This window comes from Benincasa hispida, chromosome 4 (genome assembly GCF_009727055.1).
Source record: "Benincasa hispida cultivar B227 chromosome 4, ASM972705v1, whole genome shotgun sequence".
NCBI lineage: Eukaryota > Viridiplantae > Streptophyta > Magnoliopsida > Cucurbitales > Cucurbitaceae > Benincasa > Benincasa hispida.
Window position 1 is genome coordinate 21,936,700 of NC_052352.1, and position 72,089 is coordinate 22,008,788.

General features: G+C 33.6%; 5 protein-coding genes across 11 annotated transcripts; 3 read left to right on the plus strand and 2 right to left on the minus strand.

The window, feature by feature from the left end:
* The first annotated feature begins 4,116 nt into the window (after positions 1–4,116).
* On the plus strand, positions 4,117–9,203 carry LOC120075100 (NADP-dependent malic enzyme). The gene is made up of 20 exons (XM_039028272.1): positions 4,117–4,264; positions 4,603–4,799; positions 4,917–5,037; positions 5,349–5,423; positions 5,913–6,064; positions 6,145–6,250; positions 6,356–6,421; positions 6,550–6,645; positions 6,746–6,817; positions 6,918–7,001; positions 7,096–7,194; positions 7,354–7,401; positions 7,490–7,543; positions 7,630–7,728; positions 7,827–7,916; positions 8,007–8,084; positions 8,171–8,245; positions 8,349–8,439; positions 8,604–8,732; positions 8,832–9,203. The coding sequence occupies exons 1-20, from the start codon at positions 4,235–4,237 to the stop codon at positions 8,918–8,920; spliced, it is 1,851 nt and encodes a 616-aa protein (XP_038884200.1). The 5' UTR covers positions 4,117–4,234; the 3' UTR covers positions 8,921–9,203.
* A 12,040-nt stretch (positions 9,204–21,243) lies between these two features.
* Positions 21,244–27,205, minus strand: LOC120075856 (protein cereblon). 2 transcript variants are annotated; one of them, XM_039029564.1, is made up of 10 exons: positions 26,831–27,205; positions 25,936–26,015; positions 25,761–25,838; positions 25,078–25,190; positions 24,918–24,983; positions 24,625–24,726; positions 23,996–24,548; positions 22,866–23,071; positions 22,549–22,712; positions 21,244–21,602 (listed from the first exon to the last, which is right to left on the minus strand). In XM_039029564.1, the coding sequence occupies exons 1-10, from the start codon at positions 26,956–26,958 to the stop codon at positions 21,467–21,469; spliced, it is 1,626 nt and encodes a 541-aa protein (XP_038885492.1). In that variant the 5' UTR covers positions 26,959–27,205; the 3' UTR covers positions 21,244–21,466. The 2 variants fall into 2 exon arrangements, with proteins under 2 accessions (XP_038885492.1, XP_038885491.1); XM_039029563.1 differs by having other exon boundaries at positions 25,936–26,018.
* A 22,189-nt stretch (positions 27,206–49,394) lies between these two features.
* On the plus strand, positions 49,395–52,309 carry LOC120074989 (histidine-containing phosphotransfer protein 4-like). Of its 2 annotated transcripts, none has more exons than XM_039028117.1 (6): positions 49,395–49,755; positions 50,544–50,677; positions 50,757–50,825; positions 51,256–51,327; positions 51,430–51,502; positions 52,172–52,309. In XM_039028117.1, exons 1-6 carry the CDS (start codon positions 49,696–49,698, stop codon positions 52,220–52,222), a joined length of 459 nt encoding a protein of 152 aa, XP_038884045.1. In that variant the 5' UTR covers positions 49,395–49,695; the 3' UTR covers positions 52,223–52,309. The 2 variants fall into 2 exon arrangements, with proteins under 2 accessions (XP_038884045.1, XP_038884046.1); XM_039028118.1 differs by having other exon boundaries at positions 49,420–49,755; positions 52,168–52,309.
* Positions 52,310–58,466: 6,157 nt separating this feature from the next.
* Positions 58,467–62,341, plus strand: LOC120075297 (receptor-like protein kinase HSL1). The gene is made up of 2 exons (XM_039028535.1): positions 58,467–61,480; positions 61,834–62,341. Exons 1-2 carry the CDS (start codon positions 58,729–58,731, stop codon positions 62,211–62,213), a joined length of 3,132 nt encoding a protein of 1,043 aa, XP_038884463.1. The 5' UTR covers positions 58,467–58,728; the 3' UTR covers positions 62,214–62,341.
* Positions 62,342–62,456: 115 nt separating this feature from the next.
* LOC120075298 (nuclear poly(A) polymerase 4-like) lies at positions 62,457–68,644 on the minus strand. 5 transcript variants are annotated; one of them, XR_005481278.1, is made up of 12 exons: positions 68,077–68,644; positions 67,878–67,955; positions 67,581–67,688; positions 67,250–67,312; positions 66,949–67,107; positions 65,988–66,101; positions 65,844–65,906; positions 65,162–65,746; positions 64,137–65,075; positions 63,946–64,041; positions 63,369–63,463; positions 62,457–63,205 (listed from the first exon to the last, which is right to left on the minus strand). XR_005481278.1 is itself a non-coding variant. In XM_039028539.1 (12 exons), the coding sequence occupies exons 1-12, from the start codon at positions 68,206–68,208 to the stop codon at positions 63,425–63,427; spliced, it is 2,286 nt and encodes a 761-aa protein (XP_038884467.1). In that variant the 5' UTR covers positions 68,209–68,643; the 3' UTR covers positions 62,457–63,424. The 5 variants fall into 5 exon arrangements, 3 of the variants coding, with proteins under 3 accessions (XP_038884467.1, XP_038884464.1, XP_038884466.1); XR_005481279.1 differs by adding an exon at positions 63,574–63,637 and having other exon boundaries at positions 62,457–63,463; XM_039028539.1 differs by having other exon boundaries at positions 62,457–63,463; positions 65,162–65,326; positions 65,417–65,746; positions 68,077–68,643.
* Positions 68,645–72,089: the final 3,445 nt, after the last annotated feature.

The following is a 72,089-nucleotide window of genomic DNA, read 5'->3' on the forward strand; positions in this document are numbered from 1 at the left end:
TTGAAAATGGGACCCATAATAATATATCTATTTAAGCTTCGAATTAACGATAGTATCGATTTAAAGTTTAAATTTTTGTGAGTATATTAATTTGTATTTTTTTAGATTTGGTTTGATTGATATAGTATGAAACTTAAAATTTTAGTTGATTAAATTTTTAAATTTTCATAAGTCAATTAATTTAGACTATTTATTACGATTAATTTTCAAAATCGTCTGTGTATTATTTCTCAAACGTATTTAGCCTGATTTAAATGTTGGTTTTACAAAATGGATGATTGGAGTAAATACATGAATGACTCTTAAAGAAAATTATGAAAAAAAGTCTAAATTGATTCATGTACGAAAGTTTAAGAGTTTAATTGATACAATTATAATTTTTACACACACATTTTTTAAATGTAATTTAGATTTTATTCCAATTTAGTAACTATAATTTAATTATTCAATTTTCAAATCATAATTTTTTTTATTTTAAATAAATCTTAATTTAGTCTTTATTTTAAAAAAATTAGTCTTCAAAATTAACTTTTATGAAAGTTGGTTAAATAATGATAATAATTTTTAGGTAAGAAAAGATACTTTGTGACTAATTCTTTAGAAAAAAATAATAACAAGAAATTAAGTACATGAATTAATTTTAAGATTTATTAAGGGCACGTATACTAAAATTGGACAACTCAAAATATATAGAACAAAAATGATATTTTAACACTTTTTGTTCAAATATCATTTTAATTTCAATACTTTGGTATTTGTTTAAGGTTAGTTTCTATACTTTCAACAAATCTTAAATTTAATCACTACTTCTTGATTATTATTAATTTCTTAAAAGTTTTTTTTTTCTTTTTTTGTTATCTAATAACTTGGTCACTATAAAATTTTGTGAGATATGTTTACATAGTGTGTGTATTTTCATGTATGAAAATTACAATTATTATTCAACGAATTTTGATAAATAAAAATTAATTTTGAAGGATTAATTTTATAACTCATATTAAAAGTATAAAATTAAAATTACGAAAATTTGAAAATACATGAACTAAAATTAAATCAGTCTCAAAATACATAGATCAGAATGATATTTTGACTAATAAAAAAATTTTCATTTCTCTTTTATTCCATGGTATAAATTCCTGGAGAATAATTCAAACATACCAGAAGCCCTGTTATTTATAAACCTACCATTTTAATAAAATGAGACATTAATACACAACCACTTGACATATTTTGAAACTCAAAACCAAAATCATATTTAATATTCTCTTGGTTATTGTAATTAACTCTATAAAAAAATCAAGTAAAGTTGTTAAACTTTTTTTCTTTTTGGTTATGGATTTTCATCCTATTATCTTTTATTATAAATACTTAAATATAATGAAAGAAATGGTTGGTAGCAATAATATATATTTTTAGAATATTACAAACACGAGTGAAATTAGATTTTAAATCTTTAATATACAAATTCTTCATAATAGGAATATGAAGACTTAATTTTTTTTAAAGTTCAAATGAATAGCAATTCAAACTTCTTAAAATATAATTTATATTTAAGTCAATTTTTTACTTATGCTTAAGTTGAATGTCCAAACTAACTTAAATTACATTCAAGTTAATTAAAAACATCAAAGTAAAAACTAACTGCCACAAGCGAAGAATATGCTTAACAATTTTTATATTTAACAAGTTAACATAATTTTTTTTTAAACAAAATTAAATTTTAATAGGAATAAGTTAACATAGTTAAACGTAATTAATATTTTTTCTTAAAAAAAGTGAGTGCATGTGTATAAGGTCAAATCTACACTTGATCATAAAAAGAATCGATGACTATTATTATTATTAGAAGCATCAAAAGATTATACATTACGTTAAACATTCGAGGAGGTCATTTAAGTAGAAAATTTATACTAAATTATACAAAATATCCATAAACTTTGATATAGATTTCAATTATACTCCTAAATTTTCAAAGTTTTGGTCCCGTTTGGTAACCATTTTATTTTTGTTTTTTGTTTTTGAGTTTATAGATACTACTTCCACATTCAGATTTCTTATTTCGTTATCTACTTTTTACCAATAATTTAAAAACTAAGCTAAATTTTGAAAACTAAAAAAATAGTTTTTAAAAAGTTGTTTTTGTTTTTAGAATTTGGCTAAGAATTTAACAATTGTACTTAACAAAGATGCAAATCATTGTAATAAATAGAGAGAAAATAGTTTTTTTTTTAAAAAAAACAAAATGGTTACATTAGAGTGATTTTTTGGGTTAAAATAAAATGAAATGACACGATAATTGATGTATAAAAATTGACTAGTTAAAAAAATTTAATTATAATTTTGAGATAAAATAAATGATAACAACAACTATTTTAATTTTCTACCTGCAATTTAACTCAAAAAAGTTTTAAATTTAAGGTTTCTTTTTTTAACTCATAAAAATTTTAAAATCTAAAGGATTTTTTTTTCTTAAGTACAATTAATTTAAATTTAGATTTAAGCATTGAAGGGATACAAGCGTCTTTAGCTACTGTATAGGCAATTTTTTCATCATATTATATTTTTCTTGTAAACACTACTGTAAATATAATTGAAAATAAATAGTTAATAGCGATAATTTATATTATTTAGAATAGTTTATCACAAGTAAAGTAAATTTAGATTTTAAGTTTTTAACCTACAATTCACGATGTGAGTACAAATACCTAAATTTTCTTGGCCGACTAAGGTTAGATTAAGTCTTCTGTTCGAATTATCTTAAGCTGATTTTTTATAATATAAAAATGGAGTAGGAAGATTTGAACTCAAGAGAAGAAATATATATTAATTACTGTTAAGCTATACTCACTTTGACAGATCTAAATTAATTAATAATATTGAAAAAATGTTATAAAATAAAAATTAATTGTCACACGCAAATGAATATGCTTAATGATATTTTTTAGATCGAACAAGTTAACCTAATTTAACTTAATTATTATTTTTCAAAAAAGCAAAGTTGATATATATAAGTTCAATTCTACACAATCATAGAAAGAACTCTTTTTTGGGAGCATCAAGGACTATTATGCATTGTTTTGAATATTTGGGGCTGAGCAGGTTTTTCCTTCAAAAGTTGGAAAATAATTTTCTCTGTAAAAAAATCAATGATACAGAATAATGTTACATTGTGGGATAAGTTTCAATTATGGTTCCAAAACAACCATTGGAGTTCTTCTTCTTCTTCTTCAATAATTTTAATCACATCAATTAAAATGAGAATGAATTGTAATCAACAATCTTAATCTTTATAAATGAGAATGAATTGTAATCAACAATCTTAATCTTTATAAATAATGTCACGTATTTCTAATTTTTAGATATTAGTTGTCAGGTAAATTTTACTGTAAAATACTATTTTGTAATCCCCAATTAGTTATAGTCAACACTATTTTAGAACTCTCATTAGTTACCGTATTTACTATTTGATACAATTTTTACTATTTTACATTTATCATTTTTTTTAATATATATTTTTTGTTATAGTGTTTACTATTTCTTTTTCAAACTAAAAAAATTGTGTTTGGGGTAAAGAGTTAGTTGTTATAGTTTAAGTTATTGTAGTTAAGTTATTATGGTTTGTATTTGAGGTGTACGTTATTTTAGTTTGGGTTATACTAGTATGCGTTTGAGGTGTAAACTATTTTAATTTGAGAAAGAAATAGTAAACACTGTAGCGAATAATAAAAAAATGATATGTAAAATAGTAAAAGCTGTAATAAATAGTAAATACGGCAGCAAATAAGTGTTTTGAAATAGTGTTGACTGTAGCTGATTGAGGACTACAAAATAACATTTACGGTAGAAAGCAGAAGTTATTATAGTTTTATGATAGTTTTGTCCCAAACGCCCCCTAAATTAATCTTACACCTTAAATATATACTATTATAACTAAATTAAAATAATTTACGTCCTAAACACAAACTATTATAATCATACAATAATAATCAAACTCCTTGTCCCAAACTCTCCTAAGTTAACTGAAACGACAAAAGGTTTTGAAGGCAAAAATGAAATTAGAGGGAAAAAGAGGGACCAAAATGAAATTGAGTTCAATCCTCAAAGTTTGAAACTTTAGTTCTCCACAACCAGTCACCACCTTCCTTCTGTTTCTCACTCTAGAAACGCGGAAACCTTGCAAATTTTTTTTCTTCTTGTAATCTGACTTTTTATTTTCATACACGTTCCCACAGATATGCTCTCCTTCCTCCGACATCAGTATTTGGTAATAATCAAACACAAAGCCCCCCCAAAAAAAGTTTATTTTTTTATTTTAAATTTTCTAAATTTTTTTATTTTGGGGGGTTTGTTGAATTCTTGAATCAATTAATCCACGTGGGTCGTTGTGCTCTTCACATTGTCGCCATAATTCATTGACAAAACAACTCAATCAAGAATAAGCAAAGAATTTTACACTTTTTTTTTTCCTTTTTTCAATCATTATAAAAGCTGAATCTTGCTTCTTCCATTTCCACCAAATTCCTTCTGTATTTTCAAAAGGGTGTGTTTCCATTCTCTCTGTATTGCCTTTTTTTTTCTCCTTTAGCTTTCTGTCATTTGCAGAGAAATTTGGCTTGTAGAGGAAGAGGATTTGAGATTGAAGTTTTGGGATTAATGGAGAGTTCAATGAAGAAGACAATGAGCAATGGTAGTGTTCATATGGAGATGGAAGAGATTGACAATAAGTTTGAAGAAGCTTATGGAGAACATAATGCCACTGAAGATCAGCTCATTACTCCTTGGACTGTCTCTGTTGCTAGGTAAGGGTTTTAAGGAAGATCTTTGTTGCTAAAAACATGTTCTATTTTATGGGGTTGTCTTTGCATTTGTTCTAACTTTAAACTTTCATATTTTTTGGCTGTGTTTTGTTGTTTTAGTGGTTATTCCTTACTGCGTGATCCGATCTACAACAAAGGGCTTGCCTTTAGTGAAAAAGAAAGAGATGCTCATTACTTGCGTGGCTTGTTGCCACCAGCACTTCTTGATCAAGGGCGTCAGGTAAAGTTTAGATCTCTCTAGTTCTACCCTTTTTTTTTTCTTGCTTTTTATTGAAGTGTTTTGAATATGTTATCTAGCACTCTGAGCCTTACTGGCGCTGCTGACTCTATAATATGATATCTTTTATCTCTAATAATAAATAGTTCTTTCCTCGGTTTGTGGATGTAGCTAACACACTATTAGTTCACGTAAATTTGCAATTCTCTACTGTTTTATGGTTTCTATTTATCTCGGGTTGTTGATTTCTTAACACTTTTTCTTCTTTATGGTCTTGATTTGAGTTCTATGTTAATGCCTTTTTTGGGAAGCAGGAAAGGAGGATGATGCATAATCTTCGCAACTATGAAGTTCCATTACACAGATATATTGCCATGATGGATCTTCAGGTTTAATATTTACTTCACTCAGTTAATTTTCCTGTTTGGTTTCTTCTTCTGCACCTAATGAGTTCAGATCATTAGGAGGAAGAAATGAGTATCACTGATATAAGGGATGTGGGGTGTTTGGACTTTGGGGTATCTATGTGGGGTTTATCTTTGGAAATGAAATTCTTAGGCTATATTATAAAAAAAAGTGTCTTTAAATCATGCTTTTTGTTTAAAAATATCCTCTCTTTCAAAAGTTGTAAGATTGCTTGATCTTTGATAAATGTTTCAAATTTACCTTGGAGTTGAAATTGTTTATGATTTTTAATAGAAATTGAAACTTGGAACGGTGTTGCAGTTTCTTAAAATATGTGATGATCTAAATTTTCGTTCTAGTTTACTATCTCACAATTCTTAGTTCCAATTTCTGTTCAAAATTCTAAAGAAAGGCTGTTCTACTCGGCCATACTGAAAATTTTCCTTCATGCCTACTATCATTTGATCTTGCAGGAGAGAAATGAAAGGCTGTTCTACAAGCTTCTCATTGATAACGTTGAAGAACTACTTCCAGTTGTGTACACTCCAACAGTAGGAGAAGCTTGCCAGAAGTATGGGAGCATTTACAGGCGACCTCAGGGCCTTTTCATCAGTTTGAAAGAGAAGTATGTCACTAAATGAGCATTTATGATGTATGATTAGTTGCATTATTTCAGAACTGACAATCAACAATTTACCTTTCCAGGGGCAAGATTCTTGAAGTTTTGAAGAACTGGCCAGAAAGGAACATTCAAGTTATTGTTGTTACCGATGGTGAGCGGATTCTAGGCCTTGGGGATCTCGGATGCCAGGTAATAAAACTTACTGCTTCCATTCAACTGATGAACCTTCATTTTAACTTCTATCCTTTAGTTTACTGTACCATATTCTCATTTTGTTAAAATGATATCTTTCAGGGAATGGGGATTCCTGTGGGGAAGCTTTCTTTGTATACAGCACTTGGAGGAATTCGACCCTCAGCTGTGAGCAATTCTTTAGTTGATATACTTCTGTTAATCTCTGCCTCTCTTTGTTTATCATCAGTAATCTGAATTCAAGCCAGTACTAAGCCAAGCAAGGATTAAAGTTTGTAGTTGTGTATTGTGTGCAGTGCTTGCCAATCACCATTGACGTTGGTACAAACAACGAACAGCTTCTGAACGATGAGTTTTACATTGGCCTTCGACATAAGCGGGCCAGAGGACAGGTTAAACAATCATTTGCTCCCTTTTCATCTCCTGGCTCCATGATTTCAATCCATTCATGCACGAACATTTTCACCAATTTTTATTTTTTATTTCATTCAGGAATACATGGAACTTTTAGATGAGTTCATGTATGCAGTAAAGAAGAACTATGGAGAGAAAGTCCTTATACAGGTTATTTGGCAATTTCAATTTAACAGTAGGATAGAACTTTGCTTGGAATTATGTACAAGTGATTCAATGTGTCACTAAGCATTTCTTACTTCTTAAACAGTTTGAAGATTTTGCAAACCACAATGCATTCGAGTTGCTTTCAAGATATAGCTCGTCACACCTTGTGTTTAACGACGACATTCAAGTACGAAACAAACACATCACTCTCAGATGACTCCTAACTTCTATATGTTTCAAGAGTAGCTCTCTAACATGGTTTGTCTCATTCCGACATTTAGGGTACAGCATCTGTCGTCGTAGCAGGACTACTTGCAGCTCTTAAACTTGTTGGAGGAACATTAGCTGACCACACTTTCTTGTTCCTTGGAGCTGGAGAGGTGAGTTAAAAATGTTATTTTTGAAGTGTTTTGAATTGTGTTCGTCAACTTTGGCACATATTTCCTTGGTGGATCATCTGCTTAAGTTTCCTGTCTTGTCCCCAAAATTTTCATTCACAACATTATATGTTTCTTATTTCTGTCATTTGACTGTTCTAGGCTGGAACTGGTATAGCTGAGCTCATTGCTTTGGAGATTTCAAAACAGGTATGAGCCTACTTCTACTTCTCTTCTCTTATTTATTCTGAATCAATCAAATGCATTTATGGCTTATGACTTTTCTTGTTTTTGGCAGACTGGAGCTCCAATTGAAGAGACTCGCAAGAAGATTTGGCTTGTGGACTCAAAGGTTGTTTGGACTGACTCGCTTCAATATTGTGCCTTTACCCTCGATGTTAAATCCCGTTCTAAAAGAGTTATAACCATTTGTTACAGGGGCTAATCGTTCAATCCCGCTTTGAATCCCTTCAACATTTTAAGAAGCCCTGGGCTCATGACCATGAATCTATCAAGGATCTTTACGGTGCCGTCCAGGTTTGTAATTGATATTGATTATACTTTCATTATTTACTCATTTTTCTAAGTATATGAGACCATTTTCTAACCAAATCTTAAAACTTCAAATTATCTAGGCAATCAAGCCAACAGTGTTGATAGGAACATCTGGTGTTGGGAAGACATTCACAAAGGAAGTTGTGGAGGCCATGGCTTCCTTCAATGAGGTTCTTCCTTGTTTCCCTCTAACTTTCCTATTCCTCAATTCTAAGATAAGGAAGTACTTAAGATTAACTCGAGTATCGATTGCTATGCAGAAACCACTTATCCTTGCTCTCTCGAACCCTACGTCGCAATCGGAGTGCACGGCTGAAGAAGCCTATACATGGAGCCAGGTACAATCCAAGTCTTTCAAAACAGCAGGCATCATTTTTTGTTTTTGCAGATCAAATCATAACAAAAATTCACCAAAAATATGCAGGGCCGAGCGATCTTTGCTAGCGGAAGTCCATTTGACCCTGTTGAATATGACGGGAAAGTTTTTGTGCCTGGCCAGGTACCTTGCATACTTCAAAAACCATTTCTTTTTTCTAGTAACCATTCAATTTTAACATGGTTTGATCTTATGAGCTTGCTTTTCTCTTGCTAATGTCATTTAGGCAAACAATGCTTACATATTCCCTGGATTTGGCTTGGGTCTGATCATGTCGGGGACGATTCGTGTGCATGATGACATGCTCTTGGCAGCCTGTAAGTGAAAATTTGGTTAATTGAGCCAACTAATGATGCTTGTTGTCTGTCATTCTTTATGAAGTATATGCATATCTATAGCTTCTCTCTTCCCCCTTCCAATGCTCGTTGAGTATTAGTTGTCGTGTTGGAGCTCGATTTAATGGTTTTTTTCCTCTCCACAGCGGAGGCTTTGGCTGCCCACGTGAGTCAGGAAAACTATGACAAGGGATTGATTTACCCTCCTTTTACCAACATCAGGAAGATATCTGCTAACATTGCTGCTAAAGTTGCTGCTAAGGCTTATGAACTTGGTAAGCTTCTCTCCATTTTCTTCACAATGTGTTTAAAATCATTCATAGATGAAACCAATGACAGAAAAAGTTCACTAACAATATGTCATTACATTGCAGGTCTGGCTACTCGTCTTCCTCGACCCAAAGATCTCGTAAAATTTGCAGAGAGCTGCATGTACAGCCCCCGCTACCGTAGCTACCTTTAAGCGAATATTGTAGTTTCACCCCTCAAAATTTTCCATCATTTTTTGTTTGTTTGTTATGTGTAATTTGTTTTTTTTAGTCCTGGCATTAGCTTAGGACATGCCTTAAAAAGAGCTTGTTGCTTTTCTTTTATCTTATTGTTCTGTTTCTGAAGTTGTTCATCTCTTATGTAACATTCATTTGTTATTTAGATTGAGTAATGTATTAGGCATTTCCAATTCAATGAGATTATTTGTGACAAATACAATAATGAATAGAGCAGCCATTGACTGCTTGATATGATGTAACCATTTGAAAATCATACTCCTGTCCTTTAGTTTCACCTCCATATTGCCTTTTCTCACTCAATTTTCAAGACTTGTGGGAAATTTTCCCTTCCTAGAATAAGCAAAGAAGTATAAAATGCTTGACAAAAATTCTCCTTGAAGAAAGTTCAATATCACAATCTATGTTCACATTATAAATTATATCTCAGAAAAATATTTGATCAATTAAGACTAGTTGATTTGAAGTATTCACAGTAAAGTTTCAACTTTCCAAGAGAACATATATATACTTATCACAAGTTACAACTAAACTTTGCCATTTCTTACAAAAGTTTTCATATTATTTCAAAAGTTACATCATGAATCTTAATAGTAAAAATTTGTTAGAATATCATGCATGAATTGAGGCTCGAATATTGTCACAATTCCTCAAATCTGAATTTTCATTCATAGTTTTAAAGGATTTCTCTTTCAAAAGTAATTATAAAACATTTATGAAAGATTAAAGGTAATGTTGAAACTTTTGAAAGAATGTAGATAATTTTTAAATAAAGGACAAAGTTCAAGAGTATTTTTAGCCTATCTACCATCAAGAATTTCCTCTTGTTATCATTTCTGATGGAAAACTTCGAAAAATATCTTACCATCCCTTCCTCTAGTAGAAAAATTGTAATATCTAGTAATTTCCTCTCACAATATTAAAATTCGGTTGACATGCTGATATTTCTATATTTTTATAGGTTCGATATCGAAACAAGGAGTGCATCAATATTTCCATTATATCATACGAAAATCTACGAAACATAGAAAATATGCAATAAAATATCAATAATGTAAATATAATATAAATAAGAAATATGCGAACTTGTTAAAAAATCATAACATATTTATTTGTTAAATTAAATATATATATATATATATAAATATATTTACCTTTTTGTTTAAATGATTTTTTCAAAAATATCTATTGGCATTGATATTTTAATGATATTTCCATCAACATTTCTATAAAATTAAAACCTCGAAATTTCCATCCAACATCGACATTAAACCTTGTTTCCTCTCCTCTAATCAAAAGGAAATTGGAAAAGGATAAAGTGAAGGGGGTGCTTCCTGTTGAAGTATTTGTATTCAAGATCAAGAATTAAGCCAAAGCACACAACTACCCTACCCATATCCAAATAATCTGTCTTAATACTCATGGCTCATTTCAAGCAATTAAGGCCATGTTTATCTCAATCCAATGGTAAAAAGTGGACATGATTTGATTATATTTGATGTTGTTTACTTGTGTTCTGCATTGACACATGAGGTTCACGTCCAAATCTGTAAACAAAAAATGCAAACCGATTGACGAGCAGAGAGTGATCAATCCGATTACATTTGAAAATTATGTCCTTTGGATACCATTACCGTTATGTTTATAGTTATAGTTAGGGTTATGGTTACCATTATTGTTACTATTTCAGAGAAAAAAAACTATGAATTTTGACACATACTATTATCTCTATCGTTACAATTATGATTTGGCCCTCTGAGGTAAAGGAAACCATAACGGTAACAGTTAATTTGACAAAATTCATAATTTTAGGTAAACGCGATTAAAAGCAATCCAATTACATTTGCAATTATATCCCATTACAATTGATCTATCAATGCAATTTTATTACGATTACGCCAACTTTTATTACGTATTGATAAACGTGGCCTAAACTCAATATTTTTGTCTTAGAGTGACAGAGTTGCATAGGTTAAGGATATTGAGTGCTTAATCAAAGTAATTATCGAGTGGATATGGATTTGGGCATTATCTAAAAAGCAAAAAGAAAAGAGTTAAATTATATGTTTGGTTCATGAACATTTAAGGGGCATTTGGCGTGATAAAAGCATAGAGTTGAGTTGAGTTGAGTTGAGTTGGTAATTATTATCTAGAGAGTTAAATTGTTTGTGTTTGTTGTGAAAAGTTGAGTTGAGTTGGTAATTATTGTCTATGTTTCGTCAGAGTTGAGTTGAACTGAGTTTGGAAGTCTGTGTTTGAGTGTAGAGTTGAGTTGAGTTAAGGTATTTGATGCACTCTTTTGTGAATGAGATTAGTTCTATTTTTTTTTCTGTTTATTTTTTATATTTTAGTTTTTGCTATTGTTAATTAATTTTCAACTATACATCTATTTTCTCACATCATTTATGACATAAACGGGACAATATCAAATTTTTATCTCATTTTGTAGAACATAATAGATTATTTTCCATATATTCTTTTAAAAAATTATAATAATTCTAATTCTCTTCAATCTGTAAAACATACCACCAAAATATATTTCATATTGTTGCTGAATTAATTGGTATATTGTATATTGTATGTATATATATTGAAGGTAATTATCCCAATTATTAATGAATTGAAATATTGTATGTATATATATTGAATCTTGCTAATTTAACATTATTATTTCACGTACACTGGATAACTTAACCATTTATTTTTGTATAATATGGATAATATATCTGGAACTAAAATTGTACATAGGATAATTACCTTCCATTTGATTATGATGGTGAGAATGTGATGTAGTACAGTAACATTTTTCAGAAGATCATAAAAATAATATCAACCGACCGAACATGTGACCGTTTCCAAAAAAATTCACAAAATATATGTTTTTCGAGGTTAAAATATTAGGAGGTCAGTCTAGTGGGTCCGAGCAAGTAGGCATGTACAGTACCATAGTCGTTTGTCTTCTGGTACAGTTAGAAAGAGGTCTGTTTTTTTGTATGTTCGTGCTAATGATATCAATCAGATCATATCTATCATCCTCAGTGAGCCCTTCAATACCATATATGGTTTGAACTACCTCCTTCTGACATCCAAATTCCATCTCATATTTCTCGGCTTGCCACGCAACGAGTCTACCCATGTGCGCTGACTGCATATCAGCGGTTGATCGCATGATGTTGATCATTTCATTCTGGAAGGTGAGTAGTTTCCTCTTACTCCCTTTAGATGGTTCCGCTGATACGCTCGCTCTGCGGGTGGAAATATCTGGTACACTTGATCTCCCCGTGGACATATCTCCTTGATCTTCTTCCATTGCATCTTTAGGCAATTGGGTTTCTTGTGACCCTAGTCGAATCTCGTCTTCTATTTCTTGGAACAAATTTGACGCCATCACCACTGGTGGCTCACAATAGTGCGCGGTTGCTCTATCCTTCCCAAACACATTTGATAGTTCATCATAATGGGGGAATGACTTATTCCACAATCCCTTCGTGTTATGATGACTCTGCATTCGTATATGAGAGCAATATTAGAAACTATACAAAAACAGGTTTGGTGTACATTGTTTAATATTTTAAAAAACTTACTCGAACCCAGATGTCGAAGATCTCCCTGCCCACCTGAATGCACTTAAACTCCTCGTTCCATCCGAACCCTGATTAATTTAACATCTCCGTTACTGCCGAATATTGTTTCTTCATACTTCTAATCTTACATTTGATAGTGTTCTCGTTTAAGTCACACCCCAAAAACTTCTCCTCCATTATGCATTCCAAGTGTTGTAGATATCCTGGTCGGAAGGTCCCATTAGCAGACTTCCAACTGGACTCCACCAAAGAAGTTAGAGCATTGACCAACCTAGTGTCCTCAACTTTTGTCAATGTATGTTTCGATCTTTTTCCATCGTCTGCCATTCTAATTCATCCATGTATACATCGTAAAGACATTATTGAAAATTAAACAACTTCATGCGACTTGTTATAAAATAAAAAAACTAAAACCATGGATTGAAATAGTCGAATTAAAAATTTTCACGAGATAAATGAAGCACATGAATATTGTTCAACAAATAGATAATATGTCTTTCTTCAGAAAAATTAATCATGATCTTTGCCATTGAGAAAACATTTTAGCAACCAAATAATCTCTAAATTTGGTCCATTCGTCCGAAGTCTCAATAAATTCAATATTTTTTCCCTTTGTAACAACAGACGCAAGATTCTCGTACAACGAATCATCAAGTGAAGCACTGATCCCCATCTCCCTTATGATTAAGTTGAGAATCAGGCAACACGTAGTTATCGTTCGATATTGCATTTGTACCGGGTAGAAGGATTTGCCCCTAAGAATTTCACATCCCCCTTCAAAAATCCGAATGCCCTATCAATAATATTTTTTGCTAATGAATATTTCATTTGAAAAATTCTCTCGGTGTTGTCGATGTGTTGCCCACTCCACGTCAGTCTAAGAGATGGTAGTGTTCCCCTCTATACGGAGCCAAAAATCCTTCAGCATTAGGGTAGCCAGCATCACATAGATAGTAGTACATTGTACCATTTTCGGAATTGTAACACATGTCTATTAATGGAGTAACTGAATGTTGCTTATGTACATGAGTGATTTTTATACCCTTTGGAACTCTCAATTCGTGCGGTCGCACAACTACATCCCTCAGAACCCTAGAGTCGGCGGCCGATCCTTCCTAGCCTGGCATAACGAATATGAGTTCTCCGTTTTGGTCACACACGGCAAGAACCTTTGTGGCAATTTCTCCCTTCCTCGTCCTATATCATGGTTGATCTACAACACTGACATTCACTTTCACGTACGTGTCGTCTAATGTCCCCAGAAAATTTTGTTGAAATTGTTTAATCATGATAATTCGAGAAGATGTCAGCATAATTTATTTCGGATGCATTTATAGAACGGTATTGGAACTTTTTTCTACCTTAAACTATTTTCATCGTCCATCGGTACATGCACTTGTAATTGGTTCGGGGGTTTTCAACAACACTGTGTATAGCTGTATTACTACTTTAAGAACTGTATTGAAATATCTCGAAACCGTCTCGCTAAATCTCAAAAAATTTATGCGTACTACTCTATTCTTCACATCATGCGCAAGAATATGTAGGAATATTGCCACCATCTCTTCAATACCAACACGTCTACTTGGCTCAAACATCCCATCGTTCTAATCATGTTGCATAAAATCATGAACGTCCTTCTATCCATCAGAGTACTCTCACGACATGCCAGGTCACTATCGTAAATGAGGAAAAAGAACGTCAATTGTCGATGCAGTTCTAACGCTCGCTGGCTGTTAATTCCTTCTATTATTGTTAAGCAACATTGCCAAAGTGAAGAATAATTTTCTTTGAGACTCAATAATACTTGTTATGATTTTAAACAGCTCCTGAATAGTCTCCATCTTACTAGAGCAATGGGGGAAGTATGTAAATCCTGAAAGGATGATTACACTTATGATTAGTGAACTTCGGTTTAATTACAAAATGACAAGTCGTGACAACTCAGTACATCTCTCATATCCGACTATAAGTATACATTAAGATCATCCCAAAAACGAAGCTTATTACAGTTGTAATAATTGTACTACATTGTCCTACACCCCGGTCACTAACTTGTCCAATGTGCGTTGTATTGTAAAACCTATACGCGTGCTCCGCTACATCGAATGTTTCATAGGACTTGTATAATGCCCCCTTGTACCCATTGACTTGTCCATGACATTCGTGCCAGGATAGGTAGATCCCTGGGATACGACCAACGAAAACGACATAGAATTTGTGTTTTCCCATCTACCTATAATTTCAGGACATAGGTAGTCAATACCAGTAATCAACGTGTAGTCAATACCAGTAATCAATGTTGAAGTGAATGATTTTTTTTTGGGGAGGTAGGATGTAGAGGTTATAGTATAAGGACCCCCGCATACAACCCATTACTACCTATAAAAAACTAAAGTGTGCAACTACGTATGGTAGTTGACACATTATAAATGTCTCTAACGTAATAGTGACGGAAATCAACATAAGTATTATAGTACTTCCCATAGTTGGATTTTCATGTGTCTAGTTAATTCTCAAATTTTATTGTAAGACCGTTTCATTTTTATTTAACTTAAAAAGTATATAAGTAAGAACATCCCTATAAATAAAAAAATATAGTTATTTCACTATTAATATATAATACGTTTGTATATTCAAACGTTTATTGCACTATAAATAAAAGTATAGTTTCAAATTTATAAACTTATTTCAATTTGTACATCTTTAACTTATTTCACTATTAATAAAACTTTTATTTCACTGATAATAAAAGTATAGTTATTTCACTATTAATAAATAATATGTTTGTACATTTCAAACATTTATTGCACTATAAATAAAAGTATAGTTTCAAACTTATAAACTTATTTCGGTTGTACATTTCTAACTTATTTCACTATTAATAAACTTTTATTTCAAACTTTTATTTCACTATTAATAAAAGTATACTTATTTCACTGATAATAAAAGTATACTTATTTCAATATTAATAATTAATATATTTGTACATTTCAAACTTTTATTTCACTATTAATAAAAATATAGTTATAAACTTATTTCAATTTGTACATTCTAAACCGTAAAATAAAAATGACTTCTCATAAATGTATTTTTAATACTTCTTAGACTTATTTTAAAAATCACTCAAAACATATAGATTGATAAAGTGAACAATTAGAATTAATGTTGGATTAATATTTGAAAACATCAGAATTAATTAACAAAGTTATAAGTTCTAATTCATTTGTTTGTGAAAATATAGGAATTTAATTAACAAAATTATAAGTTTGATACTAAGTTTATAATATAATATACTTTTGATAATGGAAGATGTAAATGAATATACTTTTGATAAAACTTATGATTGAAAGTAATTCATTTGATAAATGAAGATTTAAATTGATGCAACTCAAAATTTAACAATATAAGATAATATTTTTCCTAATAACTTTTTGTTCGACATAGTCTTCTTCAAGAAACAGAGGGAAAAAAAATCCCACATTCTCACAAGAGAGAAACTGTATGAAAATGTCCAACATACAAGTCCAAAATACATAACCATAATGCACATTTGAAGTAATCAGTCTTTAACAAGTAGAAGAAAGAAAGAATAGACAATAATAAAGATCATTTTGAACTTAAAACTTACGAACCTCAAACTAGTTACGAAAGGTATGTTCGATTAACTTGGGCTCTACACGGAAGAAAAAGAAGTGCAGTTAGACCATAGTGATAGTATATGTTAATACGATTGAAGTAGTTATAAAATATACGAGATCATACCTTTGTTTATGTTTGGAGTGAGTGATGGTGAAGACAGTCCACAATTAGGGGGTAGAATAATGGTTGAGGGCCTAACAAAAATAAGAAAATGTTAGCGACATGTATTAATTCGATTATAAGGAAAGAAGGAAGCATACCTTATATGGATGGAATAAGCTGAGGTTAGAGGTGGAAGAAGGAAACAAAGTATATTGCAACAACCAAACAACACATACTAGAATGGAAAATGGGTTTAAGAGAAAGTTGAAATAAAAAGGTGTTGGAATTGGTGTCTTAATTCTCCCGAAGTCTCGTAGTTTGTAATCTGTTATGAATAAAATAAGATTTATTTTATCTGGCATTTATTCATATCCAATAAACAAAGCTCCATGGTTATCGTATGTAAAATTAAGCATGTATATGAGATATACAAGTGGATCATGCCTTAAGTGATAACTTAAATAGGTCTATAGTAGAAGAATTAAGGAGGGATACTTGATCCTGGTGACACTATGGATATGGTCTGCTTTGTAGAGGTTTGCAAGTGTTGTGAACTACTATATATGGTAAATCCTGACCATTCATGTGGAAACATGCACGCAGGGGTGTCCTATACAAAATGTTTTTATAAGACCAGACCACGAGATGACTAGTCTCTGTATATAACGTCGTTGATACTAGAGACTTACATCTCACATAAACGACCATAGTTGACATGACCTCAATCTTGAGTGTTTTGGGAACTCCTGCCTTTGAGGGCGGTTCTTTGATTAGTATGGGTGAGAGTGGCCAGATTGCCAACTCAACATGCCTATCTTTTTGGAGACTTGTCTGATTTGGGAGTTGGGAACTCAGTTACACAAGATGGAATTCACTAATTCCCCGAAGTAGGAGTAAGTTGATAGATTGCTCCCTTAAGGGCTGATTCCGGGTCTTGAACATAGTGGCCACAACTTCTCTTTGGAAGAGAGAACTCAGTCATAGTAGGACTATGACTTATGTCATTAGAGGGATCAGTGGTACTTAAGGAGTTAGATGTATCTATAGGGACATAACGGTTATTAGCCTAGCTATATTTACGAGTGATCTGTGAAGGGGTTTTGCATTGTTGATTTTGATATGGACACATAATATATCTGTAGTAAGGAGAGTTCAAATGTTGGTCTTGAGTGGAGTGCCTAGTAGTTAATGGATGATGGATCTTGTGACTAAAGAGTTTAGTCAGTTATTCATGTATCATTGGAACTTCGAGCTACAGGTCCATAAGATCCCCTTGGTAGCTCAATGGATTCAAGTTGAGAATCAGTTCTTGATGTTGATTTGAAATGTTCAAATTGACAAGAGGTAATTCGATTATATATGATATGATCGGTGTGATGTATGAGATATATCAAGTGGAGGATTAATGTAAATGAGATTTACATTAAGTACCATGAAATAGAAAAAGAGCTATGATTTATATGTTTCATGAGATGAAATATTAAAACTATAGGTTATAAATATACTATAGTAAGTTGGTTATCATATATATTTATAATTATATTAATTATTGGATAATTATCTCTTTTTCTCTAATAACCAATTGAATGGGAGGTTATTGGTGGTTTCATAGTAATCGTGAGATAAAAGAAAAAATGTTTTCCTATTTTTAGTAGTTGTTTGAAAGAGTATTTCCATTCTCGGAGTTACTCATGGTTGGCTGTCAAGTGGATTAGATTCACTAAACGATAGCTGAAGAGAGACTAAATGATCATGGAGTGACACTACACGACAGTTCACTCAGTTGGCTTAGCTAAATGATCGTGGAACTTTTGTTAAATGATCGCATAGCATTTGTTAAATGATTGGGCATCGTCTATACGATAGATCTTGTCATCTCTCACTTGCTCAATCGTTTACACGATTGTTCTTCCTCTGGTCTCTTTCTCTAACCAAGTCCACACAGATCCCACACTTCTGGATTCTCACACCAAGAATACCAAGGTAGCCATTGTGGTAGTGTCGTACTCAACTTGACATAGTTTAAGGTTTTTGAAGGTCATTCGTTGTGTTCGTGATCTTGGAGATCGTTGAGTTCATGGTCGCCATGATCATGTTGTGTTGCGGTCGTAGTGTTCGAACGTTCGTGATTGTTGTCTTGTTGATCGTATGATCGTTAGAGATCGAGGGTGTTTGAAGATAAGTCTTCAAAGGTATGTATAATTCTTTCCCTTGATCTTGTTGAAAGCATGCTGTAATTTCGTATGTTACATGATCAGTTTGTTTTCGTTTGTGTACTGTAATTGTTAGTGTTCAAATACGAATGAAATTTGGAACGATCATTCTGCTACTCATAGAATTCCTTATGTCCCTTTTCCTTCAAAAGGAAGGTTGAGGGACTTACCAACACAGTTTACAAAGGAGTCTGTGGAAAAGTCTCAAAATATATGAGTGTAGAATGGGATATAAGTAGAGAATACAATAAGTAGAGTTGGTGAGGAAGGTTAGGTAAAATTAAGTGCACCTAACCTCAATAAATTCAAACAGTAAACCCATATTAAAGACAGTCAAGTAAAAAATAAATTAATTAAGTAATGGTCAGGTCACTATTAATTTGGTGGTTGAGCTAAAAAATGACATAAATACAACATAATATATCATACAAATTAGAAGACCTCGTGATTTCAAAAAGCTATTTCATTGGAACAAATCCAACTCCAAGCAAACAAAGTAAATAGTTTCGACACTTCTAAAATTGAATCAATTTTAAATATATAAAAATTAATTCATTTGAATGCTGAAAGCAAATTTAATGGAATGAAGCAAAAAATCCATTCACTCAGATAACAGGTTGAAAGGAAATAAAACTAAAACATAAATCATACTCAAAAGATAAGGAAAAACAGATTCAAAGGAAATAAATAAAAAAACTAATTCAAAAGATGAGGAAAAACAGAGATACATGTCCTTTTTTAATCTAAAAACAGTTTCAAATCATCATCGGCCTTCAGGGGAAAAAAGTAGAAAACAAGCATGTTCTTGGGTGGATTGACCCCCACCAAGCTCTAATAACACACTCTGCATCCCCTACCGGGAATTAACTTGCCTCCAATTTAGATGGAAAAACATAAGAAAAACGACAAGGGAAGGACACATGATTTAATATTGAAGCGACAAGAGAAAATCTGGATAAAAAAGTATGGAAAACAGTCACGAAGCAGAACATATATGAGCAAGGGAAAGAAGAACAGAGACAGATTTAATACAATATAAATGGATAAAAAAAAATATAACTCATTTGAGTTAGTGGAAAGAACAGTAGACAATAGTTGTAAGAGGAAGAAAAAAAATTATAAAAATTATAAAGGTTTGCAAGGAAGAAAATTAAACATGGAAGGAAGAACATCAAACATGGAAGGAAGAACATCAAACATGCAAGGAAGAATATCAAACATGCATGAGGAATAACAGAGACGGATTTAATAACATATAAATAGATATATAAAAAAATATAACCCGTTCGAGCAAGTGGAACAGTAGACAGTAGGAAGAAAAAAATTATCAAGGTTTTGCTTTGGACAGCCAGAATCGGAATCAAAAAATAAAATCAAACATGCATGAGGAAAAAAAAGGGGAAGAAGCAAAAATCAGATAATGGAAAGAAATTTATCGCAAAAAAAAAAAAAAAAAAAAGAAAAGAAAAAAAAACTGAACAAAAAAACATAGATCTACTATAAAATTTAAAAAAAAAACCAAAATATCGTTAAATCTACAACAAAATCGTTCGTATCTACCAAATCTGACCAGAAACGAAAGAAGAATATTAGGAATAAACATACAGAGAACCAAAAAACCCATTCGAAATCAGAGAAACGAAGAGACGTACATAGAAACAAAAAAAAAATATACAGAGGAACCAAAGCAAAGAAACAAAGATATGAAAAGAAATACAACCCATTCTAGTCGGAGAAACGAAGAGACATACAACCCATTCAAACCGGAGGGAGAACGAAGAGACCAGACGAAGAAGAGAAACCAAACAACGGAAGAAAGGAGAAGATGAGAAGAGATAGAGAGAATGGTGATTTATAAGAGGGAAGAAAACAAGGGGGTAAAACGGTAGGTTTAAAATCCACTTATTTATTGTTAAATGTCTATCAAACACTGGATGGGCTTTTTAAAACCACCCAGCCCAACTCAACACACCCATCAGACACAACTTTAGAATTGTATCTAATATATTTATTATTATTATTATTTCTGACAATATACATTCTTCAACTTTGTGCCTATAAATTTTAGGACTTTCTAATGTTCCATGAACTTTAAACATCTAATTGTTTTTTTGTTTTTTTTTTTTTTAAATTTCTTGAGACAATTTAATAGGTTGTTGAAGAAGTAATTTTGTGTTTGAAATATCTTCCAACTAAAAAAGACTTCTCATAGATAAAAAGTTTGAGATACGAAAGTGAAAGTTTATAAATTTAATAAATCGCTAACTTCAAAACATCAGTCCCACTACTAAACAGAGAAAGATGAGTAAGAAAATCAGAATTTGTCTCGAGCACGACAAAATATAGAGACTATTCAACTTTAATTCTCCTTAAGTTTTCATGTCTAACATGTTCATGATACATTCATAATTTTTTAAAATTAATTGCTTTATTAAATATAAATTTAAGTTCTATAAATAATAAAACCTTATATTTTCTGTTTTGTCTAGTAGATCCACGGATCTTAAAAAATTAAAAAAATCAAACTAAATTTGAAATTTTGAAATTTCATGGACCAAATAGATATAAACTTCAAAGTCTAAGGAGTAACCTGTTAAAATTTTACCAGACAACTCGAAAATTTAGGGTCAAAATGCAATTTAACCAAATTATAATAAAATTGCACTTATACGAGATGTTCAACCCACACCCTGCAAAATTTGACATGTTTGATTAACTGAAATATGTTCGACCCAGCAATTTCTCATGCTACAATAAACTGTTTTATTAGATTACATGTCGCACATGAATATAGTCTACATAGATTGGAGAGGCAGAGCAGTTGCTCGCGTGAACTCTTAAAAGCTATTGCAACAGAAGCACTCATCTAAAGAAGCAAAGTTTTCATGAACACTCTCTACAGACTCGTAAGAAGGATTTTTCTTTTCTTTTTTTTTTTTAAATGCTAACCAAAGTCGACACATTAACGCGTGACATCAGCTAACTGGGAGCTTCGTATTCCCCAAAACGATCTGGGTTTCAGATTCCTATTTGTGGCAGTAAAAAGCCATCCTAATTGAGTTTCACAAGTTGCACAGATTGAGATCGTCCACGCGTACCTAAAAGAACAAAAGTTAAGAGTCTCAGCCTTCACAGTTGCATGATTAAGGATTTAAAAAGATAACCTAAAACAATCATTTTCATGTTCATCTTAAATTATACAATCATGAGTATAGCTCAACAGTAATTGACACATACTCCTTCTCTTAAGGCCGAAGATTCAAATCTCTATATCCCTGGCTCACTTGTACTAAAAATAACTAAATATCCATAAATAGATCTTATTTTCTCATAACCAGTCAATATTTGCCTTAGTATCTATTCTCAACTACATATATGGATTTCCACAAGAAATATTGTCTTGATTCATAATTATCAAGCAATAACCTATTTGAGGTCAAACTGCCAAAGTTCCAGCTCCCAGATGAATTCTTGGGAAGTGCCATTATTGTAAGTTGACAGCTGATAGCTGTCCAAATTAACCTAGAAACCATTTTCCTCCTCCCAAAAAGATCCAAGTGGGAACTAATGGTTGACTGAACTTCATGCTCAAGTTTAATGTAGTGTTAAAAACAAGCCAAAGAAAGTTTGGCTTAGTGGTATTGGCATGCGCTCCATCCTAAGAGGTCGGAGGTTCAATCTCCCACCTCGCAATTATTGTGATCGTTGTAGTGTTAGAAACAAAATAAGCCCAATAACTACTTTTGGTAGATTTACTTCCTTTTTTAATTTGTATTTTACCTTTATTTAGACCAGATTCTAGTCTATTTATCTTTCATTTATTAGTTAATATTCTTTGTTTAATGTAGCTAGTTTCCTTTTACGTACTTTCCTTGGTACTTTCCTGGTATTATATCTCCATGTAACTTAAAGTTTTAGTGAATGCATTAAATTTTTCTCCCAAAAACTTACTTTTTCGTAACCAAGCCATGGTCAACTTCTATTTAAGAAAGAGAGAAAAGGGCACTCATAGGTTCAAAGAGGGAAGTTAGATCAATCTCATACCCAGGGAACCAACTGTATTCTGTCTCAGCTCGTCCTCTAAGTGCTAAGCCATTTGCTCTATAAAGAGTCATTATTTCATGCACATAACCATGTGGGTTCACATAAGCACCGAGTGGACCTTCAGTAGACATCACCAACATATCACTGCGTTTGGCTATAACTGTCTGCATAAGAAGAAATTACATATAAAAACAATGACCAGCTAAGTATGCCTTAGAATGATTACACACAGTGCAATATGGAAGTATAAATTGAGGGCAGATGCAAAAAGTTGAATGGGTGAATGCAAGCATACATACTTAGAAACTATTGACTACCTTGCAATTTTTACATTGGATGATATCAATAGACTTGAGTAACTCAATTTCCCGACGCAATCTATATGAAATTCCATCAATCTCCAAGAGCTCCTGTCTAGTAGATTCAGAAACTGGAATCTTACTAGCAATATAGAAGGATAAGATGTCTGGATTCTTCACAAAACCATCCATGTTCGGTACCCCCACTATCTGCTTCCACATAGCTGCAAATAGTGATGATAATGAATCAAAAAACAGAACCAACACACATGCCTCTAATTTTCTTGATATAGTGTAGAAAAAGAATGCTGTGTCCTGATATATAGAAAACAGCAAACAGAAAGATAGGATATACATATATATCAATAAATAATGCTGGACATTGTTTTCAAAGTGCAAGCCACATGTCAAGACGACAAGTCCCTATATCTCCTCAAGACGGGAGGTGACAAAAAGACTATGCTTGAATGAAGCGAGGTGCAATGAATAAATAATTTATACAAAAGCATATATTGTAAAAACATCCAAATGTCAAAGTCTTAAAGATATATAAAATCAAATATATGAGTATGACCAAGAACCTAACATAGAGAAATAATCAAATATTCCTATTATGTATTAACGTGAATAAAACGTTGACTAATTTCAAATAAATAAGTACTAATAAAAATGATTAACATTAAAATACTTGACCATTTGTAACAAGGCTAAACACACATCTCACTTGCTCACCCACCCATTTTTAAGAAGTAATTAATTAAATTTTATTTACATTTGACCTTCCAAATTCTCATTCGGAAATTTCATTAATTTTCTCTCTGTGTTGTAATCCCGCCTTTCTAGTTTTCCTTTTCTTTCTTTTGGTTTCTTTTCATATGTTTTCACTTTAGTCTTCAGACTTCAGTCATGCACCTTTCTAGTTTTCCTTTTCTTTTGTTTCCATTTCATGTGTTTTAGTCTTCAGACTTCAGTCATGCACTTTTACCACCAAATGATCATAGCAACATGTGAAACATAAATCTAAATTGACCATGGAAACCAAGAAAAAGAAAAAGGAAAGAACGACTAAGTTTAAGGGTAAGAAACTAAGCTTTCATTGAGCAAAGTAAGTTAAAAGGCTGAGGGAGAAGGAAAGTAACTCTGATCACCTGCTGCTTTTTGAGCAAGACAATATGAATCATACATAGAATAAACCCAATATGGCCAAAATGCTTTTGAAGCCCTGTGCATCAGATTAAAACTTGAGTTTCTTTGACATCTTTTGAGTTCTTTCCTCTCGCTAGATTCCCTAGCTGATGTGGAACTTTTTCCTATGTCAGAGGCAGGTTTCTCATTTTCCTTCTCACAGTCAGAATGCATTGACCCTACGGAATCAGAGTCATTTAGATGTGACATTGCATGTTGGTGTTCTGCCTCTGACCCAGATATCTCCTCATCGCTACAAGATTCACTGGAATCAATTGCTGCTTGGTGGATTTTCCTCTCTCTCAATGAAAGCTCACGTTCAAAGCTTTCTTCTGAATTAGAGGCAGAATCATCCTCATCCCTGGACGTAAATGATCTAGAGCAAGAAGTATATGAAGCCAATGCACATGAGAGACTGTGCCGCTGAACAGTACTCCGTGGAGCCAAGTCTCCAAAAGCATCCCGTGGGGTCCTTAATGGCAAATCTTCCTGGATAATTTGAACTTCTCCACATGGCTAAAAAGATAGCAAACTTATTAAAAAAAAAGAAGAAAATAATACAAATGATTCAAGAACAACAATTTGCTCTAACCACTCCTTCAACATCAATCCAACGGCGTCTAAGACGAAAACGTTGCTTCCCTCTAGCAAGAACATTAAGTGAACCATCCTCCAACCTTCGAAACTGCCGAATCTGTAATAGAGAGGGTGGGTAGGTATATGGATGCATGTCATTAGAAGTATGGAAGCCTTTACATTAAAATGTAGATAGAAGCTAAAGAATCCCAAATTTTAGCAAAGAGGCCAAACTGCAGATATTAAATGCTTTTGGAAAAATGCCAGAAAAGTAAAAGACCAGGGAGAAAAAAAATCAAGCAATAATACCTCTGCAGTTGTCCCAACATTCGCAAAACGTAGTCTTTCATTATCAGAATCCACTGAGACATGAACCTGAAATAAATATTGAATCTTGCTTGAGCTACCAATAAAGGATTTCAAGCAATCTTTAAAAATTATATGCCAATGCCTAAATTTGAGCACATACCACACCTATGGTATTAGGAGTGTCAAAGTGAGTCAATACTCTCTCAATGGCAGCAATAAAATTTGATTGTATCACCCTGAGAGGTAGAGTAGCTTCTGGGAACAATACAACACCTGAGACATATGTGAATTCCACATGACATACTGAGACAAGATAGGAAAAAGTATCCGCAGGATGGTTATAGATGCCAGTTGACAATCATGAAAAATTAACTTGTCTGCTCAATGTTGGAACTCCTCAATTGAACTATGTTCATTTTGTGAACAATTATATCTAAACTCTTGAGAAAAGCATGCAGGGCCTGCAAGTCATCTAGACACATGAGGAAGAAGGTGAAGTGCATGCTGCTTCAGATGATAACTAGGCATGCTGAACTATAAATTTGAACATTTATGGTCACAGTGTGAATCTATTTAATCAGATCTCTCCAAGCATAAGAATACCTTGCTGTTGCATTTTGCTAATCCATGGAAGATAACAGTTCCTATATTTACAATGACTTTAACAAAGTTGAATAATTTTCAGATTTTGATTCTTTAGAATACAATGATATTTGAAGATATGATTTGTAGTTTTCAAAAATTAAAGAGGGGAAGATTGTAACTATCCTAATCAAATTAGAGTACTTAAACCCATGAAATTAATGCTTGAAGCAGAATAAGGATGCATAAACAGACAAATACCTTCAAGATAAAATACAGGGAGGTTCAAGATGGCACCACCATCCAAGAAAGCCATTCTGTGATGAGCATCCTCAACCTCTGTTACATGAAACCCCAGGAGATCTTAGTAAAACTGTACCCCAAATGGAATTAACATGAATACTTGAAATATTAATCGGCAAATAAGAACTCATACCACCAAGATATGTGTGCAAAGATGCCAAATAGGAATTGAAAGTAAATTCAGCAAAGGCCTCAGTACCACCATGACCATTACTACTTTGATACAGCCGGAAAAAACAGGATGATGTCAGTGCAACTCACAAATAATAATGAATCAGTAATAATAAGAACAACAACAGCAGAAAATGTAAAAGGAGGGCGTTATGAATTTGTGACATCAAAGAAAGTATATTGAACACAGATAAAAGCAATTCAAGTATATTGAACACAGATAAAAGCAATTCAATCCATTAATAAAATCAACCTTTGTTGAGCGGATGACTAAATCTAGCAAACGACTAGAATAACCTTGTAATTTCAGTAGGAGAGAAACTAATAGAAGCATGGAATCTGACAATTATGCCAGTCTGTCTGTAGAAGGCCTTAAATAGATATCCGGTATCCCTTCTTAACTTAATGAAAGAAAATAATTGAATTGATAGCCACTTCCCTTTCTAAGTTTCCTGGTGGCTTCGCAAAGAGTATGAAACAAAACATATAACTAAAAGAACGGACTATTCTCAAATCTCTACATCGGTTTCAACTTCTTCAAGAGTTTCGGCAATCGGCAGTGGCAAAAGGAAGTAACCATATCATGTACAACAACTGATTACGGAGAGCCATTTTCCTTTGACTTGGTTATAAAGCAATATCATCTACAGTGTCTCTACACGTAAGAGGTGAACCATGTAGTGAACCGACGCTAGCATTTGGACTTGAAACTTAAATCCCAAAAAATAATCTAATCTAAGCATTCTTCAAATTGAAATTCAGAGATTAAAGAACTAAGGGTATAGTTCCAAATCAGTGTAGTGCGCAAAAACCCTATGGGTATGAGCGACAATCAAATCGGAGGATATAAACATTACATAGCATCACCGTCATCATCGGAGTCGTGGAGGTAGTCAACTTCCTCAACTTGCAACTCCTCATTATCAAGCTGAAGAATCTGCTCGATCTGGTGCCTCTCTCTCTCCAACAGCCTTTGGTCCTCCATTGTTTAGGGCTCTTGTATACAGGAAACTGAGAATTTCATTGATCTACCGGAGCAGCTTAGGCGAACCGCCACCAATCTCAGCTCACTGAATACAATGATGATAGATTATTCAATGGATCAAATCTCACAGAAATTTCTCCGTCGACAATGTGATCGAGCTTTGCCGCATCGGCAAATGGCGCCAACTGCAATAGGTGATGCGTTTCTCCCCTCAACTGTAACAAAATGAATTGCCTTTAGTCGTGAAATATTTTATTGGATAAATATTAGTTTATACACACTTGGTTGATATTAACGACAAATATGTAAATTTGAACTTCAAACTAATAATTGTATTAATTAAAATTTTAAACTTTCATAAATATATCAATTTAAAAGGGTAGATGTATAGAACCTTTCAATGAGATATCAAGTGTACCCTCAATTACATTTTATTTGTAATTGATATAGTTAATAGTAAGAGTTTAAATTGATAAAATCACTAATTTAGGATTTAAATTGATACGATCCCAAAGTTTAGGAGTGTAAGTTAATATTTGCTCTATTTTATTTTTAGTAGATATTTTGAAGGGATTTTAAAATTGTCAAAATTACTTTCCTCATTTTTAAATTCACTATAAATTATGCATTTAATCACTTAAAGTTAATTCGATACAAAATTTTATACTTTTAAATGTAATTTCATATCATAGTTAATTTTAAAGGATTAAAAGTATGTTTGATTTTTAAAAATAACAAAGTTGTTTTAACAATTTAAAAATTACTCTCAAATATGTTCTTAATTATTGAGTTAAACCCTAAAATATATAGCTCGTATTATTAAATATATATCACATTCGTAAAATATAAACATTGAGCTTAAGAGACAATCCTTGATGTTGGAATCCTAAAATATCTTTTTTTTAAGCAAACTTACACGAAGATAGATTTGGAGAAAATTTTGGGAGTACGAAGCTTCAATGATTATTGAAACTATAACTCATTTATCATTAGAAATTTTGGGCCAATGACCTAATATTCCGGCCCATAATGCCAAATGACCCTATTTTTTAAAGAACTGTCAATTTACCTTCTGCTTACATCATCACGGTATGTGATTACAAAAATGCCCCTCTAGTTTATACGATACTCGTGCGCTCAAACTCAACGGTCGTCCCACGCTTAAAATTCTCGTGCAAGTATTGTTCAATCTCGCTCTGCAAAACCATTGTCCATCTACTGTCGTAATCGAAGTTCTCTACTGGGTAAGTGAACTTAAATTTTATCTTGCATGTTGTGTTGCATCTGTATAGGTTGGTTTTGTTTGATCGGTCGTCATGTTCATAACTGGTTTCGGGGTTTAATCGGTTGCATCTTTATTTATTTATTTATTTTGGATTTCGATGATGTTTGTATTGGTTGAGGACGAAGAAGATATAGTTAGAGTCCGACAAGGTAGTGGACAAGTTTTTGCGAGAGCGAGATGGGCTAGAGCGAGACGGGCAAAAGCGAGATGGGCTAGAACGAAATGAGATAGAGCGAGACGAGCGAAAGCAAGATGGACTAGAGCGAGATGTGCGAGAGCGAGACTTTAACAATATTTTTTGTTAGTGATTTTTTAGTACAAACCTATTAACTGATAAATTGAATGTTCATACAATGCAAGATTAATTTAAGATGTCAAAATCTTTGGAAATTCGTGAAGTTGATAGGTTTTTCGGGCAAGTAACGTGTCTGGCCCACGTTGTCAATGCCAACAAGATTGTAAAGGAGAAGCTTACCGGAAGGCAGTTAGAGATGTTCGAGAGAACAGTTTTTGGGCGATTTGTAGACAATGAACTTGTATTCAACAACCCACTAATCCACCATATGTTATTGAAGGAAGTGAAGAAATCGGGAGTGGACTCGATTAATTTCTTTGTCAGAGGAAAGGTCGTCATATTTTCGAAGGATGACTTTTTATTGATCATTGGTTTGTGGCGGTCTCCTACGTAAGTTGTACGGAGTGAGGAGTCCTCATAAGAACTTTTGACGAGATACTTTGGTAATCGGTCGACCTCAGACGCATTCCACTTGAATTTACTGGAAGAAGAATACAAAAAATTGGTATTTAAAAATGACAATGATGCAATTAAAATTACCCTAGTATATTACACAGAGGTTGCAATGATGGGTAAAAACAAACAAAATAATGTTGTCGATCATACTTTATATGACGATGTTGAAGATATAGATTACTACAACAATCTTGATTGGGGTACAATTATTTGAGAGAGGACATTTAACGCCCTGAAGACTGCACTGAATGATAAGGTTGGTATATACAAGGAGAAGGTGAGAGGAAATAAAAATTATATTGTGAAGTACTCGCTCCGTAGATTTTCCCATGCATTCCAAGTAGATGTTCTTAACTTAACTTTATCTTTGGTTTAACAACATAGTTATAAATACGAGTTGTTTGGATTTAGGTGTGGATGTACGAGATCCTATCATCAATACCAGAGAACGTTACCACTTGAAAGAGCAAGGTAGCTATGCCTCGTATATTACGGTGGTCATGCTCCCATTCGGTGTCATTCAAAGTACTCGAGAGAGACATTTTTTAGTCTTAAAATGTAAGTGTAATCTATCTAACCACAGTATATTTATTCGGTTGTTAAATGTACACTAACCATCTTACTGGATTCCTTAATGCAGAAAAAAAATCAAAGAGGGTCTTGTCATGTCCGATGCTGAGAAGAAGTTTCAGGGCACCCCAATTGATAGACGGGCCATAAGACAAGTACACTCCGATACCGAGAGTTTAGGGAGCTCTAATAGTTCAAAGAGTGGCAGTAGTTTAGAGAATAGTTTAGAAGGTGGGGAAGGTGAACATCAGGATAATTTAGAAGGTGGAGTGAGGTACGACGAATCTGATGGGGACCAAAACATCCACCATCCTACTTACACCCCTAGCGAGGATATGTTTCAAGATGTGCTGGTGGGTGACGTATGTCCTGAGCTTGAGGAGGAGTGTTCTGTCCTGGAGGAAGATCATTCTAAGCCTGAGGTTTCGGGTCATAGGGAAGGAGGCAATGTTAATCCTGATGTATATTCGTACCTGCAGAGCATTGACAACTCAAAATCGAGCTTGTATACCTGTGTATCGAACTTGGAGACGGACACGAGAGACATCAAAGCACAATTGTCAACTATTTTGTCTCTATTACAGTCTATGAAAGGTTCCACGGTGTTTGAGGCGACGAGGTCCCCCACTCCATAGACAGGCCACGATGCCACCATGTCCTCCATCCCGACCCTATCTCGGTCACCCACCCAACCTATATGTAGCTCACCTACCTTACCTCCACCTAAGTTACCTACCCCACCCCCACCTATGTCACCTAATCCACCTCTACCTCTCAACTCATCTGTACAGTTTGATATCACAACCTTCTCTGACACCATACATCTCGATTCACAGGTATGATCATTATGTGATTCGAAATTTTCTTTCTTCATATTTTTTATTCGACATGTTCACCATTTTGTTATATTTCTATAGGTTATGGTCGAGAGTATAAAAACAACACGTAAGAGAAAGGCTATTGATAAATACACACCTCCCGTCGAACCAAAAAAGAGGCTATTGATAAATACACACCTCCCATCGAACCAAAAAAGAAAATAACAAAAGATAAGGAAATTAAAGTTCAACTTCCTTTGGATCGTCTAAATATTAAGTACCCTCTCCCTGGGGTACCTATGATACAGTTTAAAGCGACGATCCAATACTCCTTGGAGCATGAGGTTCTAGTTGTTGTATTCATGAAAATGATGAACTGGATTGACAATAAGAATATGGACAACAAGGTTCGAGAAAATGCAGTTCGGTCATTGTTCAAGTCCTTTTTCCAAGAGTTGATCGAACCAAGTTCATGGGTTGAGTGTGACATAAGTTTACGATTCTTGTCCTTTTTACCAAGTACATACAGTTTACTCCCCTCTCCTAACGTATATCTTGTTCTGGATGTAGACCCTAAATATCCTATTTCAGTTCATAAAAGATAAATTCTATAGGTGACCAGACATGTGTATGGCCAGCTTTACCATTCTGCCAATTGGATAACGGTAATCATTTACTGCGCTTCTGAATAGAAATACGTTGGTTGACTATTATGTGTTTTTAATGTTCATTTCATCATGTAAAGTCACCTAAATTCTCAAGGTGAGGTCTACGAACATACATATTAAGTGAAGGAACTCTTAAACAAGAGCATCCATGAGCACGTTCAGATCTTTTCTATTTCATTGTGACCGAATTACCACACACACATTCTAACAAACAAGTATGCATTTTAACACTAATTATAGGCATGCTTTAACAATTAAATAACAACAGATTGAGTAAACGTACCAGTTGAAGACTGTCTTCACTTTGAACTTAATCCAGCGGAAGAAACTCCTTTATAGTCCAAATCGCCCAACAATCAGTCGCCTAACAGCACGATCATCTACGAACGAAAACAACCGAAAAAGCAGCAACCGGGGACGACACCACCACTTGAAGACCTTGGTATTCTCGGATGAGAATCCAAAGAGTGGACTTTTATGGAATTGGTAGAGGAAGGAGGAAGGGACGATCGTGAAGAACGAAAAGCAAGTGGGAGATAGCTATCATATAGCGGGTGCTTCTTGCTTAGAGAAAGGTACACGATCGTGTAGGTTTTACTAAGCGATCGTTTAGTAATTAGTAAGCGATCGTTTAGAAAACTCTGCGCGTTAAGCGATCATATAGAGAAGGTGAGCGATCGTTTAGTACGCGAGGTGTGTGATCGTTTAGGCGATAAGGCGCTATTGTATAGGCTCTCAACTAAGCGATCGTGACGTTTCCACACCTTGAACGATTTTTTCGAACTCTTTGCAAAATGAAACCAATTTTTATTTTATTATTCAGTTACAAGAACCGAATCAATCTTTCCACTTTCACACGATTGAAGAGAAATTCCTTGTCAATTATCACACAATCGACTAATTAAATAAATAAATGAATATAATCATATTATATTCTTAACTAAAGTTTGATATCATATTTCTACTATAGTAATTTATCTTCTGCTTGATATAAATAATATTTATATCTACTTTCCTCCAAAATAATGTATCTCATACATTTAGTCAATTATATCATATATAATTAACCAGTTCAATTATATCATATATAATCGAACTCCCTTTTGTTAATCTGAACATTTCAAACTAATCCAAAAACTAATTCTCGACTTTATCCAAGCTACCTAAGGGATCTTATGAACCTGTGGCTCGAAGCTCTAACGATACGTGAATAGCTGATTAAACTCTTTAGCCACGAAATCCACCATCCGTTAACTGCCAAGCATTCCACTAAGACCAACAACTGAACTCTTTTGGGCCAATTTACCGTTTTACCCCTGTAGTTACATCTTACTTTTTAAATACCACTGATTCCTTTAATGAACAATACAACCTAGTCCAATTATGTGTGAACACCTCTCGGGCTAAGAGAAGGTATGTGGCGCCACATCGTTCAAGCCCGGAATCAGCCCTTAAGGGAGCTATCTATCTACTTACCGTTGCTTCGGGGAAGGAGTGAATTCCATCTTGTGTAGCTGAGTTCCCAACTCCCAAATCAGACGAATCTCCAAAATGGTAGGTTTGAGTCGGCGACCTGGCCACTCACACCCATACAAATCAAAGGACCGCCCTCAATTGCAGAAGTTCCCAACTCACTCAGGATTGAGGTCATGTTACCTATGGTCATCATAGTAAAGTGAAGTCTCTGTCATGAATAGTGTTATATAACAAAACGTTAACACTTCGTAGTCAGGTATCATACAAACTCTTTGTATAGGACGTCCCCGCTCGCATGTCTCCTACACGAATGATTAGGATCAGACTATCTGTGACAAGTCACAACACTTGTGACCATTCCACAAAGTGGGCCACATCCGTAGCGTTACCAGGATAAGGTTTGCCTCTTATATCCATATACTACAGACCATTTTGGTTATCACTTAAGACATGATCTACTTCTATGTCACCACATACATGCTTAAGTTAGATACAGATAATCAGGAATTTTAGGTTTATTGGTTTGTGGTAAAGCAAATAAAACAAACAACTGAGCAAAATCAAGAAATGAAGTAAAATATCATATATTATACATCACAAGTGTTCATACAAACTGTTTACAAATTACAGACACGAGAATTTAGGGCATCAGCCCCAACATTAAAAACAAGTCGACTTTGCATGCTGTCATAGTATGAGGGAAGAGACGTTTCTGGATTATGTCATGGGTAAATTCGATATCAAGTGGTCAGATGTGGACTTCGTGTATAAGGAAACAAACATCGATCAACATTGGATGTTGATTGCATTCGATCTAAATAGAGGCCGGTTGTTCGTATTTGATTCACTACCATCCATGACATCAAAAAAGTAACTGGAGTCTTTCCTTGAACCGTTGACTTACACCCTACCATCATTTCTTTACTACTTTGACTTGAAATGTTGGAAGCCGGACATAGAAACGTCTCGTTGGAAGATATCCCGAACTACCTCTACGAACACACAACATAGATCGTTAGATAGTGGAATATTTGTTGTAAAATTCTTAGAACATTTAGTGATTGGTAGTGTCCTATCTATAATCACTTAGGGGAAGATAAGTGACTATAGGATACAATTGGCATGTCAACTGTGGACGAACACTCCATATTATTGACGTACATGTATATTATGTATATTATGTATATTATGTATATTATTGATGTAATTTTACTAACATGTTATTTAAATTGTTAGTGTAGAACTAACATGAATAGACAAACATTTGAGTAACATAAATAGACAAACTTGAGGAAATTTGTGTAAGTGATAGCGAGATTAGCGAAAGTGAGATCCAAAGAGAGCGAGACATTTCCAGGAAGATTCATTCATTAATAGCCAATAAGTTAATTAAACTTATAAAAGGGAGAGCGAGATAAGCGAGACATTTGAAGAGATTCATGAATAGACAAACTTTAATAATTAAACTTATAAGCGAGACATTATAAAAGGGATCACAAGTGATAGCGTCATTAGCAAGAGCGAGATTAGCGAGAGCGAGCATTTCCAGAATGATTCATTAATAGACAACCACTTAATTAAACTTATAAAAAGAGAGTGAGATAAGCGAGACATTTGAAGAGATTCGTGAATAGATAAACTTTAGTAGTTAAACTTATAAGCGAGACATTATAAAACGGATTACAAGTGATAGCGAGATTAGCGAGAGCGAGATGTTTCCAAAAAGTTTCATGAATAGCCAACAAGTTGATTAAACTTATAAAAGTGAGAGCGAGATAAACGAGATATTTGAAGAGATTCATGAATAGACAAACTTTAGTAATTAAACTTATAAGCGAGACATTTTAAAAGGGATTACAAGTGATAGCGAGACTAACGAGAGCGAGGCGTTTCCAGAATGATTTATGAATAGAAAACCACTTAATTAAACTTATAAAAGAGAGAGCGAGATAAGCGAGACATTTGAAGATATTCGTGAATAGACAACTTTAGTAATTAAACTTTTTTAGGATTAAAGTGGTACATAGAAAATTATAGTTTTGAGGATTACAAGTGGCATATAGAAAATTGCAATTTTGAGGATTACAAGTGACACATAGAAAATTACAAACAATCGACATTTGAATCATTTGGATTTGAATTAGTAGGTCGCCCGGATGTGAGCAGTTCACTGCAGTTTTGTCGATTATGCTCGTAATTCTCACATTTACCACATTTTATTTGTTTTCCTTTTGATTGTATTCTTTGTACTCTTCGTCACTCGACCTGTACCACTCTTATAGGAGGTGCAACGTGATTGTCTACCTCCAGCGCCAACGCGATCAGACAACCAATGCTACGCGATAGAGTAAACGATTTACCTCATCGCTTAGCATTAGCCAAACGACCGTTTAGCAAATACTACAGGATCGTATAGAAAAATCTACACTATCGCTTAGATAAATCCCAACGATCGTTTACCTTAGGCTATACGATACGACCAACACTTGGTCTTCTTCCTCGTTGAGAACCGCATCTCCATGCTTCGTAACTTCATCACAAACGACTCGGCTAACTCAAACTCTTTGAATGACAGACTTGATAACAAGTTAATTACGCCCAAAAACACAGGGGCCCTTACAAATTAACACTTTATAATTGAGGAAAGCTTTAAACAAAGACAACTAAACCCGAAAACATTCATCAACACCATCCATAAATGCACTTAATAATTAAATACAAATACAGAAAACCTACCAAGACTGTAAAAGAAGTTCAAAACAGACTTGTAATATTGAATATCAGAACAACCTGGCTCTGATACCAATTGAAGGAAATCAAACACGAAGATTTCCATGAGCAGTGGAAAGATCATTCCAAATTACAATCATATATGAACTTTACACTTACAGTAAAAAATAGAAACATACGGTTATGCATTAATTACAGAAATTAAAGCATGATAATGCAAAAGATCAAGGACAAATGTTACATACTTTTGTAGACTCATCGCTAAGCTTCTTGATCACGAACGCTCGATCACAGCAACACAACAACCACGAACGTTCGTCCAACACGACCGCTACACTGCATGAACACCGCGCACTCGAACTCAGCGATCGCCTCGGTCATGAACACCCCAACAACATGAACGACATCCACAGAACCTCGATAGTGTCAAGTTGAGTATGACACCACCAAAAAGGCTACCTTGGTATTCTCGGTGTGAGAATCCAGAGGGTGTGCTCTGTGTGGACTTGGTTTGAGGTAGAAGACGGAGGAAACAACAATCGTGTAAATGATTGAGCAAGTGGGAGATGGCAAAACCTATCGTATATGTCGATGCCCAATCGTTTAGGAAAAGCTAAGCGATCGTCTAGCAAAAGCTATGCGATCGTTTAGCTCATTGCTTAGCTAAGTGTCTGTCACCTACAAACACTCCATGATCGTTTACCTTATCCAAGCGGTTGCTTAGTAAATCTAATTTACTTGACAACTTCTATGAGAATATTTTCGAGAGAGGAAATCTCAAAAAACTTTTCACAAAACTTACTAAAATTAAGAAAACATTTTTCCTTTTATTTCACGGGTACCATGAAACCACCAATAACCTCTCACTCAATTGGTTATTAGAGAAAAAAAGTTAATTATCCAATAATTAATATTATTATAAATATAAATGATAACCAACTTATCATACTATATTTATAACCTATAGTTTTAATATTTCATCTCATGAAACATACAAACCATAGCTCTTTTTCTATTCCATGGTACTTAATGTAAATCTCATTTACATTAATCCTCCACTAGATGTATCTTATACACCATACCGATCATATCATATATAATCGAATTACCACTTGTCAATTTGAACATTTCAACTCAACACCAAAAACTGATCCTCATCTGAATGCATTGAACTACCAAGAGAACCTTATGAACCTGTAGCTCAAAGCTTCAACGGTACGTGAATAACTGACTAAACTCTTTAGTCATGGGATCCACCATCCATTAACTACTAGGCACTCCATTAAAGACCGACAACTAAATTATCATGACCACAGATATATTATGTGTCCATCTTAACCAATCAACAGTGCGACAACCCTTCACAGATCACTCGTAAGTATAACTCGACCAATAACCGTTAAGCCCCTGTAGTTACATTTAAGTCCTTAAGTACCACTGATCACTCTAATGAACATAAGTCATAGTCCTACTATGACTGAGTTCTCTCCCCAAAGAGAAGCTGTGGCCACCATGTTCAAGACCCGAAATTAGCCCTTAATGGAGCAATCTCTCTACTTATCCCTGCTTCGGGAAAGGAGTGAATTCCATCTTATGTAAGTGAGTTCCCAGCTCCCAGTTCAGACAAGTCCCAAAAAGGTAGACATGTTGAGTTGGCAATCTGGCCACTCTCATTCATACTAATCAAAGGACCGCCCTCAAAGGCAGGAGTTTCCAAAATACTTAGGATTAAGTCGTGTCACCTATGGTCATTTAGGTGAGATGTAAGTCTCTATTATCAACGGAGTTATATACAGAGTCTAGTCATCTCGTGGTCCGGTCTTATACAAACTCTTTGTATTGGACACCCCCGCTCGCACATCTCCACATGAATGGTCAGGATCTACCATCTGTAGTAGTTTACAATACTTGCAAACCTCTACAAAGCAGGTCGTATCCATAGTGTCACCAGGATCAGGTATCCCACCTTAATTCTTATACTACATACCTATTTAGGTTATCACTTAAAGCATGATCTACTTATATATCACACATACATGCTTAAGTTTACATAAGATAACCTTGAAGTTTTGTTTATTGGATATGAGTAAATGCCAAAATGAAATAACTGTTATTTTATTCATCAAACAATGTGTATCATTATAAACAACAAGACTCCAGGAGAATTAGGACAACAATCCCAACAGAAATTCGATTATATATGATATGATCGGTGTGATGTATGAGATACATCAAGTGGAGGATTAATGTAAATGAGATTTACATTAAGGACCATGAAATAGAAAAAGAACTATGGTTTATATGTTTCATGAGATGAAGTATTAAAACTATAGATTATAAATATAATATGCTAAGTTGATTATTATATATATTTATAGTAATATTAATTATTGGATAATCATATCTTTTTCTCTAATAACCAATTGAGTTGGAGGTTATTGGTAGTTTCATGGTAACCATGAGTAAAAGGAAAAATGTTTTCCTAAATTTAGTAGTTGTTATGAGAGTTTCTATTCTCGACAAGTTCTCACGGAAAGGTTGTCAAGTGAATAGAATTCACTAAACGATAGCTGAAGAGAGACCAAACGATCGTGGAGTGACACTACACGATAGTTCACTCAGTTGGCCATTAGCTAAACGATCGCAGGAATTTGTTAAACGATTGGGCATCGTTTATATGATAGACTTCTATCATCTCCTACTTGCTCAATCGTTTACACAATTGTTATTCCTCTGGTCTCTTCCTCTAACCAAGTCCACACAGAGCTACACTTCTAGATTCTCACATCGAGAATATCAAGGTAGCCATTGTGGTGGTGTCGTATTCAACTCGACTGAGTCGAGGTTTTTGGAAGTCGTTCATTGAGTTCATGGTGTTCGTGTGATAGTTGCTAATTGATCGTGTTGTGTTGTGGTTGTTGTGTTTGAGTGTTCATATGTTACAGTTTTGGAGATTAAACGAGCATTTTTGTTTGAGGGAGTTTGAAGATGAGTCTTCAAAGGTATGTATTATCTGTCCCTTGATTATCTAGTTAAGCATGCTGTAATTTCGTATTGTGCATGACCAGTTAGTTTCCGTTTTTGTACTGTAATTGTTTATATTCAAATACGATTGGAATTTGGAACGATTATTCCACTGCTCATGGAAATCCTCAAATCCGATTTCTTTCATCATCAACTAGATATCCTTCTTCGTCGTCATGTAACTTAGAACCTGGTACAATGAGACTGCACATAACATTGCTATTTTCCATTCCAAATTTTTTTAAAACATTTTGGGGATACTTTCTTTGACAAATATATATACATCTCTGTTATGCAAAACTTCAATGCCCAGAAAAAATCTCATCTCCCTAAATCTAACATATCAAATGACCTTAACATGGATTCTTTAAATTTCTTCATTAAATCTCATCATTGTCCATATATATTAAATCATCTATATAAACACTCATAATAAGAATCTTACCTTTGTAGCCATTTTTAATGAATAAGGTTTGTTCACTGTAGCATCTTAGAAAACCTTCTCCCTCAACGTTTGCTTCCAATCTATTAACCAAACTCTAGGAGCTTGTTTTAGGCCATACAATGCCTTTAGCTTATATACTTTATGCTCATTTCCTCTCTGCACATAATCCATTGGTTGCTCTACATAGACATCTTCATTTAATTTTCCATGAAAAAAAGCAGACTTTACATCAAGTTGAAAAATCTTCCACCTTTTTTGTGCTGCCGAAAAATAATATCATACAGACTGTATCCATTCTTGAAACTGATGCATAAACTTCAGACTGGCCCATTCCTTGTTGTTGTGAATAACCCTTAGCCACTAACCTTGCTTTGTATTTATCCACCTTTCCATATTCATTGAATTTTGTTTTGTAAATTCATTTCACCCCAATTTTTCTTGCACCTACTGGCAATTCAGTCAGCTTCCACATGTCATTTTTCTCAATTGCGGCCATCTTAACGTCCATTTCCAACTTCCATTTAGGACATTTTAATGCTTCCTCAAAGTTGATTGGGTCCACATCAGTCTGAGCCACGTGAGCTTCAATGTTGTTGTCATCTGAAAGTCCCTCTCCAGTAACATAATCATTCAAGTAAGCTAGAGCTCGTCATATTCTTCCTTCTTTTGAAAGAACCTTTGACGGTCTTGAGCGGAAACAGGATCAGATCTAAAAATCTAAAATTTACATGATGTTTATTTTACAGCAAAAAAAAAAAAAAAAAATAGAAATTATGCATCTAATCATAAAAATACAGCATGCTTGAGAAAAGATTATAGAATAGAAAATAGGTTTAGAAACCCTTACATTTGAAGAACCGTTCTTTAAGTAAAATCTCTCGAACCAGAAAGGACACCACCACGATGAAACCTCTGTATTCTCTAGGTGAGAATCCAGAAGGTGTGGGCTCTAACTATTTTGGAAGAGAAGGAATTTTTAGAGAGAAGATAGGAGAGGAAGATTCGAAAAATCACATATCGTTTTTGTGTTTGTTGTTCTCTCTGAAAAAACCAGAGGAAGGACTTCAAAACCTCAACCCCACTAACGTGTATTAGAGAGAAAAGAGGGGAGGAAGTTACAACTCCCTTCCGAAATGATTTTTAAATAAAATAAAATAATTTACTTTAATAAATAGTTTAATATATATTTATATGATAACTACCTTATCATATAATATATATTAAATTATATGTTATATCAAATATAACACATATAACCTATAGTTTCCATATTGTATCAAATACATATAACCTATAGTTTCTATTATCTCAATAACGACATTTAATATAAATCACATTTATATTAAATTTAATTATATGAATCCAATTCACATAATTAATATTTGAATCATATTCAAATATTTATTTCCTCTCATATATACTTTATATTATAATGTATCAAATATATTATAGTAATTATATCATATATAATTAGATTAAATTAGTCATATTACATATAATTAATTCCCTCAATTAATTTAAATAATTCAAATTAATCCAAAAATTGATTCTCATTAATTCTCGTTGAGCTACAGAGGGGACCTCATGGACCTATAGTTTGAAGCTCTAATAGTCCATGAATAATTAATTAAACTCTTTAATTAAAATATTCACCATCCATTAATTGTTAGGTACTCCAATAAAAACCAACAACTACACTCTCTGCACTACAGATATGTTTATGTGTCCGTTGGATAAAACCAATCAACAATATGATGACCCTTCACAAATTTCTCGTAAATACAGCTGGGCCAAAATTACTGCTTTACTCCTGTAGTTACATCTAACTCCTCAAGTACTATTGATCCCTCTAATAAACAAAAATTGGTTTATTCGGCAGCAGCAAATGCTAGTCACAATATGGGAAAGGATGATTCATTCGGATCGACATATCTGTAAGAACTGAATTCCTTTTTTTTTTCTTTTTGTATTATTTGGCTTACCCCTTCGAGACCCCGAAAAATGAACAACACAAACCTCGTGTGGGGCTAATAGTTTTCATTTCCTATCTCATGGAAAACCCTTTTCGCTTCGCTTAGCCCTATCCCCCTCTAGAGGTATTTTAATGATAGGTTCTATAGTGGACGATCCTATTTGGTCAAATACAATATCTTTCGTTTCGTTCAAGCGGGATCTAAAGTTTGGGCTCCTAGAATATGGCGCCCTTGGGGGCCGGAATCTTATTAAAAATGGGAGCATCTCTCTCAATTCGAAAATCCAGGATTTGAATTGATGTCCTTTCACAACAAAAAAACTTTCTTATGATGAATTCGATAATCCTTGGAATTATCTTAATGAACAAAAAAAAATCAATTTAAACAAAAAATTGATAAATAGACGGCGATCGAAGCCCCAGTGAATGGCGGAGCTAAGAAATTAAAAAAGAGAAATATGGAAATCTGGTGAATGAAGGGAACAATTTAGTAGGGCGAACGACGGGAATTGAACCCGCACACAACTATGACCAAAACCCCTATCGGGCCAGGAGATGGTGCAATGCCCAAACCCCAAAATCAGCCCTTAAGGGAGCAATTTATCTACTTACCCCGACATTGGGGAATGAGTGAATTTCTTCTTGTGTAACTATGTTCCCAGCTTGTCAATCAGGTGAATCCCCAAAATGGTAGACTTGTTGAGTTGGCGATCTGACCATTCTCACTCATACAAATCAAATGATCGCCTTCATAGGTAGAAGTTTACAACTCACTCAGGATTTAGGTCATGTTACCTATGGCCATCCTGGTGAAATGTAAGTCTCTATTATGAACGGCGTTATATGATAAGACTAAATATTTTATGGTCCGATCTTATACAAACTCCTTTGTATAGAATATCTCCACTCACATATCTCCATATGAATGATCAAGATCAGATCATTTGTAGAACTTTACAACAATTGTAACATCTACAAGGCGAGTCATACTCGTAGTGTCACCAAGATAAAGTATCCAACCTTATCCATCTACTACAGACCATTTAGGTTATCACTTAAACATAATCCACTTGTATGTCTCTACATACATGTTCAAGCTACAAGATAACATTAGATGTTAGTTTATTGGTTTGTGGATTAATGCAACTAAATATCAAATAAAACATCACATATTTTATTAGATAAATAAGATGTTTGTACAATACAATTACAAACTATAGGACCCTATGTGATTTAGGGCACCAACCCCAATACCTTCATTTACTGATGATGACACATTTGAAGAGGATGTTGATTATGGGCAATGATCACAATTCTCCATGTCTATATTGACCTCACCTTCTTCATGGTTGAGAGCATTGTCTTCAATCAACTCGACATCGGTCTCACTATCTTGTCATTTAGGGTTCACCAAACTTTGTTGGATTGAGGTTTTATCCCAATCACATTGTTTCTCTTCGTCAAAAACAACATCTCGACTTAATACAGTCCTTTTTGTAAAAGGATTATAGAGTCAATATGCTTTTGATTCTTCACTAATGCCTAGAAGGACTCAAGAGAAGCTTTTGTTGCTTAATTTCTCTCTTTTTTCATCAGGTATGTGCATATGGGCAATGCACCTAAATATTCTGAATGCTTCAGGTTTTACTTCGCTCCATGCTTTTCATGGTGTGACGTCTTTTAATGCTAATGTTGGGCTTCTATTCAACACATGAACTGTCCAGTTAGCTGCTTCAGGCCAAAATGTTGTTGGCATTTTCTTCTTAGACAACATGCATCTCACTAGATTCATCATGGTTTGATTTTTCCGTTCTGCTACGTCGTTCTGCTGGGGAGTGTAAGTTGTGGTTAGATCTTTTAATACTATGTTGCTTACAAAACTCATTGAAATCTCATGAGTTAAAATTCTCCTCTCCTATTAGCTTGTAAACATACAATGGGCAAACCAAATTCTTTTTCAACAAATTTCTTAAAGTATAAACATGCTGAATGCTTCCGACTTTTTTCTTAAAAAATATATCCAAGTTTTTCTTGTAAAGTCGTCTATGAAGCATAAGAAGTACATTTCCTTACTATTTGACATTGGAGAGAATTAAACCACATATATCTGCATATATCAACTGTAATTTTTTTAGTTGCACTCGATATGTTTCTTTTTTATATTGAGTCTCTATGTTACTTCCCAACTATACAATCACTACACGTAATAGTTTCAACACTTAGTTTTGGAAATCCACGAACCATATCTTTAGCATAAAGTGTTCTCAAGCCTTTGTGGCTTAAGTGCCCATATTGACAATGCCAAAGATGAATTAGATTTTTTGAGGCAGTGTGGAAACAAGCACCCTTCTCCTTGTTGAGTTGCAATTGCACCTTTACAATGAAAATTCTATTGGTCGTCATCTCTGATTCGATAATTAACCTTTTTTCTGGGTGATAAATACTGCCTTTTCCTGCCTGAATTAGAAAAGAAAGACCTTGTTCTTGGAGTTGTCCAATGCTTAAAAGATTGTTCTTTAGCCCTGGAACATAAAAAACATCAGTAACCACATGATAATTATTATTCATATATAACCTCACATTTCCTTTTCCAAGTACACTCATTTTGGTATTATTGCCCAATTTTACTGAATCTCAGTAAGCTTCATCTAACTCATGAAATACAACTTTATTGTCACTCATATGATTTGAGCAACCTAAATCAAGAAACCATATGTCCTCATGTGAAGCATGATTCACATCTATATAGGACATCAACAACATTTTTTCTTCTTCATTCAATTCAACATAGTTGGCCTCCTCTAGTGTTGGGCATTCATACTGAAAAAGACCAAACTTATGACATTTGAAACATTCGATGGTTGCCTTATTGAAAGGTTGTCATCCTCGGTCCCTATCTTTGCCTCTATAGCCTCCTTGTCCTCGACCTCGACCTTCATTTCCATTTTAATCATCAATGGTCACTTTGAGAGCTCGCTCCTCAACTTTGTTTTCGCAAATCTTTTGCTCTTGTACAATGATTGTAGTTTATCAATTGAAAGTATATCAATATTCTTAGATTCTTCAATTGAGATTACCGCATAGTTGAATTTCTCAGTTAAAGTTCTAAGAATTTTTTCAACAACCATGAAGGCATTTACCTATTCTCCATTGATCCTCATTTTGTTTGCAACACCCATAACACGAGCAAAATATTCTGTGATAGTTTTACTTGATTTTATTTCTAGAATCTCAAAATCACATTTCAATGCTTGGATAATTGAATGTTTAACCTTTGTATTTCCTTCATACTTTTTCTTCATGGAATCCCATATTTGTTTTGTTGTGTGTTTCTCCAAAATTTGCTCAATAGTGGTTATATCTATAGCTTGAGATAGATAATTCTTATCTTTGAGATCCTCCAACATCAAATCTTCATATTCCTTTTGCTAAACCTCAGGTAATGTCTCCCCATTTTCTGATTCTTTGTAACTAGTTTCAATTAAGTGCCAATACCCTTTGGATTTCAGTACGTTTTCTATAAACATGCTTCAGTGGTCATAGTGACCATCGAAAACTGGAATAGCTAGTTGCATAAAATGCTTATCCTTATTCATCCTCACTTGAAATCACTAAAAAATTTGCAGTTTTTATTCTTGGACTGTAATGGGGGCTCTGATACCAATTTATGTAGAATACAAATGCAGAATTCTGAGCAAATCGGATGAATGCTCTATATTTTATTGAAGAGTAAAATGAGGTTTATATACCAATAGAAATCAAACTAACAGTAAAATACCAATCCATCAAAAGAAGTAGTGTAATACAGAAAAAGAAATCTAAATAACTATGTTGCTATTCTAATAAAAACAACTTAATAACAAAAATAAACATGTAGTGCCATGGCCCCATTTTGTATATTTGGGAAGAGGACACGTTTCTGAATTTCCCTTCAACATCACAGAACTTCATATCAAATTTCATGCAGGTAAAATGGCCTGGATTTCTCAGGGAGGAGGTATACGATACGAAGAGAACGCTTTCGATCATCAATCGGTACTGCTAGAGGCGATTTTCCAGGCCGATTTCGGTAGCTCAATCTGCTGCGCCAAGTAACTCCCCTTTCTACCAGACTGCATATTAACTTAGAACTTGATTTGTTACTTTAGATTTGAAGTATCTGCTGGATGAGGATGACGTAGTATTTGAATAGAGTGTATGCTTAATGTTTCTAATGATTTCAGTTCTTACTTTAACTAAAATGTATAATTGGAGTTCGACGATGTTGAAATTTTCTGTATGGAAATCGAAACTTATTAGCGGCATTTCATGTCAAAAGAAACTATAGGACGCTTGATCAATATGTTTGGAACTCAGAATAGGACTAACCATTCTCTTGGAGGTTAAGGATAACTACAAGCAAGAAAGAAAATTAAGAGATCCAGAAATTTAAAGGAATATAGGCTCAAACATGATGCCCAATTTTCTTTTGGAAGGTCCATAGCGTTTCAGTTACTGTGTCTTTATGGGTTTGGTGTCATCCATCAGCTAGGGAAGTAAATATTTTGTTCATCACCTAATTACCTTTGGCGTTTCTTTAAACTTAGTTTGTATAATTGATCAACCAAAATGAAAAAGAAAAAATTATCTCAAGGACATTGTTTAAATAATCAAGACAACAATCACGTCCAAAAATGTTGATCCTCCTCCCCTGTCCTGCCACTATTGGCATTAAGAACTCCAAGGTTTTCAGATAGTTTTCATTCCCCAAATTGTGCAATTGAGTAACATGCTAAGATCATCTCAAGTTATATATATTTTTTGGTCAGGCTGGAGAATTTGTTTCTAATTATTTCCAAAAAGTTGTAAGTGTACAAGTTTTTTATCACAATTGTACATGTAGTCTTGCAGTAATTTCTATGATATGTATGTGTACGTTTAGTTAGTCTCATGACTAACTGTTCTGATGATGCAGCCATCATCGGCGGGTCTCAAGGAGTTAAGGGTCGACATTGATAAATATATTTGTGACTAATACATATAAAATCATTGATAAAATGTTACAGTCATTTGATATTTTGAAGAACTCAGAAAATTACAAATATCATATTCACTTGTAGAAGTTAGTTGGATCAATGACAAAACTTTAGTATCCATTTGAGTAAAATACTTGGGTCCATAAGTAAGATTCCCTTTTTCACTTCTATCCTAATATAAACCATGTTATAGTACGGAAAAAGAATATTAAAAGAGATAAAACATTGATAACAAAATGAGGTTTGAGTTTGCACACCAAGTCCCCAGTGACTACCTTGTGTGGAGGGCGGAAAGGGAGAGGATATTTATTATTAAGACAAGTTTTATTTATCATTAGAATATCAAATACTTTCTGCTGTAGATATTGATGAATATCCAGTCACTATCCATGGAAAATATCTATGCCAATTGCCAATAGTATGTCATAATATTATTTTTTGTTGATGGAAATGTGGTTCACTGTATAAAAGAAAATTAATTTTCCATTCAGCGTTGCCGAGAATATAAAAACTGTAGCCTTATCACTGAGTTGTGATATATTATTGATTTTTGACATAATTATTGGTCCAATGGTCAAAGTTACCAACAGGAAACAATAGGTTTGGTATTATTAAAAAGCTGTAATTAATATATGTCTTGATTGCAAGGATTAAAATATCCGTCAGTAAATTGATGTATCGATAAATCGGAAGGTTCAACATCGATAATAAGGATTAATCAACATCTTCAATATCTTTTATAAGAACCTATAAAACATTAATATATATATATATATACTTAGTTCGGAGTTTGGAAATTAAAAAAAAATATTAATTTAAGTAATTTTTTATTTTTTTATTTATAGAAATATCCATTGATATTGATATTTTATTGATTATATCCATTGATAAATTTGTAACATTGAAATTTCGATATCAATATTGACATCGATATTTTAATCCTTGCTAGATTGACACATATTTAATATATGCATCAGCATATGTAGTGAGTTTCAGTCTCTACTTGTTGTAGAATCAATTTGCACTCTCATGTAACGGGTATCCTAAAAAGCATGAACACTTTAGTTTGGCTAATGCGTCCATGTGTGACACATCTCAAACACTTGTTAGTTCAATAGATGTATTAGAACTAGTTGTAAAAAGTCAAAGTAGGTCCAATATTTGTTAGACATGCATCAAATACTTGTTAAATATACTAAATAGGCACTTACATGAAAAGAATCAATAAATTTTGAAAGCGAAATACACCGAACTCACTCTTTAAGCACATAAAAGCATAAACTCGTTGACTTTGAATTTCCTTCTAGTATAAAAATTATATATATTTAACAAATGTGTATTTGAATAAATGTGCTCCGTTGTGTCCATATCCTAAATTTTAAAAAAATGACGTGTCATCCATGTTTTTGTCGTAACCGTATCCGTGCTTTTTAGTTCTTAGTGGCTATCCATTTGCATATACAACACTGTAATAATGATGCTGATAATAGTTAACATGATTGCCACCCCTCTGATAATATATCCATTTGTGTCATGTAATTTGTGATTTTCAACAAGTGATGAGATGTCTCTTACCCATTTCCACAATTTTGGCTCCTTTCAAATAAATTGTTTGATTCAAATTAGGTGGATGATACTTTGTCCGAAGGTGCTCCAAAACTAGCAAAAATGTTGTGGATGCTACCCATTAATTTCCATGATACCATTGGATTCTTGTGGGATGAACAGAATAAATGCTTCTGGAATAATAAAGAACAATCAACATGATACTAAAATTAAAGTTTACTTTTGGATGTTCTAACACCACCCACAAGTCTTGGACTCTACCACTGAGCACATTGTTGATGAGAAAGCAAACTTACCTTAGAGAGACCCCACAAATTATTTTATAATGCTTCTGTCTCTTCTTCAATGATATAGGAAGTTTTATGTTTTCTGTTCTTAGCATCAGGTTTTATATCCGTTATCTATCAATTTGGCTATTATAGTTTTTCAGCTCATAGTTTTCTTTGGTTCAGTATTTACACTGGTACAAAATTTTCTTTGGCACATAATAGGATGTAAGTTGTTGCTGAAATTTTTTTTTAATCAACATGCTTAGAGTGGGTTTTGCTATGTGAGCACATATTACATGTGACATGTGGGGCATAGCTGTAGAAGCTTTATGATTAAAATTATGGGCCTATGAGATATCTTGCTTCCTTTCATCATTTTGTTGCTACAGTACAAATATGAAAATTGTATGTGATTGGCAGGGGACATTTATGAGGTGGGTTTATGCATACTCATTTTTTATTATTTACTTTTTATTTTAGGAGGTGGGGGATGGAAAACTGAAAAGGTGGCACCTTTTTTGCTTAAATGCTATTCAGGCTCTAGATAATATCTTCTCCCCTATTTTTCTTTTTATTCTAGTCCTGTCACAACATGTATTTCATTTATACACAAACACTGCACTACGTGTTGGGTTTATCATATCCTTGCTGGGATTCTTATCAATTTTGGTAGACTGATAATGAAGAATATCAATCCCATCGCTGAAGAAAGGAGGGGAACACATTAATTCATATTCTCAATCCCATTCAGCGCACCCACAGCTTTTGCAAAGGAGGGAATGTGACCACATATTTACAAAAATCACTGCTAAGATGTCAACGACGCAGCAAATATCGACAGAGAGAGGTGTGGAGGGGACCATAATCTGCTAGCCTAAAGGTAGTATTCTATTTCAATCATTTGCCCCCCTTGTAGCTCCTTCATTCTTTATCTTCTGATGTTTTTGCTTGCAAGTTTTGTTAACCAGAATTATTAAGAATCTATGAATTATTGTAACAATCAATCTTTCGGAAAAAGAGCATTTCTTGTACATATTTGACGAATTGACTATTTATATAAGAGCACTTTTTCCAATGTTTAGGCTGGGAACTAAATCTTGTTTTATGTTTAATGGATGAGGGTGTTTCCAAGTTGGGCCCCTTCACTCTGATTCCTAAGGTTGAAGTTGATCTTAATATCTGCTTGTTCTCGATCTTCTGCACCAAATAACATTTTCTTTGTTAAGCTGAAAAGGTTCTCATATACTTCTTAGAATGGGAAGCCGATTTACTGTTTACTTTAATGTTTTAATTTAACATGCTCTTCTTGTATGGGGGCAGCTTTATGAATAGTAACTGGCCAGAGGTTCCAGGCAATTTTCATTCAGTGGGTAGTTTAAATTGCTTATTTTCACATTGGCAAACCAGTCATTATTGAGTTGACTCCTATTCCCACACGGTGTTTGGACCATTAGCTCGTTCATTGTTGTCACAAATATAATAACAAATTAACAGTATTATTCTGACTCCCTTTTTTATGCATGCGGATGCTTAGATTTTACATGAAAAGATGTGATTCCTTTCGTTTGGTATCTTTCTGTTTTTGGTGAATTGAGGATGTTCAGAGCCATTGCTTCAAATGTAGGATAACTGGGAGTTTCTCCGGGGAAAAAAGAAAAAGGAAAAAGAAATCTGCTGCAGTTTGTGTAACATTACACCCTAAAAGCACCTGCTTCCTAGAACTTATCATTTGGAATCTTTATTCACTTGGTTCCGTATTTCTTATAAGCATGTAAGCGTAGAATTTGATTGACACGTAGTTGCGAGCCTTTATTTCTTTTCCTCTTTTATCCATAGAGTTTGGATTGTTCTTTTAAATGTTCTTTTCAATAAATTGGTTGAATCATCACTTTTTGGTTTCGTTATGGCTTCAAGAGATTGAGCTCATAAACAGTAGCATATGGCATTTAAACTGCAATGGCAAAAGAAGAAAATTTAGGGATGATAACTATTTTGCATCCTTTTATCTTGTACTTCTACTTCATGCGAGCCTATAAATACCTTCGATTGGCATATTGTTGTATCAATCAAAGAAGGCAAAAGACTTAAATCTAGTTCTCAGCTTGTCTATTGTTTATTTCCATAAAATCTGTTACATTTTTTGGGAAGATGGACTCAAACCTTTTGCAACGTCAAGTTGCCTACACGAAGAAGTGCTTTTTTGAGCAGGTTTATTTTCAAATTCAGGAAGTTCTTTCACTTTTCTTGTGTCTTTCACATGGTGCGGTTGGTACTCTTTAACAGTTATAACTTGTACTTTGCATTAAGCATGTTGGAGAATCCTTGGTTCATGGTTTTCCGTACAGTGCATAAGCTTTGTGTCTAATTTGAAGGGCAGGTTTAGCCTTATGATGCATAAGCCGATCAAGAACCAGTTTTCCTTCGTATAGGAGCCAAACTGAGCACATATTCATGTCCTTTATTTTGGGACGGACTAGATTTGGCAATTGAACTTGTTTCTAATAGTGCTATCATGCTATGGTGGCCATCGAAATCTTCCATTTGAGAGTGAAGTAAAAAGTAAAACCACAAGCCTCTGAACATTTGGTTAAAGAATAAACTGTTATTTATTCTCAAGTTGTTTCTCCAGGATTTAAGTTCTGGATCGCTGCATAATTTATTTGGTGAGATGGACTAAACACGAAGTGAAAGGTCTCAGCTGGTTCTTGGTTGATTGGTTCATAGAAGTACTGGATGACTACAGTTGTACTCTAGGTTTTGGACCAGCATAAATTATCAGCAGACCAGGAATAAGACAAACTAAATTTATAAAATACTAGGCCAGTTGTCATGATTCTTGTGAATCTTAGCATTCACGTCCATATGGATATTCCATCGGTTTTGAATCATCTCTCTTCTTGAAATTTGTGAATATTTAGTTATATTTACTTCAAATTTATTGACAAATGACTTACTCCATCATAAATGGTTGAACCAGACACAATCCTTTGTTGCAGGGCTATCTTGATCGTGAACAATTCACTCAGCTTGAAGAACTGCAAGATGACGCTAACCCAAATTTTGCTGAAGAAATTGTGTCTTTATTCTACAATGATTCAGCCAGACTCATACGGAGCATTGAACAAACCATGTGAGTATAGAGCCTTAACATTATCAAAATCATTCTGGAAAACCATTTATTAAGGCCTACTGTTTTACTGGCTTTACAGGGTCAGTAAGCCTATGGATTTTGAAAAGCTTGACAACTACATGCACCAGTTCAAGGGCAGTAGCTCAAGGTAAATTCATGATCCTCATGTAGAAGATTAGCCAATGGGGGCAGGTGGGCAGGGTACATAATCATTAATCAATCGCGCTAACTTTAGAATTGATTAATTTTGTTTAACGAACTCTGGGGATGTTTATTAACATATATACTAGTATGAAATTCACCACAAGTTATAACCTTTTTCGTTAATAGCAATGGGAAGAGAGTAATCATGTTTTGGAAGAAACTATTCTATGGTAGTTCATTGATTGTTGATAAATCTATGTGAGGGTGCATTTGATTGTTCTGGAATATTGGTTCAACGATGACGTCATTTTATCTTTTATGAAAAGTTAAATCCTCCATGTGTCACGCAGGTCTATTTCATGACAAAGATATATGGTGCTAGTGTCTTTTACTGTTTAAGAACCTTGTTTTAATTCACTTTAATTTGTTGCTAGCATTGGAGCCAATAGGGTGACTGATGCATGTTCACAGTTTAGAGAATTCTGCTTGGCAGGAAATCTTGAAGGGTAATGATCTATATTACTATATTATAAAGTTCATATATTTTGACAAGCGACAAATCATTAAACTTGTTAACTCCTTTTTCTTTTCCTCCTTTTGTTCTATAGATGCATAGGGAGTTTCCTGCAAGTGAAACAAGAGCATGAAATTCTGAAGAAGAAGCTTGATACCTATTTCCAGGTTTCTTTCTACTCTCATTAATATTAGAAATTGGTGAAGTTTGACAAAATAATCCAAATAACTTTGGAGTAAGTTTCTATTCTGTTCTAGACTTTGAATATTTCCATTTTTATCCTTAAACTTTGAAATTCATTCCACAAAGCACCGTCAAAGAGTTTAACCTAGAAATTGACACGACGGCTAGTGTAAAGATTAAAAGGCATGTGTGACATAAATATATAAAAACTAATTATATAAATGATTTTAATGATATTTTTTTTAGATGAAATAAACGAAAAACAACAATAATTTTAATCTTCTATATAGTTTTTTTTTTTTTTTTTTTAACGGAAACAACTCTTTTCATTGATAAAATGAAATGAGACTAATGTTTAATCTTCTATATAGTTGTAAGCAAATATCACATACGTCTCCTAATTTTTATACAACAACTATCACATCAATTTTTGTCATCTATTTTTAGTTGAAATTTTATTTTCTCAAAACAATTTCAAAGTTCAAATATAAAAATGAAATGTTTCAAAGTCTAGGAACATAATTGAAATCTACCTCAACATTCAGAGACTCGGAACAATTTAATGTTAATTTAATGTTTTAAATTCTCTCGTTCTATATATTACATATATCTTTCTTTCTCATGCATATGCGTTTGTTTCTATTTTTAGCTAGTTAGACAAGCTGGGAAAGGTTGAGAACGTGGGAGGACACCAAGTTGGATAAGATTATGCGAATGAGCCTACAGCTTTCATTTTGTCCAAAATACACAATCTTTTCTAATGTATATATATAATTCTCTCTTTAATTAAATCTCATGTTATACTTTTTTTCAAAATATATGTATCCAAATACAGCACAATCTACGTGCATAGTTTTGTGTTACGTTGATCATATTTCGTTAATATTCATAAAAATAATGAATAGGAAGAAAAAAAATTTATATATAAATATCTTGTTTTCATTCTATCCTATGGAATCTTTCGTTCTAGAAGGGATTTTCCCCCTAAAACATATTTATGCTTCACTGTTTCAAGTTTATCTTTAGGTTGTTCTCACTTGTAGGGCAATGTTAAGAAGTGAGACTATTTCAGAAAAAAAAAATGGTTAAATTATGTAAACTATTCTCTCTAAGTTCCATCTTTGTCCTTTTGTAAAAGCTTCATGATTTGGAAGTAAGGACTTGAAATGGTGTGATGATTATCTATAAATTATAATAGAAATTTGGATCAAGAATTTCTATTATAGAGTTGCTTTGAACTTTGGAAAGAATAAAGATATTTTTTAAACAAAAACAAAATTTAGGATTTTTTTTATATAATTTAAAGTTCTGCCAGCAAAAAGAGTAGAGGTATTAATAATATGCTAATAGTGGTATATAACAATACTAAATTATACTATACATTTATTGTGTAAGGTATAATCTTTTTACTGAAATATAAAGCATATATTACATTCCTTTTTTTCCTTAGTTCAATAAGGTGGTTTGGTTCCTAAAATTAGGGTAGGGATAGAACATCGACATTTTAGATGGTAATTGACAACATCTTAGCCACTAAATCATTGCTCAAATTGGTATCTTGAAAGTTGTTCGTGTGAGATAATAAATAAATAACTTCCATTTAGGCTATGTTTGTCCTCTTGATTCAAAATTTTCAAATTGAAACGCATTGAAATGTAAAAGTTGAATCTAAAATGAAAATAGCTAAAATTGAGAAGTATCAATCATTATGGACCAATATAGACATAAACATAATTAAATGAAAGGGCATTTTTAGAAATTAAAAATAGAGAAAAAGGAAAAAGTCCAAAAAAGAATTTGAACCATTCTCCTTATAAAGGTTAAAAGATTAAAAAAAAAAAAAAAAAAAAAAGATATACTCATCTACCAACTGAATTTCTACACTTGGTAATTGTTTCCTTCGCTTAGCCCCACCTCTAAAATACAAAACCCCATAGGCTTCAAAAGCAAAGTTCTTATAAAAAGTTCTCAATTGCAAAAATAACTTTTGCCTAACGATTTCTTAAACCAAAATATCCAATCAAATTCAAAACCAACCATTAAATTTAGGTTAAAGGTTCAATAAATAATTAAATTTATTTTAGACTTTTTTTTTCCTTCGAATTTGTAATTTTGTTGCATACTGATTGCCATGTTCGAAAGAACCAACGTCTTTAGTATTAGATTGAAAGACCACTCTCCATGGATCATTGTTTGGTTCTCTATGTTTAATTAACCTTTCGTGTCTGTTCCTCATTTGTAAAACTCAAAAAAAAAAAAAAAAAAAAAAAAGAAGAAGAAGAAAGAATCATTAGTTTATCATTTTGAATTTATTGGTGGAAGTCAGGTGAATGATAACTTATTTAACAAATAATAACTTTAATCACAAAAATTCACCAATTTGTTGTTTTTTCCTTTAAAAAAATTCTAAGAACAAGAATAAAAGTAATTTTGAAGAATCTCCAATCTTGGACGTGGGTGATATTTCGTTTCAATTGAATTTATTCGGTATTAATTATTCAAAAAGATTATTGTACAATATTCTAGAAATAAATCAGAATCTAAAAGTTAAAGGAGGTTATCCTAAATATTTTTGCAATAATATATAGCCTCTTGTATTTATAAAAAATATCCTCTTTGAATGATCTTTTTCTTTCCTTTCTTTCTTTCTTTCCTTTCTTTCTTTCTTTCTTTATTATTATTATTATTTGTGGGGATAATCAACCTCTCATTTTTATATTCATGGCACACATTTTATGGCACCTGAAAAGCCTCTTAATTTGATCTTGAGAAAGGATCACAAAAAATCATTTTCATCTAACAAAATTAGCACACTTTAAAAAGAAAAATTTTCATCGAACAGAAATAGTAAAATGATAGACACCAATAAACTTTATCAGTATCTATTAGCGATAGACTTTTATAATTTTCTATCACTAATAGATACTAATAGATTTCTATCGGCTTCTATTAACCCCTATCAAATAAGATTAAAATTTTGTTGTGTAATCTTTTCCCTTTTCTATTTTTGAAAATCTCCTTTTTGAAAACTTGTAAAAATAATTTTTCTCGATCGACGAGATTGACCATCGAAAATTGGTTAAAAAATCAACTTTTTCTAACATATCCGTTGTTTTGGACCTTCCTGGTATATCTCCTTACACACGAGATTTGCTAATTTTTTTTTTTGCAATCGTATATTAAATCTTATATTATTTTCAATTTTTCACCAAATTCATTTATGTTTATTAAATATTATATCCAACTATTACGTAATTTTTCAAATTTTTAACATAATTTATGTTTTCACAATTATATGAATTTCCAAAATTTCAAACGGGTCTTCCAATTATCAAAAGATTTTCCAAATTGATTCAACATTTTTAAATTTTAGGAAATATCAAATTTTACAAAAAAAAAAAAAAAAAGAAGGTAAGATTTGGGATATATATAAAATCTCTGTGTTAATTTTGCCCGATGTTCCATAGAGAAAGCTCAAATATATAAATTTCGGTGTAAATTATGTCAGAATTTCACTGAGAAAACTCAAATATATACAATCTCGGTGTTATTTTGCACGGGACTAATACCAGGATGCACATAATCTCGTTGTATAATATGACAAAATGTACCGAGAAAGCTCTAAACAATTGATAAGTTGAAAAAAGTTGATCTTTTAATTAAAATCTCGTGGTCGATCTCGTCCGAGATGGACTGAGAAAAACTATTCATATGAGTTTTTAAAAAAGATGCTAATTTTGTAAAGTAAAAACTTAAACATGTTATTTCTGACGATTTCCCTTTCATCTGTTTATATTTTATACCTTTTTTAAGTATACTTTATACTTTCGACAATGAAATTAAATCAAGACAAACTTAATTTTATTTTCAAACTTTGAAAGGAAGCAAGTTAAGCAATTCAACCAAAGAGAGTATAGTTTAACCGATTGTACAACATGTATTAGTGATACATGAATGAATCGAGATCACATTCGAATGAGAGAGATCTTGGAGATATGAAAACATGGTTAAGAGAGTCATTATCTATACTAACACGACACACCTTCCTTTTTGGTGGCTCATTCATAGGAACTCCAAATTTAAGTACACATAGTTTGGAGCAATCCTATATTGTTAGGTCGTAGGAGAATGTCGGAACTATCCAGATTCCAAATTTTATGCCTGAGACATTACATCTATGGTTCAAATCTAATACACCTATTATATTAAAAAAATTAAAAATAAAAATGAAGGGGACGTTTGGGGCAAAGAGTTGGTTATTATGGTCATAAGCTATTATAGTTGGGTTATAATAACTTTGTTTAGGGTATAGATTATTTTAGTTTGGATTATAATAGTATGTGTTTAAAGTGTAAATTATTTTAGTTTGAAAAGAAAATAGTAAACATTAGCAAAGATTAAAAAAATGATGAATGTAAAATAGTAAAAAACAGTAACAAATAGTAAATAAAGTAGCAAATGGAGATTTGAAATAGTGTTGATTGTAGTTAATTGGTAAATATAAAATAGTATTTACTGTAACAAGAGATGATTATTATAATCTTAAGATAGTCCTTGATTATTATAATCTTAAGATAGTCCTTACCCCAAACACATCTTAAAACAATTGGGTGAGAAGATTCTTACTCTAGCACTATGTGTACTACCTTGTTTAAATAAATATTCTCCAGTAACTTCCCTGCCTATGGGCTATGGCCACTAATTTTTATATTTAGAATATGATTATATTCCTTTTCTTTGTTTTCAATAATTCAATGCTAATCTTTCATCAATTAATTAAATTAAGTATGAACCGCCTACTCTAGAGCCTACTGATTATAGATAAGTGGATCTTTTAAAGATGTTTGAGTACCAACTCCATTTAAGTAAAAGTACTTTAAAATAAGATAGTGATAGTCCATATTTTCAACTCTACCTAATAGTATAGTAACAACTGAATTTACCACATTGCTTTTAGAGTTTTAATTAAAATGCATAATCAAAATAAATATCCAAAAGATTATTTTCGTCGGTGAATATAAATCTCTTCGAGAGATAAGTTAATCATGTCACATATGAAATCGTCTCTAGAAAAGAACGGTTCACTAAACAACTCCTAAACTTGCTTCTATGAAAATGAAACCTTCGATATAACTATTGTTGTTGTTGTTTCGATTGCAATAAGAATATGATACTTAAATACTCCAAATAATAATAATAATACAACTTGAAATATATTATTATAAAATAATTAGGTGATCCACCACCACTTCAGTCAACAATGTTGAGGATCATATCTTAAAAGGCAAAATCACAACTTGCACATATATATATATATTGGGTGCTTCTAGGTACCATTCCAAATTGATTGGTAAACAAATAAAACTAGGTAAAAATCTTTCCTCTCATCCTCAAGGTCAAAATTAGAAACAAACAAATATAGATTAATGGTTAGATATTATCCTTAAGTTCACACGATTAAATTTTGAGAAACATTATTAATATGTTGAATCATTGAAAGCATTGAGTAATATAACTTATTAAAATTTATTAAGTTAAAACAAATTTGGTCCAGATATTGTGTTACTCCAAAGCTTTTGTTTTTATACTCTTCTGAATTATCTCATGTACTTTTCAATGCATTAGCTTAGCATATGACACTAACTAAAATCATGTGAAAAGAAGTCATAATAAACTTTCAATGATGAGAAAAAAATTGCAAAAATCATTCTTGGAGCTCGATCAATGAACATATTTTTTTAGGGACTAAATTTAAGATCTATTGAAAGTACATAGATTAAAATTGGACGACTGGAAACATAGAAACTAAAATTGAACAAACTTCAAAGTATGTAGACCAAAATAATATTCTAACCTATTTTGACTATATTTAATGTTGACATGAAAATTTAAAATGTAAAAAAAAAAAAAAAAAAAAAAAACTCTAAATAAACCTATTACTTAAATTCTAGACACTACAAAGATAATTTTCTCAAAATTTAATTTTTGGGGTGGATGGGTTGGGTGGAGTTGAACTGTTGAAGAATGTTTGATGGTGGGGGAGCAATCAGAGCCACAATGCCCTCAGCAGTGATAGGATCTATTGTAAACAACTAACCCAATTTTTTCTTTTCTTTTTCTTTTTTTAGAGGGACCCATTTTCAACCTTAAAATAACTATATAAGAAAAAAAATAAAGCATTCATATCTTACATTAAACAGTATCATAATTGAATGTGGCCACATTTTACATTATTTAATATCAACAATCTTTGATATCTTATTATTTAATGTGAAGTGATTTCATAGCTTAGTCAAAAACAGAGACTACACAAAATCTTCTGCTTCACCAAGCAATCCATGGTTGTTGATATAGAAGCAAAAAGGAAACATGGGGCAACCCTACTGTACAAAGTTGATTTCCCTTCAACTTTTGGTCAAATTAGAATACCATAGTATCACAAGGAAAAGAAGATTCATCTCCTTTTTTTGATTCAGGACCCTGTTCAAGTTGTTTCTCATACAAAATTTCAAAAAAAAAAAAAAAAAAAAAAAAAAAAAAAAAAATATTATTGTAAGAATTACAGCCAAAAGTGATATTTTGTTGCATATCAACAAAAAAAAAAAAGTTTTGAATTCAGATTTATGTAAATAAATCTTTATTTCCGATTCAAGATAAACATAAGTATTTTCTCAATGAAACTGTCCAAAATCACTCTCAAACATGTCTTTAATCATTTTATAGTCAATTTAATGTTTGGTTCTATACTTTTAGACTGCAATTTTCGTAGCATCAAATTTGATTTCGAATCTTTTAGTAACAAACTAGTTGCCTAAGAATTTTCATTTTGTAAAAGGTTAAAGATTCACAACTTGGCAAAAGCAGAAAAATCTATCAAACACATGTTTGGAAGTGATTTTGAACATGATGAAGTAATTTTAACCGTTACGAAACCGCCACACCAAAACATGCCCATACTTTTTTTCCCAATATCTCGTGAAAGTAAAGAAATTTTGAGTTACTTGAATGTAGGACACTTTGTAGAGAAACTTAAAAAGAAACAGAACTGTTCATGATCCGAGGATATGAATATCCATATTTAAAAAGTAACAATCATGTCAAAACCATTCATGAGTTTGGTAAAGAACCCGAATACAATTACCAGCTTTTGGACTTTGGCTGTGCCGTGTAAGAACAAAGCTCCCCAACCTTTGACTGTCTTAAAGATTATATGTTAACTAAATGGGACCAAAGCATCTACTTTCATATACAGTTCTACATCTTTCCCATCGTCTTTACTTTTCTGGCAAAAACCAATCCTACCAGAATAACCATTAGAAACAAGCATCCAAAAATGTCCAGAATTTCACTGCCATTTCTCACAACCCTGCTCCCTGTTTACCTCTTCTACTTCATCTCCATACAATTCCATGTAACTTCACAAACTGTCGATGTAGACCAGACCATCTTGCTTGATCTCAGGGCACAATGGGGGAATCCACCCTCTCTCTGGTTATGGAACGCCTCGTCCTCACCCTGTGGTTGGCCTGGGATCGTCTGTAGAGATGGTAGGGTCATTGGAATCTCTCTGAGGAACAAGAATATCACTGGGAAAGTCCCAGTTGTCATATGTAACCTGCAAAATCTCAGCGTGGTTGATCTTTCATGGAACTATATCATTGGTGAGTTCCCAGAAGTTCTATACAACTGTTCCAAGCTCAAATATCTCGATCTTTCAGGAAACTATTTTGGGGGTCCAATACCCCAAGACATCGAACGACTTCGAACTCTGCAATACATGGACCTTAGCGCCAACAACTTCTCAGGCAATTTTCCAGCAGCGCTAGGGCGATTGTCAGATTTGAGAACTTTGAACATTTATAGAACTCAATGCAATGGTACATTGCCAGCTGAAATTGGTAACTTGTCCAATCTTGAAATTTTGAGCATGGCGTACAACACTCTGCTTGTCCCATCAACAATACCACAAGAATTCAAGAAACTTAAGAAGTTGAAGTATATGTGGATGACAAAATCCAATTTGATAGGTGAAATCCCAGAAAGCTTTTCGGATCTTTTGAGTCTTGAACACTTGGATTTATCCAGTAACAACTTGATGGGCTCTATTCCTGCTGGGTTGTTCTCTTTGCAGAATTTAAGCAACTTATTTCTCTACCAAAATCAATTGTCCGGGGAGATCCCCAAGTCAATCCGAGCATCAAATTTACTCAATGTTGACCTTTCTGCAAACAATTTACGCGGCACAATCCCTGAGGATTTTGGGAAGTTAAAAAAGTTGCAGGTCTTGAACTTGTTTGCAAATCACTTATCTGGTGAGATTCCAAGAAGTCTAGGCCTAATACCTACACTGAAAGGTTTTCGTGTATTCAACAACAGCTTAACAGGGGGCTTGCCGCAAGAGTTGGGTCTGCACTCAAATTTGGAAGCATTGGAGGTTTCAATGAATAAACTAAGTGGTTCCTTGCCTGAACATCTCTGTAAAAATAGTGTCTTACAGGGAGTAGTTGCTTTTTCCAATAATCTTAGTGGTGAATTGCCAAAAGGGCTTGGAAATTGCAGGACCCTACGTACAGTCCAGCTTTCAAACAACAACTTTTCTGGCGAAATTCCTCCAGGTCTTTGGACTACTTTCAATCTATCAAGCATAATGTTAGATGGAAATTCATTCTCAGGCGAGTTACCAAATAGCTTATCTTGGAATCTCTCAAGACTCACGATAAATAACAACAAATTTTGGGGTCAAATTCCTCCAAATGTGTCTGCTTGGCAAAACTTGATCGTGTTTGAGGCAAGCAACAATCTGCTTTCTGGTATGTTCCCTGATGGATTGACAAGTCTTCCTCATCTTACCACACTCGTATTGAGTGGCAATCGACTCTCGGGCCAACTTCCATCGACAATTGGTTCGTGGAAATCATTGAATACTCTAAATCTCTCAAGAAATGAACTTTCAGGCCATATTCCTGCAGCACTGGGTTCTCTTCCTAACCTCCTTTACCTGGATTTATCAGGTAATAACTTCACAGGTGAAATACCACCTGAAATTGGCCACTTAAGACTGGCTTCCCTCAACTTGTCTTCCAATCAGCTTTCAGGGAAAATCCCAGATGTGTACGAGAATATAGCATATGGAAGAAGTTTCTTGAGCAACCCCAAACTATGTACCACCAGCGGTATACTTGACCTTCCGAGCTGTTACTCTAGACAAAGAGATTCAAAAGATCAGTCCTCTAAGTATCTTCCCCTCATTCTAGCTCTCACTGTTACCTTGCTCATAGTTGCTTTACTTTGGATTTCCCTCCTATATAAAAGTTATTGCAAGAAGGATGAAAGATGCCACCCTGACACATGGAAGCTAACTTCATTCCAGAGATTGAACTTCACAGAAACGAATATCTTGTCAAACTTGACAGAAACTAATCTGATCGGAAGTGGTGGATCTGGCAAAGTGTACTGCATAGACATCAACCATGCTGGTAATTATGTTGCTGTCAAAAGGATTTGGAACAACAATAAGTTAGATCACAAACTTGAGAAAGAATTTCAAGCAGAAGTTCAAATACTAGGCTCAATTCGGCATTCAAATATAGTGAAGTTGCTATGCTGTGTCTGGAATGAGAATTCAAAGCTCTTAGTCTATGAATACATGGAAAATCAGAGCCTAGATAGGTGGCTTCATAAAAAGAAGAAAAGGTTAACAGTTGCTCCAATGGATTTTGTTGATGTCTTAGATTGGCCGAGGAGGTTGCAGATTGCTATTGGAGCTGCACAAGGCCTCAGTTATATGCACCACGATTGCTCTCCACCAATCATTCATCGAGATGTGAAGTCGAGTAACATCTTATTAGACTGCAAGTTCCAGGCAAGGATAGCAGATTTTGGGCTGGCTAAGATGCTGGCCAGGCAGGGAGAGCCCCACACTATGTCTGCAATAGCAGGATCTTTCGGCTACATAGCACCAGGTAAGTTCATACCACATCCTTGGAAAAGACAATGTCTTTAAACATCACAAATTATATAATAGCTGCAGGTAAGTTCATCCAAGATTACTGTGGAAAGAATATGGTCCTTGATCATCACAAATCATATAAATCCACATCACTTACAGTTTTCATTTGTATAGGCCTGCCTCCCAAACTATTTCTTTTAGTAAATCTATGTTAAACAAAAATGCTCATGTTTAAAATAGTTTGATCTTTCTTTTCTTAGCCAAATAGAGGGGGTTCCATCTCCATAACTAGATATAATAAACATGTTATGTTCATAGAGAGTTTCTAAATGTAGTTTTGACAAATTTCCATTATCTCTATTGCAGAGTATGCCTACACAACAAAAGTCAATGAGAAGATTGATGTCTATAGCTTTGGGGTTGTACTCCTGGAACTTACAACAGGAAGGGAACCTAACTGTGGAGATGAGCACACAAGCCTAGCAGAATGGGCATGGCAGCAATATAGTGAGGGAAAGCTTATTATTGATGCTCTTGATGAGGAAATAAAAAACCCATGCAATTTTGAAGAGATGACTACTCTATTCAAACTTGGTCTAATTTGTACGAGCACGTTACCTGAAATACGACCTTCGATGAAGGAAGTTCTGCATATTCTACGCCAATGCAGCCCTTCAGAAGCTTGTGATAGGAGAAAGCATGCCATTGAATTTGATGCTGTTCCCCTCCTCGGCACCCCTCAATGACATCAACAATATCCTTACTGTTTATGGAAAATTAGTGCCACATTTTGATGGCTGTTTGTATACTCGAGCAGAGGTAGGGGATTGATAAAATTGCTGCAAAGACCACCCCCCCCCCCCAAAAAAAAAAACTTTTATCGATGTAGTGGGAAAAGGAATTGGAAATGTTCATTTTAATGAAGGAAAGAATCTTGCAGTACTCAATTTATCAATTTAATTTTCAAGTGTAATGTCTAAATATTGAACTTAAATGCAATTTGTATCATATAAAGGAGAGAAGAAAAATCCTCATAAACTACAAAGCGTTTCATAAAGAACACTGCACAGCACATGTGAGATGTACAGACAACAGTAAATTGACTGCCCGACACTCTCTCGTGATGTCTAACTACAAGTATAAGCAACCCTCCCCCTTCTCTCTCCCTTTCCTCCCCCACCCCAACCCCCAGGAAGAAAGAAAAAAAGAGAAATAAAATGGAAGAAAACATGAGAACTTTCTCCGTACAATGTGCATGTCAAAAACTCAATATAGTTAAACTGTAAGATTGAAGGTCCAGGAAGTGTAGACTAGATTCGCCCCAGAAACGACCACATGAGCAGTTCCTTCATAAAGAATCTCCCATCTTCTAAAAATGGGAAGCTGTGACAGTTCCAACACCAGGCATCAAACATGAAATGCACCAGATTCATCAAAGCATCGCCTGCACTTATCTAAGGTTTTTTCCCCCAACAGCAGTTCTCCGGATTCCCATCTTTAAGGACAATAAACAGCATATGGGAGCTGAACCATATGCCCCCGCCACCAAGCCACGTGACTCCTCCCCAACTCCGCAGGTTCATACATGATGAACACCATCTATATCAATAATCAAAGCCAGTAATTGAGGTGATACTTACCAAATGCTGGTTAGCTCCCGACCTCCTAACCCATCCAGCATCCAGTACTTTCCCTCCACACAAGCCTTTAGGTTCAGATTCAGTCTGTTCAAAGGATGCTAAAGAGCCAAACAAGCAACATAAGGAGAAGATGATTAAAATAAACATAATAATTAGGCAACTTAAATACTAATGAATGGAAAAAAGCACATGCCCTTTAGCCAGGTTCAGAAAAATAATCCTTTATCTAATAGAAATTGCATCGATTTGAAATACACATGCCTTCTAGCCAGATCCCCCAAGACTCTTTTTTACCAGAATTTTGCTTAGATTCTGATTTAACTCCATTCTGTGACTGCCTGATCGCTGATCTTCGGCTATAGAATAAAGTTCAAAAAGAAAATACTAATTAGGCAGAGATTTTCATGAGGAGAAAAAAGGTAATGCAGGAAAACTTGAGCAGAAATGGGTTCTTTAGCACAGTTACTGGTAACATAACACGTATAGTGGTGCAGGACCTGCCACCACATGTGCACCAGTCAGAAGATTGCCTGTGCGAAAATTTGGCATTACAAAATGATAATTAAAATGCAACAGGAAAATAGACCAATAATTATGGATCAAATGAAAAAGGCATGGCGAAGAGATATAGAATGAAACAACAAGAGTTGGTTTCTGGCAAATATATATATTTAAGGTATCAAACCGGCAATTTGTTTATATCTTCTATTCTGCTGATTGATATCAATTAAAATCTCAACCTCTTACCCTAGATTCCTTGGTGGAAGCACCATAATTAGTTATAAAATAGTTTGTGTAGATATATAAAATGAAAGTAATTTAACAATTGGATTCAAACCTCCAACTCTTTAGATTGACCATTTTGAGACACTCTTCCAGTTACAACAGAGCCATTTTCCAATGCCAAGTCTGGATCCGTCCTGCTATCATTGCCCTGCAAATACCCAACTCACTATCCCCATAATGCCACTTCTCTTACTGCCATTGGCTATGATTTGTAATCCAACGTAGTCAAACTCAGTCACTCACCTTGCAACTAAGGTTATGTGTATTGCAATTTGGTTGAAAGTCAACTTGGGTACTCTCACCCCCTGTTGTTTGGCCAAATGTATTTGCTGACTTGGAGTCAATCCTCCCAACATCCTTTGTCCAATGGAGAAAAGTCTTGATGGCTACTGTCTGTGCATTTCCACTCATGCTTGATGCTAAGCCCTTGACCTTTTCCCCGTTCATTCCAATTTGTAAAGCTTCCTCAGATTTTGAAAGACTGCCTTTATATAGATCAGACACCTCCTTCCTCGAGGAAGATCCTTCCATCTCTTTAGCTAGTAGCTCTACCTGATCCCCCGTAGAACTAGTCTCCTTGGTCAAAGTTGGAATATCCGTGCCATTTCTAACAGTATCCATTCTGCAATAAGGCTGTTCAAGAGATGACCAAACCTCAGAATAACAATCTGCATTTATAGATTTCAAACTCAGCAATTTTCCATCTGATCCACCACCATTAGTTTCATGCATGGGAGATTCTTCTGCTGGTTGACTGATAAGGGCTTGTTTCTTTTCTGTCTCTTCTTCTTCATGATCACTTTTCCTTTTTTTCCCCTTTTCAGTGATCCCAGATTGATCTTGGTGCATATCAGCACAAACTGCATTAGCTTGCTGTCCTTCATGCCTGGATGGCTTTGCTCGCTTGTGTCCATCAGGAAAAACAAAGGTGGGCAGTTGCTTCCTCCGTACATGAGAAACATAGATATCCATCCCTGGCTTCCAAAAGGCATACATGTTTATCTCTTGCCTGAACTCATCAACTGTTCCACGTATGTCAAACTGCTGGCCTCCTTGACCTCTTAATCCCTCTTTTCTCTGCAAGCCCATGAAAAAAGCACAGTGAGAACATGGCTTGGACATGTCAGAATACTCAATCGGATAGGGATGGCACTGCAGCATCCCCCTGGTGTCCCTCTCTATCTGCAAGAAGGAAAAGTAGAATACATCAGGCTGTTGAAAGACTCTCCAACTTCAGATAGATAATCAGGAAAGGCTAGTAGATTTACCTTCAACGTAAGCTGTCTAAAGCGAGATTCTACCCATCCCTTCCAAGCTAGCAAATCGTCAGCATCTGCTGCAATAATATCCACCTGCAGATAGTTTTTGTATGTCTCGAAAAATAAATATGGCTCAAACAAAGCACTCCACTGGGCTTTGCTCAAGTCAATCTCCTGTAAGGCACAAAGAGAAGTAAGAGAAAATTCTAGCAAGAGCAGGCTAATATTTAGACTATTTTGAATCCAAATATAAAATAATCTCACCTCGCAGATGCTATTACCATAGCGGAATTGTTCCATCATAACACGAAGAGTACTAGTTGAGACATTATAGCTAGAGTTCATGCAAGGGTAAGCAGGAGTTATTATTGGCATAAGATGAAATCGATCACGTGGATTTCTACGAGGATCCCAAACAGGAAATCCAAGTTCATTCTCTTCTATTGAACATAGCATTACAGGATTTGGCCAACGCCACTGGGTGTACACTCTGAAGAAACGAGAAACTAGCATGCTTGGAATTGCATTGGGGTAAAGCTGGCATACCTGAGCAACCAAAAGTGCCCAATTTACACCTCCGAGGAACCCAGTGATCTACACAAGAAACAAAAATAAAAGTGAAATATGAGATATGAAATATAAAAAATAAAAGTGAAAATAAGAGGCAAAAGTCCATGATACTACAACTTACATTTGAATATACACCCCGTCTTTTGGCCCAAAACTTTAAACATCTGAGTGTTGTACGGAAGTGCTACAATTATATGTTACAGAAAAAATCAGGAAATAGGTTTATGGAAAAAGAAAAACAACTCGGGCTCAAAAGGTGTTTCACCTCAATGTTTGGAACAAGTCTTAGAATTTGATCTGCAACTCTGCATCCATTAAGGCTTCTAACAGTTTGTTCATCAACATTATACAACACAGATCCATGAGAGATGTCCAGGTCCTGATGGTTAAATAGATTACAGAAAATTTGTGGGAAATAGAAACAGTCCAAAAGATTGGGAAAAAGGGGAATAGTAGTAGGAAAACAATTAGTAAGTGCTCTGGGGAGGGATTTTCTCAACCCCTTGCCCTTAAGCTGTTCACTTTTGTTTCATGATGGAATACACATGTTTGTTTTTATTTTTTTAAAAAATAATCTACCGCAGAAAGGGGTGTGCAAAAAAGTATGACCTGATCAATGTTAAACAAACACATATACACACATAGACATAATGAACAATTAATGCACCTACACGAACTCAAGGTAACAAAACTAACTTGACAGAATAAAAATGTTAGGAATGTGAGTCAGAGAGAAAAAAGAAACTCCTTTGGTATAAATTAGTCTCTCGGGAGTGAATTTTGTCTGCCCAGCCACTAGCCATATAATAATAAAATAAAATAAAAGAACATGGAAGAAAGAAATCTCTGAAACATCGATCAAGACCATAGCTGTCGGGGAAGGGGGGAACAAATTATACAGCTCAACCACTGGATATGCACAGCGAGAAAAGATGGTGACAGCACTGGAGGGTACAATGAACTTATGAAAGTTGCTAGGAATGGTTCAAACTATAAATAAAACTGCAAAAAATTTCCGTATGAATAATGACAAGTGCCATCATGGTTATTCACATAACAAAGTTTGGCAATTGGCTTTTATAAGCCAGGTAATTCTGCATGAATTATGGGAATATTCGCCATTAAGACAAATGTAGAGAGGGAAGTAACATAACACACAGTAGTTTGAAATCTCATGATCGACAACAGCAGCATAACAAAAAGAAATACAGTTGCAGTAAACTTACTTCTGGAACAACCAGTACGGAAATGCTCGCATACAGAAGATCAATTGATATCCCCAGAAATTTGAATCTCATTACTGGAACATGAGCATCAGGAACCGGTTGAAGATCAGCAACCTCTTCCATTTCGGCCAAAATATTATGCAAGATGATGAAGAAGTCCTCCATGCGAAACAAACAAATTATCGGATAAAGAATAAGCTTTAATTGAATCCCATAATGAGGTGGTGGAAAAAAAAAAAACTTGTTGATAGCATCGGCATTTTATATATAATTGATAATATTAGCATTTTATTCTACTCACTTCTCTATTGACGTAAGATGGTCCAACACACAAAGTGTCTATGTCACTTCCTGGTCCATGTACCTGTCATATGGTTAATTTTATGCCACATCCTTGGATACTTATAAGTCCTATATTTGAACACAATGCACATGCCAAAGAGGCAAAAATACAGGAAGAACATAACTTTCCAAGAAAGAAAAGATCGTTGGCACCTAATGTCAAACAAGAAATGGGGGCTCGAAAACTGGAATACGAAGAGTTACATACAAGAAAACTACGAAGAGTTACATAATGTCAAACTCAAAAGTACGTTTTTACCCACAAAAACTGAATCAAATATTATGCTTACCCCAAGACGATAAGACCCGAAAGTAAAAATTACAGCATTTGCATCCTCCACCATCTGCTCTGTGTATCCTCTTAGGAGGGTTAATTGTTTGACCCAATTTTTAACAATCTAGAATAAAAAGATAATGGCTAAGGATAAGAAGTTCATATCATAAAATAATAATAATAATCATAAACTAAAATCTCATTTGCGTCAACGATTAGAACACTGTTTTGTTGAAGATGGGATTGAGAACAAAGTCCAATATTCTCATAAAGAATATAAATAAAAGACTATAGAAGTGAACAAGGTCTGCACCTGGTCAATGCGGCCCAGAACCTCTTCTCTTTTCGCAGCTTCTTCTTTACTTTCGTAAAGCCCCGAGTCAATCAAGAACTACCAATACGTACAACATAAAATTGAAATTCAATTCATTTACTGGAATTTCACACGACACCCAAAAAAAAAAAAAAAACCCACATAATTGAAATTTAACCAAACAAAAAAAAAATACCACCTTCTCCAGTTCGATATTACGCTGAATATCCGCATCCGTCGGCCCAGCAAGAGAAATCGGTTTCGTAACACCATAATTCGTCGCTGGCTGAGGCGCCGAGGGAAAACCAGGTGAAGTGTCCGAACCCACCATTTCCAAAACAGCGAAAAAGACACAGCTAACGCAAACACACTAATCACGCAGCAACCCAGAATCTGACCGAGAATTGAAGAAGAAGATCTGAGAGAAAATGAGAGAAAACTGAAGCTAACTCAGCAAAGCATTTGTGATGCGGGTGCCCCAAAATTAGAAGATGAAATGGAACAATTGGGATCAAGATTTGATACGAGAGGGTGAATTAGAAAGCATAGAGAAGCAAACGGGGAAGAGAGAAACAGTCTGCGTCGAAAGACAAGGTCGGAAAAGTATGAAGTGAGAGCAGATCGAATCCTTAATCCGTACTGGCGATGGATTGGCGGTTCGTAAACCGGTCAAACTCAGGGCTGGATACACAGAGAGAGAGAGAGATGAAGGAGATGAAGGAAAGAAGGGCGTCGAAGCGGGGAAAAAGGGTGGGTTTAGTCAAGGACTCAAGACATGTGCTTGTCCTTGAAATTTTTATTTTATTTTATTTTTATTATTATTATTTTCTTTTTGCTCAATATTGGTTAATTAGTTTTATACATCTCCAAATTTTAGAAGTATCTTTTAATTTTGTGTTTAATACTCTGAACTTTACCTTTTCAATTTTATATCCATTAGGTTTTTATTATATATTTAATCTTTTAAAAAAAATTGATAAGGGTGAAAAGTTTATATTATGAAATCCTAGATCCCATTTAGTGGTCATTTGGGTTTTTATTTTTCTTTTCTAAAATTAAACTTATTTCATCCATATATTTTATTACATTTTTATTAAATACAATGGTAGAATTCTTAACTAAATTTCAAAAATAAAAATAATTATTGAAAGGTATCTTTTTTAGTTCTCAAAAGTTACCTTGGTTTTTTAAACCATTAGTGAAAATTTTGATAATAAAGAAAAAAATTTGGAAAACCAAAAATAAAATGAGTAACAAATTGGCTAAAATTTCAATTTCATATTTAGTAATTACTTAAATCTTTTTTTAATAAAAGCATACTTCAAAGAGAAATTCTTATAAATAAAAAAAAATTAAAAATATTTACATTTTATAGCAAAAAGTTTTAAAAGTATTTTGTACTTCTAGAATTTTTTGTTATAAGTGTAAATATTTTTAAATATTGTTTTATATTTAAAAAGACCCCTACTTTGAATGGGTTGATAATCTATTAGATACAAAATTGAAAAAAAAAATGGAAATCTATTGACATAAAATTGAAATTTTAAAGATCAATTAGACAATTCTTAAAGTTATACACTTCTGAAAAAAAAAAATAATTAAATGTTTAAAGAGAACCTATTAGACATGTTGGAAGTACAAAGAGAACAGAAATAACATCTAAGGAATAATCTTGTAATTTAACCAAATACATATTTTAAATTTTGTTAAAAGAAAGTATATATTTCAATGTGGTAACATGGAAAATTCCAATGAATTCTTAAATGTCTTTTTTTTTTCAAACTACAATTTTGGTATTTGTGTTTGGAGTTTTATTCTATTTCAATCCATGTACTTTATGAAGGAATCGAATTCCCGCGGAAGCATGTGAACATCTTGTATTTAGACATTCGTTTTTTATGGAAACAAAAAACAGTAAAATAAAACATCCATTTGTGGGATAAACATTCAAACAAAAACATAAGAGTGCTAGAAAAGAGGAAGAAGATAAAAAATCAAAATTCACCTTTTGTTGATTCCTCTAGCTTTCCTCTTCTACTCTTATCAATGATTTCAAACTTCTCAAAGAAGAAGAACACCACCAACAAAGTTACCTTGCCATTCTCTATGATTCCAAAGAATTTGGAAGAGTGGTCTCCAAGAACTTTTAACGAGAAAAATGGTAGAGAATGTAGAGGCTTGGAGGGTAGGTTTTTTGTGTAATAAAAGCTATGGCCCTAAATAGGCTATAAGGATATATTTACATGGAGAGGTTAACCTCTTCTCCAAGAATTTTCCTTTATACCCTTAGTGCCAATTAATTAAATAACTTATTTAATTAATTGACATATCAATTAACTAACCATATATTAAATCCTATTTAATATATATTTAATTAATTGTCATGAATATCAAAAATTTATACTAACATCCGATCTCCATTATTTCTTAATCAATTAATTAACCATTAATTAATCAATTAGATAACTATATTAAATCATATTTAATATCAAGTTAATTAACATATAAATATCACATATTTATATGTACATCTCTTTATGAATCCAATTCATACAAATCTAATATTTAAGTCTTATTCAAATTATCTCTCTTACATTATTTAGATTGCAAATCATACCTATAATTAACCACTATATGTTAATCTCATTAATATAAGATTCCCTCATTTGATAAGAACAATTTAAATCATTCCTCATTACTATCCTTTAGTAGTTAACAATACGACCTTATGGATCTACAAATTAGAAGCTCAAATGATATGAGATTAATTGATTAAACTCATTTAATCCAATTAATCAATATTCATTAACTACTGACCACTCCACGGAAGCCTGATAGCTGCACTCTCCACACTGTAGATTTATTTCTGTGTTCATGGATATAACCAATCAACAGAGCGATGACCCTTCACAAATGCTCATAACTACAGTTGGGTCAAAATATCGTTTTACCTCTACAGTTACATCTAACTCCTTAAGTTCCACTAATTCCTCCAATGAACAAACAGTTTATGATCCGACTATAAACTAACACCTCTTGAGCCACTAAGAGGTTGGGGCCTTATTGTTCAATATCTGAAATCAGCTATTAAGGGAGCAATTTATCTACTTTTCCAAGGAATGGGAAGGAGTGAATTCCATCTCATGTACTTATATTCCCAGCTCCCTAATTAGACGAATCCTCAAAATGATAGGTTTATTGAGTAGACTATAATGGTCATTCTCACCCATATAGATCAAAGGACTGCCGTCATAAACAGGAGTTCACGACCCATTCAGGATTAAGGTCAAATCATATGGTCATCCTAGTGAAATATTAGTTTCTTCAAGTAACAATGTTATAAAGAGAAACTAATTATTTTGTGGTCCGGTCTATGTATAAACTTCTTTATATAGGATACCCTCACTCACATTCTTTACATGAACTAAATATGGTTCATATTGTTTGTAACACTTACATCCATGTTGGGATTGATATCCTAAACCTAATGTATCTCGTGATTTGTAGTTTTGTTAACACAAATTATTTATCTAACAAAATCGGAGGTATTTTATTTGACATTTAGACAACATTAATTAAGTCCAATAAACTAAGATCCAAGGTTATATGATGTCACTTGAACGGTATGCAGTTAACATACAGGTGGTTCATGTTAAAGTAATAACCTAAAAGGATTATAGTAAATGGATGAAAGTTAGGCCTCTTATCCTAGTAACACTGCGGATATGACCCACTTTATAATTGTTACATGAGATGTAAGTGTTACAAACAATATGAACCATATGGTTCATGTAGAGACATGTGAGTGGGGGTTTCCTGTATAATTAGTTTATCTTTATAACACCGTTACTTGAAGAAACTAATATTTCACTAGAATGACCATAGAAGACTTGGCCTTAATCCTGAATGAGTTGTGAATTCTTGGTTATGACAACAATTCTTTGATTTGTATGGGTGAGAGTGGCCATGATAGTCGACTTAGCAAGCCTACCGTTTTGAGGATTTGTCTAATTATGGAACTGGGAACACAGCTACACAAGATAGAATTCACTCATTCTCATTCATTGGGAAAGTAGATAAAATGCTCCTTTAACAGGATTTCAAGTATTGAACAATGAGGTCTCAACCTCTCAACGACTCGAGAGGTGTTAGTTTATAATTAATTAGAGAACTCAATGGTACTTAAGAAGTTAGATAATTATAGGGGTAAAA

Coding starts and splice junctions, on each gene's coding strand:
- LOC120075100 (XM_039028272.1), top strand. CDS start 4,235: ATGCTCTCCTTCCTCCGACATCAGTATTTG. Junction 4,800..4,916: donor TGGACTGTCTCTGTTGCTAG/GTAAGGGTTTTA, acceptor TTGTTGTTTTAG/TGGTTATTCCTTACTGCGTG. Junction 6,422..6,549: donor GAGGAATTCGACCCTCAGCT/GTGAGCAATTCT, acceptor TATTGTGTGCAG/TGCTTGCCAATCACCATTGA.
- LOC120075856 (XM_039029563.1), bottom strand. CDS start 26,958: ATGGAGGACCAAAGGCTGTTGGAGAGAGAGAGGCACCAGATCGAGCAG. Junction 24,549..24,624: donor GGATTGATGTTGAAGGAGTG/GTTAGAGCAAAT, acceptor CTATCTTTTTAG/CCATGTGGAGAAGTTCAAAT. Junction 21,603..22,548: donor GAATACAGTTGGTTCCCTGG/GTATGAGATTGA, acceptor TTGTTCTTTTAG/GTACGCGTGGACGATCTCAA.
- LOC120074989 (XM_039028117.1), top strand. CDS start 49,696: ATGGACTCAAACCTTTTGCAACGTCAAGTTGCCTACACGAAGAAGTGC. Junction 51,328..51,429: donor TTGGCAGGAAATCTTGAAGG/GTAATGATCTAT, acceptor TTTGTTCTATAG/ATGCATAGGGAGTTTCCTGC. Junction 51,503..52,171: donor AGCTTGATACCTATTTCCAG/GTTTCTTTCTAC, acceptor ATTTTTAGCTAG/TTAGACAAGCTGGGAAAGGT.
- LOC120075297 (XM_039028535.1), top strand. CDS start 58,729: ATGTTAACTAAATGGGACCAAAGCATCTACTTTCATATACAGTTCTAC. Junction 61,481..61,833: donor TTTCGGCTACATAGCACCAG/GTAAGTTCATAC, acceptor TCTCTATTGCAG/AGTATGCCTACACAACAAAA.
- LOC120075298 (XM_039028536.1), bottom strand. CDS start 68,208: ATGGTGGGTTCGGACACTTCACCTGGTTTTCCCTCGGCGCCTCAGCCA. Junction 66,102..66,948: donor CCGTACTGGTTGTTCCAGAA/GTAAGTTTACTG, acceptor TTTAACCATCAG/GACCTGGACATCTCTCATGG. Junction 65,747..65,843: donor GACGGGGTGTATATTCAAAT/GTAAGTTGTAGT, acceptor TTTCTTGTGTAG/ATCACTGGGTTCCTCGGAGG.